Raw genomic sequence first — 64,126 nt, forward strand, 5'->3', positions numbered from 1 at the left:
TTCATCATCATCATCTTCCTCATCCCCAAAACCTGCTTCTGTGTTGCCTCCATCTCCATTGAAGGAATCAAACAACACAGCTGGGGTAGTGGTGGCTGAACCCCCTAAAATGGCATGCAGCTCATCATAGAAGCGGCATGTTTGGGGCTCTGACCCGGAGTGGCCGTTTGCCTCTCTGGTTTTCTGGTAGGTTTGCCTCTGCTCCTTAAGTTTCACGCGGCATTGCTTCGGGTCCCTGTTATGGCCTCTGTCCTTCATGCCCTGGGAGATTTTGACAAATGTTTTGGCATTTCGAAAACTGGAACTGAGTTCTCATAGCACGGATTCCTCTCCCAGCGATCAGATCCCGTACCTCCCGTTTGGTCCATGCTGGAGCTCTTTTGCGATTCTGGGACTCCATCATGGTCACCTCTGCTGATGAGCTCTGCATGGTCACCTCTGCTGATGAGCTCTGGCCAGCATGGCAAGCTGCAGGTGACCATGCAAACAGGAAATTGAAATTCAAAAGTTTGCGGGCCTTTTCCTGTCTACCTAGCCAGAGCATCTGAGTTGAGAGTGCTGTCCAGAGCGGTCACAATAGAGCACTCTGAGATAGCTCCCGGAGGCCAATACCGTCTAATTGCATCCACAGTACCCCAAATTCGACCCGGCAAGGCCGATTTAAGCGCTAATCCACTTGTCAGAGGTGGAGTAAGGAAATCGATTTTAAGAGCCCTTTAAGTAGAAAAAAAGGGCTTCATCGTGTGGACGGGTGCAGGTTTACATCAATTTAACGCTGCTACATTCGACCTACGCTCCTAGTGTAGACCAGGGCTCAGTCAAGCTGCAGAAACAAATAAAATCCTTTTTGGAACTACACCGCCAGCTATGAGAAAACAACCTCTCCTGTGCTTTGCTTTCCCTTGCCAAACTCAAATGGATCTGTAAGAGCCCTTACTCAGCCTTCCCAAATATGAAGGAAGCTGAAGAATTCATTTTCCTCCTGTTAATTCTGACAACAGATTCTTCTTTTCAAGTTTTCTATTAGCAAAAAGAGTCATAAATCTGGGCTTTAGTTACATGTCTTATAAACTCGGACACAAAACATGCAAGGAGAACTTGAGTTCAGGAGGCAGATGCACCCTCTTAGGTTTAATATGATCTGACAAAAATCAGTTGAAATATAGATACATCTGAGTTTAGCTCGTCACATATTTCATTAACGTAACTGCAAATTAAATGCTTGGTTCTTTGTAGATCCTCAAGTCTTTCTGATTGCCTATAAAGACTAACCAGTAAAGTTTTATAGAAAGGAGGAGGTAGAATATGTTCAGTAACTGGTGGAGTATTGAGGGCTGATTGTGACATGTACTAAGTACAGAAGTAATATGCTCCAGGATTCTGGGAGGTGTGGGGGGCGGAAATGATGCTGAGCCCATTAACAACATTACAAGATACAAGTGCTCAACACTCCTGCAAATCAGAACATGGGTAAAATTTTCAAGACACAGCTAAGTCCCATTTTCAAGTTATTTAGGCACTTGGAAACCTATATGTCATTGAAAGTCAATATGCTTTGTCTCCTAAGTGCCTAGATCACTTTTGAAAATGAGATTTAGGAATAGATTTTAAAGGTATTTAGGTGCCTAAAGATACAATGAGGTACCTCATGGGATTTTTAAAGGTGATTTCAATGGGAAATGCTAGTAGGCACCTATCAGCATTTTAGGTGCTTAAATACTTTGAAATTCTGTCCCTTAAATGCTTTTGAAAATCTTACTCAATGTTTATTTAGGCACCTAAATATGGATACAGGTACCTACCTTTAAACGCCAAGTTCTAAATTTTTGGCCAGAGTCACTATACAATGCCACCGTTTGTAAAAATTGCCAGACATGCATATTTGATGTACTCACTGAAAGAAAAAGAAATCACAAATATTAATATTCCACACAGTGTAGGGACCTGAAAAGAGAAAGTGTGTACCTTTAAAGAATAAAATATTTGATACTTGCGGCACACAGTGAAAAGACATTTTCTGACATTTAAAACACTTTATATTTCAAATGCCTGACATCTGGCAATAAAAATCAGTGGAAATGTACAGCCTCTTCGCTACAAAGACAGTATTAGTGACCTGAGATTAGTCATGTCCCCTCAAATGCCAGTAACATTTTTAAGCATTTTCTGTTGACAAGGTAACAAAGAATGTGATTTTTTTCTTCTATAAAACATGGCAGAATGTGTTTCTGAGTACATCTTTATAACAGGGTCTCCTTTTGATCAACCCCTTTAAATTGGCTCCTTCTTAAGTGATGAGAATGTACTTATTTTCCCCAGGATTTACTGTGATTATCCTTTACATCTTCTAAAATACAAGAGAACTTTTTGTGGAAGAAGATGCATCACTTACTAAGTGCCACCATCACCACCCCTTTTAAACTGGTTTTCTAAACGATACAAAGAACTGTGGCAATCCACTATTTCAATCTGAACTCCCTGTTTCTCATGTTAACACAAAATATAATGCAATGGCCCTTCATGCTCTGAGTACCTATCGTCTCAAAGGTTTCATTCCCCTTCTGCTCCACAGATACTATCACATCAAGCCACCACGTGGTAGTGTCCTAGTCACATCAGTTATAGCTCTGGGGCTATATTATGAGACAAAATTATGTTATACTTCTGGAGCTAGACACTGAGCTCAGTTACCTTAGTATAAAGGTGGATGCTGTCACAGTTCAGGGCAACTGCACCTGTATTCCCCCTTTATGGTCCCGCAACGGCACCTACTCTTAGACTCCCAGCTCCTCAGCCGTCACCTTTCTTGGGCGAAGAACTGTGTCTCCCGCCCTCCTGACCAGGGTGTTTCCAGGCTGCATAATTCCTTGCCTACAACTGTGAATTCCTCAGCAATCAGACTGCCTCAGCAGGCCTGCTTTGCCTTCCTTCCTCAGAGGCTATAAACAGCGTAATTGCCCATATTCAAGTTAACAGACAGCTCTAAGTAAGCACATTTATTCTTAAGGTAAAAGAATGGCAAAGAACATATATTAAAAACAATAATACACACATCCTAATTAACTTAGCAGAGATCACCCCCAACTCTGACAAGGGCTCTGGTAGGTAAACAATTCTTTAAACCCTACCAAGGGGGTTTCCTGCGGTTACAAGTTCATAACCACCTCAGCTCAGAAGACGCACACCCCTGAATCTGAGAGTCACTCCTTTATACAATCTGGGTCTTTGATCTGCCCTCATATAGCAGCTGGTCAGCTCACAGAGGCTCCCCACTTAAGGGCAAAGCTTCAAAAGGCTGAGTTATTGCATAACCAGAGGGTTACATTTGCATACATCTCCCTCTAGAGATTTCCTGGGAAACCCATTTAGCTTTAAAAGTTCACATTGTTCCAAACAGTCCTTTGAAGCTCATAACACTTCCCAGGGTTTACATTAGTCACATCTCCCTCCTATAGACGTTACACACAATCGCACAATAATACATACACATTTGCATTTTTAATCAAATGAATGCCTAAGATACTTAAACTTAATTCAATAAGGATTGTCGAGGATATTACAGGAAATTGCCATATGTATTGCAGATGCCAAGATGTTTTTAAATGGGTGCCTAATATGGATTTAGGAACTTCACTTTAAAGCACCTAAATTAGTGGCCTGATTTAACTGGGAGCAGCTGGAAGATCAGCGCTTATGAAAAATTAAGACACTTATTTAGGAGCTTAAATGAAGATTTGGGAGCCTAATTTTAGGTGCCCATTTTTGAAAATCTTTACCAGCGATTTTACTTACTATTGATATACTCCACATTTACACCAGTGTAACTGAGACCAGAATCTGACCCCCTATACAATAGTATAATTTCCTAGCATGCTCATCACACTGTTTTATCCTATTCAGATTGACAAAATCTGACAATGTTATAAGATGGTCAGAGCATTAACATCTTATAGCACGATGCCCTTGTACAGTAACGTTTGTAGTACAGTATGCCCATTGCAATGGATCTTTACACTTGTTTACTAAATTACAGGCTATAGGCCAGGTACCTAATCTTTGCAGGCTCTGAATATGCAGCTCAAGGTAGAAGTCATATCCCCCAGGCTCATATTTTCCTTATAAACACTACATATTTCCTCATATATACTTCAGTCAAGGGATTGCTGCATTCTTAATCAATCAGCCAGTCTACTTTTCTGCTTCAGTTCGGGACTGCAATACTTGCAGTGACTACAATGCCGATCCAAGAGCATGTGCCAGTACTACGCCCAAGACTGAAAGGAGAGCAGAGAATGGCTGAGATTTTCCATTCAGTGCACCCTTTTCTTATCATACATTTTAGTTGCTGAGTTTTGGCACACTTTGCCTATTCTACGACATCAGGGTCATTGTAACAGAGTCTTAATTACTTGTATTTAAAGCACTTCCATTGTCTCAGGTGCCAGGCTCATCTAATGTATGAGTGTATTCAATTCATGACTCTAGCAAGGGGTTGGCTAAGTAAGGATTTCAAGGTTTGGCTCTATGTGGCATTAGAGGGTTTTAACCACAACTTGGACACCAGGTTGTTTAAAACACTGAGAAAAGTAAAAAGAAAAGGAGGACTTGTGGCACCTTAGAGACTTAACAAATTTATTTGAGCATAAGCTTTCATGAGCTACACGAAACTTATGCTCAAATAAATTTGTTAGTCTCTAAGGTGCCACAAGTACTCCTTTTCTTTTTGCGGATACAGACTAACACGGCTGCTACTCTGAAACCTGAGAAAAGTAAGTGCTTTAATCATTAAACTTGGCAGACATTTGGCATGTCTTTTGTCTTCAGAAAGGTACCTCATGCTATAAAGAAGAGAAAAATTAATTCAACCATTACTAAGAAACTCAGCTCGTCAACATCTAATTAACAGCTAATGGACAGCAGAATGAACATTACAAAATGATTAATTTTCCTATAATATAATAAATGCTGAGACAAGGCCAAGATGTTCATTATATTAAAGGGAGCATGATTTTTTCTCCCTCTCTGGGAGTGAACAGTAAAGAATTTAGGCACAGAAGAACAGGTTGTGTGGCGGTTGTTTTTCTATTTATCTTATTACAGGGCCAGCCCTGTGGTAAACCTAGAGGATATCCCTGCTTCCAAGCTGGAAATTCTTGGTGATGTGAATACTAGAGGTGGGTTGTTTGAGAGCAAGTCATCTGCCTGAGAATGGACATTAGACAGACAAGGTAGGCGAGGTAATATCTTTCATTGGACCAACATCTTTTGGAAAGAGAAAGCTTTCGAGCTACAGAGAGCTCGTCTTCAGGTCTGCAAGATGACCAGTCTTGGGACCAACATGGCTACAACAACACTGCATATGAGAATGGATAGAATGTTAGGCTCTTAAAAGAGCCCTCTCCAGTCCTCCTTGCTTCCTCCTTCACCCCTTTGTACCAGAACAGTGCAAACAGGCCAGAATCTGGACAGTAGAGAATTCCCATGCCATGGGGGAGTTCTGAGCTGTAATAAAATATTACAGAGGAAGTGCAGAGTGGTCTAGTGGATAGAACTGGGAGCCAGGTGTCGTGGGTCTAGTCCCAGCTCCGCTACAAACCAGCTGTATGCTCTTGGATGAGTCATTTCACCTCTGTGTGTGTTTCTCTCCCATCCTTTTCCTGTCTTGCCCACTGAGACTGTAAACTCTTTGGTATAGCCCCCCCCACACACACACACAATTTGTACTTGTACAGCACCTAGCACAGCGTGGGCCCCAAGCTCAGTGGGGGCCTCTAGGTGTTACTGTAATAGAAATGATAAAACAGTAAGTGGTAGGGGAGTAAAGGAGCGTGGCCAGAACAGTACTGGTGCACTCCATCTGTTCTCAGCTCTCAGCTGGCTGAGCCTTTGGGACAACTGGCATTGCTGTAGATTAGAGCCAGGCTTCTGTATCCTATGCTGGATCTAAGGCCAAGTCAGGCAGAAAAATAACAGTGTATTGTTGCCACAGCAGAGAATCTGGTCTGGTAGCTGCAACACAGAGCCTGGACTAAGTTAATAGGGGCAAAGGTTGAGGATTCTATACCTAACATAGGGATCAGAGCAAACCTCCATCTGTCATCATGGCAAAGAGACTGAAGGCTAGAGGAGAGTGGGTGGCGGGAAAGAGGCTATACTGATTGTTTTAATTTGGTGTTAAAGCTATTTAGGTCAGTGAAGCTGAAAACAGAATATGGGTTTTTCCTCTCGTGTGCATTCTATTGAGAGGAAGAGTTCTTCAAGGCCATAAAGGTAACTAGATATCCAATTTTCCCCAAGGCCTAGTTAGAACTCGAAATAAGGTAACTGATTAATATTAAAATACTGAAGTACACTAATCTTGACAGCGTTTGTATCATTAGTGAATCAAAACAAGTAGCAGAATGTGCAAAACAAGAAATAAACAAAAAATACATACCTGAGTGCTGGGAATACACATATCTTTAAACACTGGCCATCACTTAGATTGCTGAAAAGCAATTGTAGATTTAATTAATTTTCTATACTTCAGAGCTGTCGGCTTGTCAGAATGAAAATGAGCACTGAGTCTGGGGAGTGCAAACTTCCACATCTGTTTTACTGTAAACACCACCACCACTATTAAATCAGATATTCAAAACGTTGACTGAATAATAACAGCAATAACAACACTGTGCACTCGGACAGCACTTTTTATTATTGCTGTCAAGCAAACTTGGTATGAAATTGATTTCTTATTCTGTCTCCATGGTGTTTCTTTCTTTATCCTGTTCTCCTCCTACACTTCAGCTATTCTTCTACATTTAATGCATTTTTTTTCTGTCCATGTTTGCCCCAGATTAATTTTCTGTAATTTTTATGCTTTTCAACATTTTTCCCCTCAAAACCCATTTCTCTTTCTTCAAGCCACTTCCTGTTCTCCAGTTAAGAGTTAATAATTAACTTAACTTATCTTTTTGTGAGCTTTAGTGCTTTTCCCAGTTCTCCCTTCCCAATTTCTCCCCAGTCCTTTTCTCCTTTATTGCTACACTGCTCTCCCACCTCTCTCACCCTCTTTCCCCTACCCCAGTTCTTTTCTCCTCTAGCCCACTCTCCACAAGCAGTTTTCTATAGTGGAAGAAGCACTGCAGCATGTGGGATCAGAGCACTTCTTATCCTAGGCAGTACTGTGTGCTGCACTGGATGGAGAAGTGGACATCTCCAGCATTGCAGATGGGGGTAAAAATGTGTCTTGTATAGTCTCCAACTTAGGGTAATTATGGACTCTCAGAAGGTGAGAAGGAGTGTAAGTACCATCCACCATATAAGGGAATGGCAACCTTTGGCACATGGCCCACCAGGGCAAACCCCCTGGCGGGCCAGGCCAGTTTGTTTACCTGCCGCGTCTGCGGATTAGGCCGATTGCAGCTCCCACTGGATGTGGTTCACCACTCCAGGCCAATGGGGGCTGCGGGAAGCGGCGGCCAGCACATCCCTCGGCCCGCGCCGCTTCCCGCAGCCGCATTGGCCTGGAGCAGCGAACCATGGCCAGTGGGAGCTGCAATCGGCCGAATCTGCAGACACGGCAGGTAAACAAACCAGCCTGGCCCGCCAGGGGTTTGCCCTGGTGGGCCGTGTGCCAAAGGTTGCCGATCCCTGCACCATATCATAGTGAGCTATCAGTCTGGATATAGCTAATCACAGGCTTTCTAGCTTTCAGATGCCACCATCAGGAGAGAGGAGTGGTGGTTGCACAAATGACAGAAGGAGCTACAAGACTGTCTGGAAATTGACAATATTACAAATACAAATTCTGCACTATTACATCAAGATAATTAAGGAGTAACTCCACAAAACAGAGTGGGGTTGCTCTGGATTTATACCAGTGTAACAGAACATAATTTGCCCCCATGCTTTCAAGGGCACTGTGCCGTGATTTTCCTAGAAATCTGAATTCCCTGGCATATCATTATTGAATGCAGATAACATGGCCAAGACCAGTATTTCTCAAATGTGGCCACCATAGCCACCAGGGGCTTTTCTTGTGGCCACAGCCTCCTAGGCAGTGATGGGGGAGGAGACAAAGCAAGGGTTGGGTCCTGCTCCCCGTTGGAGACACAAATGCTGGAGGAGCAGGCTGCTAGTGAGTTCCCCACCTTCCCTGGGATGGCGAGCAGCAGGCTCTGGGCCTGGGCTCACTATCATACATTCCCCCTGGCTCTCACTGCTTCCTGGTGCCTCATCCATTCTCCCCATCACCTCTGGTCCCCACTGCCACCATACCCACTTCCTCATCCAGGGCTTAATTTGTCCCTGGGCTTGCCCGAGCTGAGTAAGTCTGCTGCTGTGAAAAGTGATATTTGTATGTTCGTTGTTACCACATTTCACAGCAACAGACTAACTAGCTAGCAAGTCGTTAAAAGGCAACCAACCAAAAAAGCAAATGTAACTTTAGTGCCCTTGTGGCCAAGATGGAGTCTGCTCTGCAGGCAGCTCTGGCCAAGAGATGGCGCGCGCAGGAATGCAGCAGGAAAAATCCCTTCCACTCCAGGGGCACCTGTTCCTAACCCCCCAGAGTGAACACACCCACCCACAGGAAAAGTACAATGGATATAAGAAAGGGAAATATTTATTTACAGAGGGATGAGAGGAGAAAAACAACAAGGGGAAGTATAGGGGCAGTGGTAAAACAGGGTTGCATCCAAACCAAGGCCCCACAGGCCCAGTGGTAGCACAGTCTGAAAAGGCAGACACTGAGCAATGGGTCTGCACACAGAGTTCAGGAGTCCTGAGCAAAGTTCCAGTCCAGTGGTGAGTCTTGGGTGCTCCTGGTCGTCTTCCGCACCAGTGAACTTTCCCAACAAATCCCTCTGGTGCCCTCTTCTGCCGCACTCTGCAAAGCCACACAGAGCAACCACCTGCCCACTAAATGAGCTAGCAGCCTCCCTCCTTATTCCCAGTGCAGAGTTACAAGCCCCAGTACTCACAGCCCCATGCAGCTCTGGGCAGCAGTGATACTGGGTCCAGCTCCAGCCTGTCCTTCTCGGGCGATTCCCCCCGGCACAGTGCTCCTCCTGGGGTGTCCCCAATCGGCGCCCTGTCCTTCCCAGGCTTCAGGCAGCTTCTCTGCTGCTCCACTTTGTGAAGGCCTACAGGCTGCAGCCCTTCTTCCCCGAGAGCTCCAGAGCCACACCCTCCCAGTTTCCCTCCTTTCTCTCTCTGCTCCCCCTCCCCGCTTAGAAAAAAAGATTTAAAGGGGCCATGCTCCCTACACCCCAAAGGGGTTTCACAAAACAAACAATAACAAGACAAGAACATGCAAAACACCGTGTTTGTGTTTCTATTTTGTTTAGGTCCAGTAAAGAAGAGAGACAAGTGTACATTATTTTTATTAACGAGTCTGCAAAAAATTCCAACATAAATAAATTGCAATGATTTGGATATGTATATGTGCATATTTATTTGTCTTTCCTAAACTTAATTAGGAATTTTAGTTAAAACTATAATAGTGGGCCATCAACAAGAGTTGGTGGCCACACTCTGAGGCCACCAAGAAATTTGTTGCAAGAACCCCTGGCCTAGACTCCCCGCATTATGTACTAATGTTAATACTTCGCATCAGAGATATGATCACAAAGCAGACTTAAAACTGGCTTAAGTGGACAGGTCTGGATTTGCCTAGTGTGGTGGGAAGCCTGAAGTGACATAGGACAAAACCAGATATCCTTACACCACCCCATCTTGCAGCACTCACCTAGAGGCTGTGTCAAGAGAAGAGGGCGTGGCCGGAATACTATTGCACTTCATTCATCTCTGACTGGTTTGCTGGCCCTTTGTAGGCTATTACAGCTGGTCTTAAATTAGAGCAACCCTTTCATTTACAACAGAGACCAAACTCAGTTGCAGCAGCCCTCGCACCTTTGTCTACCTCCCTCTGTACTGTACTGAGCCCAGCTTAGTGGGACACAGGGATCAGAGCCCAGGAATTGAATAAATGAACACTTCCAAACACCAAGGATGTTGGAAGTATGTGTACTACATATATCTGTACCTATCGACTGAAGGGAGAATGGCTCCATCCTCTCTGTTTTACCATGAGGTTTTGTTTGGTACAAAGAGGCCTTCAAAATAAATAAATTTTCATCAGTTTCATAGCTGAAGCAAAGAAGAAAAATAAAATCTTAAGCATTCAGGTACTGCTGAGCCTCTACATGTACCAACAGAAGAGATGATCCTTTCACAAAATGTGTTTCAGTCACACAGACAAATAATATTCGCACGGGAAAAAATTTCCCAATGACACTGGCACTGGATTATTTGCTTTGTCTGCTTTAACTTGCTTGTGTGGATGCCTGGATAATTTTTCACACATATTCTATTCTATTATAGTAGAAAGCCTCAGTAGGTGATGGAGCCGCTTTTCCATGCCTAGTACTTGGCAAGGGGGGGTTGGGTTGGGACTGTCCCTCTGTGGTTACAGTTGAAAACTCAGTCCTATAAGGTACCCACACAAGCAGTAGGAGTGAATTCAGTGGAACTAAAGCATGAATAAGATCTACTCATGCAAGTAAGAGTTTGTAAGATCAGATGGATTTAAAACAAAGCTGTGTCCTAATTGAATTTCAAATATGTATTTTACAAAACAGTAGCATCCAACCCTGACAGCCAGTCTTACAAGGCCAGTTTCAGTGCAGCGCCTCCCCAGAGACGTAACCTAGAGTATGGGGAAGGAAGGGAACAAAGGTGGCTTTAAGTTACCTGCATAGCTCACAGAGGCACAGATCCATGGCTGGTGTAAACTGTCATAGCTCTATTGACTGCTGAACGGGAAAATATTTTGAACTGAAAATTTCTGCAGCAGGCAGAAACCATTTCCTGCTCAGCTCTAGTGCAGAGCACTTCAGCCACTCCCGCTCTCCTCCATCCCACCCCTGCACATGGGAAATTTCCTGGGGGCTGTTTAAGGTCTGTTTACATTTCCAGAGCCACAGAAAGGGGCCTTAAAAGAGCACAGGATCTGCCACACTGAGTTTGTGTGAAACAGACCACTGAGCCATTCAGCAACTAGTGAATATTTGCAAATCAGACTTTTTCCCCTTTTTATTTTTTAAAATTCAGACAGTCTCCCTAAAGATTCCCCATACAATATTCTTAACTTATACTTCACACTGGGGATTTGTTTGGATACACTACAGTACAATCATACTTCTTTTGTTTCAGAAAGTGAAACATCTTTTATAAACAGGAATTTTTTAAGACATACAGAGAGATGTTACCACCCACTGCTTTCATTTAGGCAGCATGGTCAAAAATATTCCATCACAAATGGCTGACCATGCTCTTCAAAAGGAGACAAGACATTCACAAGGCTGACAGTTTGCTGACCAGCCAATGCTTTACACAGAGTTGAAGTGACGAGTTAGTTCAATCTTGATGGCTGATTTGGAGGAGAGCGAATTCCTCTGGGTAACTAGTGCCCTAACATTGTTGAAGAAGATTTACTTTAAGCTAGCCCAAAAAAAGAAAAAAAAAATCAGTGCGTGATATTTAAGTCACCTATGCAGATTTACAAGTAAATAGGCTACAAAGTATGACTCACTTGCCCTAGTGGACAAAGGAAGAGAACATCTGACAATTGTAACAAGCAAATGAAAGGCAGCTGTAAACATGGAAAAAACCTTAACCCTAAGAACCCTTTCTTTTCCCTCCAGATTCAGAACAACTTGCCCCCCCTCTGTGATGCTTAGATGCTATGGTGATGGCAATTTTAGAACTAAGTATACACTACCATACACATTCCTGGCACCTTCCAGCTAAATAAGTGGCAGGACCCCCATTGTCCTTACTCGGATTTAATCATGGCTAACTTACACAATGCTGAGCCAGGCTTGCCCTTGCCTTCACTCAGCACAGTCATAGTCAGCAGCATGTCAACTATTGTTAAAATTAGGTCCCAATTCATACACAAGAACAATTGCTTATGTAGACTGGGGTAACATTTTCAGAAGCACTGAAGTAGCTGAGGAGCCTAAGTTTCATTTTCAAAATTGACTTAGGCACTTAGGAACCCAGATCTCATTTGAAAATTTTCCCTCAGGCCAGAATTAGACTAGACTCCATACAGCAGGCAGAGGGGGAACAGTTGAACAACAGTCAAAGATCCTGAGATGTGCTCAGTGTTATTTACATTTAGTTCCACTTGGGATTTTTTAAAATAAATATATTGAGGTTCATGCAGTGTCAGCAAAGACTTTAAAACTAATCTCAAAGTAAACAGGCTGGGGACTATTTTTAGAAACACTTTTTGTAAACTATAAAAATGCATTCTCTCTGACAGCTGGTATACAATAGTCATCTACAAGAGATAAAAGTGTCAGATATTAGACAAAGGCAAGAATATTTGAATGGAAATGCTGATATCTATAATAGAACAGCAACACCACTATAATTAAAAGAATGAAATATGAACTTTATTTATTTTAATTTGTTATTTTTACCCTTGAGACCAAATATACAGCAGTTCTTCTCACATATTTTTATAGTCTGCCATGAATTAAACAGCTGTGTATCAAGCTGCTTATGAAAGCACTGTGAATATAGATGAGATTGCCTCTCTGATTCGCTGCTTCCCATATAACTGCTCTAGGCAGCTTGGAGGACCTCTCTACTGCCCTTTTCTGGGGTGAGGTGTGGCAGGGTCCCACAGCCTCCAGCGGAGACCTCCAAATTTGGTCCACCCCCTCACAGGTGTTTTAACAAGAGTAAGACATGGGAGGTAATTGTCTTTCTCTATTTGGCACCAGTGAGGCCTCAGCTAGAGTATTATGTCCAGTTCTGGGCACCATACTTTAGGAAAGATGTGAACAAATTAGAGAAAATCAAGGGGGGGAGGGGGGAGACAGACAAACAGATAAAAGGTTTAGAAAACCTGAGTTATGGTTAAAAAGACTGGGCTTGTTTAGTCTTGAGAAAAGATGACTGAAAGGGAACATGATAACAGTCTTCAAATATGTTAAGGGCTTTTATAAAGAGGACAGGGATCAATTGTTCTCCATGTCCACTGAAGGGAGGACAAGAAGTAATAGGCTTAATCTGCAACAAGGGAAAATTAGGTTAGCTATTAGGAAATATTTTCTAACTCTAAGGGTAGTTAAGCTTCCAAGGGAGGCTGTAGAATCCCCATCACTGGAGGTTTTTCAGCACTGGTTAGACAAACTCCCGTCAGGGATGGTCTAGGTTTACTTGGTCCTACCTCAACGCAGGGGGCTAGACTTGACTTGTTGAGGTCCCTCCCAGCACTACATTCCTATCATTCTATGAAGTTAATGGTAAACATGCCAACATATGCAGGTGTAAAAAGACCTTTCAGATCAGGGTAATTGTGTTATAATTTGAAACACAACTGAGCGTCACCCCATCCCAAAACAACCAACCAAGATTTAGTAATGGTCAGTCATAGTAGTGGTATAATTTACCCTGCAGGTAAGGGCTAGAGGGGGTGCTGTACTATGATAAAAATGTAGTATCTTGGTTACAATTGAATAAACAGGTTGTCAAAATATAAACCCCAACAAAATGGGGATTTTGTTGAAGCTGGAACAAATGGGACTGGATTCCATTTACCTACAACATAGAATAGGCAAAAAAAAATTATAATAAAAAAAATGTATAACGGTCTGAAAATACACTCACTAAGTGTACTTAACTAAATATGATCCTCTAAATCAGTGATACTCAGACCTCAGTGGTTCAGGAACCAAATTAGCAATTAACATTACTCAAAAGAGCCACAGTAGTATGAATTCATTTCTTCATTTATTTTAATACCATATATTCATATTTAAAAAGAGCATGAAAAGGGGAAATATTAAGTGGATAAAGTTATTAACTTATTCACTGCGAGAATATCTATCAACTTGCACTAAGTTAATTGGTTAATAACGTAATGAAAGCATCCTCACTGGTTAATAACTTAGATTGGTTACTAATTAAATCACACACTGTTTAGATATCATGTGCTGCAAAGAGCCGCAGCAGACACATTAAAGAGCCACTTGGGGCTCATGAGCCTCAGTCTGAGTATCACTGCTCTAAGAAATATGACTATAGCTTTCTCTGTGTGCTCAGGCTATTATCTTATAGGTTATTTAATTAGTTAAAGGCTCCCCTTTCCCCAGATCTCTCATTGTGTGCTGTCTTATGCCCAAGCCAGTCTTTGCGCCTCTTATGACTTCCTGAACTCCAGTAGTGCTTGCTTGCAGGGGTGCACAGAAGAGCAGACCTACTGAATGTGAAGGACCTTTGGTTCTGCTGTTCTGGATCTCCAGGACTACATGAATCAATGATTGGAGACGACCAGAACCAATTATCAGGATCACACAGGGACAGATTCAGGAACACACCAACACGCACTGACTTGACCAGCCAGCTTTAAATGAAAAAGGACCTTCTTCTGAACTTTTGTGTCTGTCCTGCTCAACCTCAGTCTCCCCACTTACTCTCAATCAGTCCTGGTTTCCCTCCATCCCTCTAGCTACCCTTTCCCCTTACTCACAGATTCTGTTTCTCTCTGTCTCTCTTAGGCTCCCCACCATCCACCTCTGTCCCTGATTCCCCTCCCTTTGGTCCTAACCCCCAGTTTGAGAACCCCTCCCCTAAATCATATATCACCACACAGGGTCAAGTCCCTTTACTATATGTACACTGGCTTTGTGTCTCTAACAAGTTACACTGCAGCTGCTCACACTGATATATATAAACAGATTCACTTGAGTCTCATATAATACTCCTTAATGAAGGGAATATAGGTCTTGTCTGCAGAAAGAATACTCTGGATACTGCACCTATGTAAAAACATGAACATGCTTACAGAATGGCTGAGGAATATAGGGTGGAAACACTTGGTTTCTAAATTAAGAGGGACTGATTCTTTGGAAGAAACATGCTGCAAGTAAGTTAAATCTTTGTTTGGATGTTCCAGATTAGATCCTTAAAAACACACCCACCCACCCCAAACTACCCCTCCCCTCTCTCTCTGTTCTATTTACAATACTCTCTACCCAGGAGACTAAAAGCATATTCTTCATGTTTGCAATCATTATAACGAGACAAGCAGATTTACTGAGCAGTTGAGAGGAGAAAACAGATATTTACACATTCACTTCCCTCGATTTATCTCAAAATGTTTGTCTGTGTCTTGGAGTGGCAATATAAGTCAGACAACCCATATAAATAAATTTATAGCAGAAAGAACAATTTGTTCCTAAAATAAGCCTGGCTGGATTATATTAACTGAATTGTTCAGAGAGACTCAAAAATATTTTTAAAAAGGAAAAAAAGTAATACTAGAGTCTTTGACACTCCCTAAAACTCTAGCTTCCAAATGTGCTTCACAAGAGAATCTCTATCTGCTATGGCCACCAAAAATCTTTTATAATGCTATTCTTTGCTACCAGCTTGATGAAATCCAAGACTTGCCATCCCTTCTCCTTAAATTACCTGTGAAAATATGGAAGTTTCATACGATTCACCCCACACTACTAAATGTGACCTTTTATATCCACCCCATTCCCATCTTTATTGTAAGTAGATTCCCTGAGGAACTAATCGGTCAGATCCACTTTTCTGTTGAACTCACTTTGTGGAGTCCTAAGGGACTTCTTCAGACTTGTTGACAAGAGTTTCTTTGATTTCTGTGTGACTAACGATTTTGCTCATCAAAGAGAAGGCAAAGGGTAAAGTTACAGCAACAAAACATTTCAACCTGCGCAATGAGGGACACAGCATTCATGAAGTCCATCAGTGCAGAAACTGTAGCAGCAAATTGCTAACTTTTATTGATGCACAGCTGTAAAAATTCTGTATCTTACCCATTGTTTTCATGGTTAAGAGTTCATGCAGGCAAAACACACAAACTGGACTGAACTTCATTGGCTATATGTACTGTACATGGCTTAGATACTTTAGTGATGTGCACTGTAGAAATGCTTCTGGATAGGTTAAAAATTAGTGTCTCTCAACTCTGGCTGTCAAGTGATAAAAAAATTAATCACGATTAATCGCACTGTTAAACAATAATGGAATACCATTTATTTAAATATTTTGGATGTTTTCTAAAATTTTCAAATATATTGATTTCAATAACACAGAATACAAAATGTACAGTGCTCGCTTTATTGTTTAGAAATCTCACATTGGTATCTTTGCATTTTGTCAATTCTGCTGTGAAAGCATTCTTAAAATGAACCTGTGCTGGGTCATCATCATCCGAGACTGCTATAACATGAAATATATGGCAAAATGCAGGTAAAACAAAGCCGGAGACATACAGGTCCCCCACAAGGAGTTCAGCCACTAATTTAATGAACACATTTTTTAACGAGCATCATCAGCATGGAACCACGTCCTCTGGAATGGTGGCCGAAGCATGAAGGGACATATGTATGTTTAGCATATCTGGCACATAAATATCTTGCAACGCCAGCTACAAAAATGCCATGCAAACACCGTTCCTAGTTTCAAGTGATATTGTAAATAAGAAGCTGGCAGCAGTATCTCCCGTAAATGTAAACAAACTTGTTTATCTTAGCGATTGGCTGAACAAGAAGTAGGACTGAGTAGACTTATAGGCTCTAAAGCTTTACGTTGTTTTGTTTTTGAGAGCAGTTATGTAACAAAACAAAAATCTACATTTGTGAGTTACACTTTCAGGATAAAGAAGTTGCACTACAGTACCTGTATGAGGTGAATTGAAAAATACTATTTCTTTTATCATTTTTACAGTGCAAATATTTGGAATAAAAAATTAAAATGAGCACTGTACACTTCGTATTCTGTGTTGTAATAGAAATCAATATATTTGAAAATGCAGAAAAACATCCAAAATATTTAATAAATTTCAATTGGTATTAGATTGTTTAACAGTGCAATCAATCAATTTTTTAATCACAATTAAGTTTTTGAATTAATTGTGCAAGTTAACTGCGATTGACAGCCCTATTCTCAGCCTTTTCAGGCTGATGACCCCCTATCGAAACTCAGAATTTTTCACAACCCCTTTACGTTTACTATAAGACTGTATCAATGATAAGCCTGTATAATTTATTGGTGTGTGTTTCAAGAGGTTGACCTTGAAGGGTGTGAGGGGATAGGGAAGCAATATTTCTTTGCTTTTGATTGTAGTACAATTGTCAATGGCTCACAACCTCCCAATTGCCTTTCATGACCCTTCTGGGGGTAAACAAACACTGGTTTAGATTTTCTATGTCTGTTGCACCACAAAGGTCTAATTCTGTCACTTGATATTCAGCTAAATAATGTTCCTATCAACATTTTGGGATTAGTCTTTGCAACTAACTCAAAAAAATGACAAACTGCAAACCTTGGAGGGTACAAAATGTAACTTACCTTTATATTTGGTCTATTTTCTTGACATGCACTGCAAGATTTTTAAACCATCTACCCACAAGAATAAAATGTTTCAGTGCACTTGTGAAGACTGTGTAACAAAAGAAAATTTGGGGATTAGATCATGGCATCAGTTTTTTAGTTTGAGCTCCCACTGATGTGTTCTGCTTTTAAAAAAAAAAAATCCATTGAAATAATATGGCTATTGATCAAGAATCAAAATGCCAGTCACAAATTTCCAAGCAGTTGTTCTTAGCAGTGAGGGGTTTCAAGTTATGAGAAATAATTTTATCATTTCCTTCTAAGCAATACAAAGCATTAACATGCAAGAGAATACCTATAAATATATCAGAAAATTGTATTTTGTGTTGGTCATTACATGCTTCTCACATTCACAAATGCTTACTATTCAATGCTCAAAGACCTAAATTATAAGAGTTCAGTTAACTAGCAAAGTGAGAAACAAAACTAGAGGCAATTCAGTCCATTGTGCCAAAATCCATGGATTGGTCAGGGTTCTTTCCACACAAGACATATTGGGGCCAAATTTTCAATTGATAAACTGATGTAAGCCCACTGATTTAAAAAGGAGCAATGCAAATTTAAACGAGCTGTGACTCTAGCACATGGCTTAATCCTGTAAACATGCATACACATAACTTCGCTAACATGAGTAGTCCCATTTGACTTTGGCGGGGGTGGGGTGGGGAGATACCAGAGTTCTTTTTCGTGTGTATCTGAGGAAGCCCAGTGGTGGGAACCTCCAAACAGAACAGAGCATAATCTGGAAACAGGAGTTCTAATCATTTTATTTTATAAAAGAATTGCAATGTAATGAGGTGCACTATTTCAAGGTTGTACAGAGAAGCGATGTCATTTGCTGTTGTAGTTAGCTGACATTTTACATTTCCTTTGTGTTCAAGTAGCCTTTGTATAATCACACAGCATATGTACAATGGCATGATAATACATTCAATATTCACAGTGTAGTAGTTTGCATATAAAAGAACATTGTGTATCCAACAGTTAATATACATTCATACACTCAAAATATATATAAAAAAATATATAGCACCTTTCCTCACCATATGGCTAAGCTGATAATGGATTACCTGGCTGAAATAAAGTCCCTGACTCATTGTTCCACATACATGATTTTCTTTTATATGCTATACTAGCAGCTGGTTTGGCTAAAAAATTATAATTTTACACACACACACACAACCCCCCCCCCCCCCGATAGCTTAATGGCAGCATTAGCAATTAGCTATCTGAAATGTTTGAGTGCATACTGCTATGTTAAATTAACAGATTTTCATCCTACCATGACAAAGCTCATAAACACAATATAGTTAAGACAAATGATCTCCTTCATTCTGAAAATTTGCCCTTCCTCACCTCCTCATTGCTGAGAGCTTAGAGTCATCATTTTACCTAGGATTGTTCCTATTAGTTTTGTGAGTTGTTTGTTTATTTTATTCCTTAACAAAATTTGTTTAACTGTATATAAAACTCTTCCCCCTAGAGCTTTAGAGTAATCTACAAACGAACAAAAAGATTTTAAAAATAACCAGTAATAAAAACTGCAATAAGCAACGCTTAAAGAGAATTTCTAAATTGCCTGGAAGCATAGACTTAATCAAGAATGACAAAGTTCCAGAGAAAAAGTAAGCAAAAATTATTTTGCCCCAGGTATATTTGTCTTGAGTAAGGAAAAAAAATATTTAATTTTTAAAAGGTTTCACTGGATGGCAAATGCAGCACTATCCAGGAGAGGAAAATTTGCAAATATGAGGGAACATGACTTTAGGGAGTTCTTATGGCCAAGGTTATTAAAACTGTGGGCCCAATCCAAAGCAAATATATTTCTTTCCCCTGACTAAAGTAGGCCTTTAGTCAGACCCTGCAGTGCATAAAATTAGGCTCCTTAGAGGGTGGGGGAGAATCAAGCCAGTTATTTAGGGACCTACTAAGGACACAGTAGGACTTTGACAATCTTGGCCTATATGTTTGCAAAAGTATCTATGTATTATATACCACTACCACCATAATATATCTGAGCAACTATTCTCAATCATTAATCAGTCATTGAATACATCTAGAAAAAAAAACTTTCATACCGGGACATTAGACTAAAAGTTACTTATTATTTGGATATTTTTCCCAACCAGTCCTTCGGGTGGTTAAAGAAAGATTTTCTATTAGATCCCATATATTCTTCCTATTTGAATCTCCAGAAAACATTTAATGCTACACTTCTAAAATAATTTGTTAGTTTATTCAACAAACTGATATTATCTACATGATTATGATCTCAGGATAAACAGTGCCAAGAGGGAAAAAAGCAGAGCTGTCATCCCCACAGATTAGCTCATCAGATGCATCACTGTCATTGAACCTAACAGGATACATAAGTGTCTTTTACTACATGGTCTCTCTCCTATGTTGTCCAATCGGAGTCATCCTCTAAGTTTTTGTTTGCCTACTGTATCAAAATTATTCATTCATAAACTTCCAAATTATATAGGGACAAAGCTAAAATATGCCCTAGTTAAGATCAGTAGTCTCTCTGAACAATATAAACAATGCAGAAACTCAAAATACACCACTCCAAAAATGAAAATCAAAACAGAACAATTAGTTTACAGAGGTGTACTTATTATAGAAAACATCACTTTGTATTCCAATTTATCAACCCACTTTCTCACTTCCAAATGCTTGTCTTTTTATGTCTACCCTTTCCTCAGTAGTATGGTCTATGTCATGCCTTTAGTGTAATGAGCAATCAGATTTCTGTCATGCTGAAATATATGAATTACAAGTTAAGGCCCAGCTTTTCAGCAGCGTAGCTTTTAATTTTTTAGTTTGTTTGTTTTAAGAGTTGTGCAGAACATATTTGTTCATTTCTGTTTCTGTCTTCACTTCATAAAGGTTAAGATCTAGGAAAGCATGTCTATAACTCTAGGGACCCGAGTAGTCCTATTGGAGACACTGGGGCTACTCGCCACTACTCATGTTCTTGAGTACTCTGCTGGATTGGATTTATATTACCTAGATAGGATGATGCAATATGCCATCAGGAATCATTCATCAAACTTTTAAATATAAGAGAAACCCCTCATTAGCAAATTCCTTTTCGGGCCAATCACAAGTTACAAAAGTTGTTATTGGACTCTAGTATATTGGATTATATCCTAGGGTGCCTTAAACTTTGTGACTAAAAAAGCCCCCAAAAATTCTATTCGATTTTCCAGATGACCAGAAAAGTTGCTTAACTTCTGGAAGCAGTGAGTTAAATATGCCTTGATATACTGGTTGTAGACAGTCAGTGTGATTATACTCCATGCTGCTTTAGCCATTTTGATCAAAAACTATATCTGATAGGGTTGGAAAGGACAAATTACCTACTCCAATTGTCCTCATACTGAATAAGATTTGCCTCCACACTGTTGCTACAAGAACTTTATTTAACTGATGTTAAGCATCACTAACAACAGCTCCGTATCTCCCTAATCAAATAATTCTATTGCTAGTTGATCTTGCCATTAAAAATGTGTACTAGGCCTACCTTTTTTTTCCCCCCCTCCTTTCTTCCCTCCCCCCCCCCCCCCCAGCTGTTCCAATAAGGTCTTAAAAGCAGAGGCTCAGCCTGTTCTGCATGGATATTAAAGATCCTCTGGCATGGTACACAGTAATGTGGATTTGCCAACATTTCTCCTCTCCAAGGCCTCAGTAGTAAAAACAATCACACTCGTGCTCAACTGAAAGCACTTAGTACCACCTGACACCCATTGACTTCAGTGGGACTCTGGACAGAGGTATTGTTCAGCATGAGCAAGGGTATCCAAATCTGGCCCTAAATTACTTGTATTTTTTTTTTTTGAGAGGTTTTAAATAAAATTGCTCTTTCAAAATGAATCCCTCATCCATGCAAGCTCTCTTTTCCCTTAAGAATTTTACTCAGAGACCTTCTAAGCCCCTTAAATTTCTCAATTGGCCCCTACCAGGACCAAAGAAAAAAAAATTTCGGGGACAAACAAATATTTTCACTTTAAAACTTGTAACTTTATAGCCATGGGACATCCTTTGAAATTAATCCAACCACACTGGCACGGGCATGGGGGATGGATGTTTCTGCTAAAGTCTCAGCAGTGAAATAATTAGCAAAGTTGACACTTAACTTGCCATCACTAGGTTTCTCCTCAGTGGGTGACGATTCCAAATGGGTGTAGTCACATCTCCCAGAACTACTGTTTCCATGTTTCTACAGGCTCAGCAGAGAAGTTTTGCATGAGTTCACATTCAGAAGGACTAGACAATTTTTTCCAAAGGAAGCTTCAATTTGTTGTTTGTTTTCAGGGTTTGCAGACACATTGGAAATACCAAATGCCTGCAGAGAGATGCAGAGTCCACACAACAGCATGGAACGGTGATGGCACATTTCTTATTAGATTCTGCATTCTGTGAATAGAATCACTGCCCCTAACAGCTAAGCTTCAAAATAAACTACTAAAACGAATAGGGGACATTCATCGATACCTCTCTTGGCAAGGCTCAAGACAACTGTTCATTGGCTGACATGGTAGAAGATCTCTCCACAGCAAAAAGAGCTATTTATGTTTTTGCTGATGTTGGTTCTCTCAGTGAATGCTTAGTCTCTGGAAATTACATCAAAATCCACATGAAGACTTATTTCCACATTTACAGCTGCTTCTCCAGGATCCGAGTCCCTTTAAACAACATATCTTTCCTTAATCTTATCCGAAAGATGTACAGACTATTGTCATCTTTTCGCCAAGCTGTGCATATTGAATATTCTGTTTCCTCAATAAAATGGTACCAATAAAATCTGGATAACTTCCCTGGAAACTGAGACAGCAATTAAGATATATTTCTCTGATGACACTTTTCTTCCTGTAAAAAGCATAGAAAACAGTTTTTAGAAAAATATTTATTACGAACTAATCAATAGCCATTTGCTCTCATTCTGAAGCTACTTTTAAAGTCGGCCAAATATTGCCTCTATGGGCAATCTTTGAAGAGATTACTTTTCTGCAAGCAATAACGATCTCCAGACAAAGCTAACATCTTGTTTTATTAAATCTGACTATCACTGTCATGGTCTAGTGATAGATAAATTACGGGGGAGAAAAAGACAAAAAGTCCACAAAAGAGGTCTTAATCAACAGGATATTAAGGAACGCTGCTGTATTATCAAGTCCCCCAAAGCAGCAGTTCATTATTTTTTCCTGAAATCAGTATAAGTAAGTGTTTGATATTATTCAAAATGGACAACAAATTCTACATAAAGTCTGTATGTAGAAACATGTGGTGTATATAGTTAAGAAATGTATATAAGCAAAAATTACCAACTAACAAAAAAATCTGTTTTATAAACACATTTTGTGTGTGCAAATATATACATATTGCATTTTGAATCTTTAAAATTGATGACACACTTACAGTTCCTTCTCAGGAAAATGGGCACCCACACTGTTCCTGCAGAAGCATCTCCATTATTCTAATACCCTGTAAAGAATGCAGACAAATCACAACCTATATATCACATGTATTAAAACAGACACTATAACATGCACACAGATAACTTAACTTCAGGTCATCCAAACAATGGGACGACGGTCAAATCTGGAAAAAAAAACAATTTACTGCCTTATTATAAAGTGGCAATAATTCCATTGTAATTTTGTCTGTAGCATTATTGGGGCAGCAGTGCAATTATATAGCTTGGTGTGTGCATATGGGGCTGTGGGGAGATGAGGAGGGGGAGTGTTTACATCATATTGTGCCCACAGCATTCTAGTCTCACTGAAGGCACTTTGGCCTAGTGGCTAGAGCACTGGATTGGGACTCAGCAGATCTGGGTTCTATTCCCAGCTCTTCAACTGGATAGCTGGGTGAACTTTGCCAAGGCATTTCACTTCTCTCTGCCTCAGTTTCTCCATCTGTAAAATGGGGATAATGCTTACCTTTGTTATAAAAGGCTTTGAACTCTATGGATGAAACATGATGCATAAGAGCTGGGCGTTATTTTTAATAAAGGAGCATCAGCTAAACACTGCTGGAAACTGGGGTAAACGCTACTAGTACAAATGACACTTGCCGTGTCTACACTAAAGGACTACACCAGAGCAAGACACAGGATACTTGTCACTGACTGCTGAAGTGGGGGTTAATCCTCAGGACAGGCAATGTCTTAGGCAACATACATTAGCCTGTTCTTTTTATTGATTCATTCAAACGTTTACTAAACTATAATAATCCAATGCTCTGGGAGCCCCTGAATCTTTCGGAAAGATGCTAAATAAGCAAAGAAACCCAGCTCAAGCCAAACAAGTCAGTGACAAGAACAATAAGTTAGCCTCCCCATACACTCCTCATGTCACCACTAACCAGCCCTAGCCCAATACCAGGCAAAGGACAAAAAGCAGGCCTTATAGCGCACCTGTATGCTAACCAACCCGGGCTGTTACAGTGCTAAGGATGAAGAGCCCTAATGGAGTACGCCCTACCAGACTATATATAATGTTTGCTACTACATGTTCAGATCGTGTTGGTGAAATCTTGGCCCCACTGAAATTAATGGGAGTTTTGCCATTGTCTTCAATGAGGTCAGGATTTCACCCTGTGTATTCTTCTGTTCAACAAGCTGAGAAAATTCTTGCTCAGTTCAAGTCGCTGCTGTGGAAAATAAAAAGCAATACTGGTTTTAATAAAAAGTTTAAGAGCACTTCTTTACTCAGCTCTACATTAAAATCAGGTGAAATTTTAGAAATGTATATAATAGCTCGCCTTCCATGACTATTCTTTCCATAGGAAGCGAGAACTGGCTAGCTTAGCCCATCAGTCTAAATTAAGCATGCCACCATTTACAGAATAGAGCACTAATTGACATAGTGAAGACTCTGAGGTTTGCCTTGGGAATTTAAAAGTGTTATTTATTGAATCAATTACGTTCACAGTGTGACAGCTGCTTTTTCTTTTCTCTTCCTCATAGCATTGCAATCTTTCAAGCAGAATTGTTGAGGGGTGGGGAGAGAATCTATAAAATGAATAAAAAATACTAAAGGGCAGGTACAAGTCATTACTGAGTAACTTTTCAGTGGAGAATGACTAAATCAAAGACTAATCAATATATTCCTTTCAACTAAAGTTCAAACACTTAAATCGCAGCCCCAGGAGATCAAGCTTAAAGGGGCTAAATTTGCACTACTTACAGCGCAATGATGCACTTGAAATGCAGCACAAACATTGCTTACCCATTAAGCTGTCCACCTTTATAGATACAGCTTAAAAGCTTTTCTGATTGACAAGCCATAGAATAGTTTTATTTTTTCCATGGTAAAGATTTTTTATTTATTTTTTTTATTGCAAGAATCTCTCTTTTCTTGCAAATATCTAGATACACAAACTAATACAGTAGTAACAGCCAAGAGCTTACAGAGTTTGGGCGAAGTGTCACACAGGACATCCGATATCAAAGAAGGTACAAAAACAAACCAAGAGGGTGGTTGACAAAATAAAAGAAAGGCAAGTCTAAGGAATGGCAATCTATGGGACTCTCCAGCACCATAGAAACAACCACGTTAAGGAACCTTAGCTGGTAGTTTATAACCTAGGTGAAAACTAATATAGTCTCCAAGCTACTTTGGACAGAGATCATGTCTGTAATGTACCACGTACAACTACTGAACTGAATATCATATTTTATTTAATATTTATAAAGTGGCTGCTTGGAGAATTTTATCTTAAGTAGAAACCATAAATTTGATTCTGATGGGGAAAAAAAAAAAAATCCAGGTCTGAATATAAAATTCATCTCCACTTCCAGTACAAAGCTTTGTAACCTGGATGTTTTTGATTAACTAGCCGCTTCTTACAATAGTCTCCTCTATATTTTTCTAAACCTATGAAAACAGCATCCTAATATCTCGTGTTTTTTGCAACCATGACAAAAACATTTGAGAGATTAAACAAATATTTGATTATCATTTTAGATTAATTAGATGAATGGACACAACTCATATTTATATTTCCATCTCATTATGTTCTTGGGCTGTTCTTGGCATCAAAAGTTAATCTAAAAAAATATTCCAAGAATGGGCAATAATACAAACATTGCAGGGCTTTAGAGACATTGGATAAGACGCGAATCAACACACACTGGTATGCATGGTCAATTTATCAAATGGCCTTAAAACGGTTTTACTTAATACGCAAAAGGCAGATTGCATATGATTACCTCTGCAGATGATCAGCAATGAACCTACAAACCAATTAGATCACTTTTTTTTTTTTTTTTAAAAAAAACAAGTGGGATAAAAATATGACTTGTTGCTCATCAATTCCCCTTCAAACCAGTAAGCATCTTCCAGCGGCTATGTCTAACAATATTTAATAAACTGGAGACAAGAGTTCTAATATTGGAGAGGCCTTCTGTCTGACAGGTGCCAGAATGACATGTTTTCATACCTGGAATTCCAGGAGCATATCTGTCCAGATTTTTGAATTATTCCTATAGACAATCTTATTGGCTACTACGTAGATGCACACTAGCCACAGATTTTTTTTTTTCCCCTGCAGAGGAATCTTCAGGGGAAAAAATTATTTACATTCTTTACTTTCTACACTGACTAATGTAGCAACTCCTCAAGTTGATACATCACCGTTCACTAGATTATAAAGAGAGATTTCAGCCCCAACTCTCGATTGCTCCAATCCTGCACTTGGTGCTTTAAGCCACCTTTGCACTCCCCGAGTCTCAAAACTGCTGTAACTTGCACTCTGGTTGCTCAGGGAAAGCTGAGAATAGCAGGATAGTAACTCCAATGACTTGCCCTCTCCCTTCCCCAGCAGGCACCCTATGCCATCTGGTCAGTTCTGTGCTAGCAAGGGAACCCCCTATACATTTCCACCTGGTCTGGGGCTCCTTTACACACTGTCAGAGTACCATAAAGGAGCCTTAGGGCAACAAGAAAAAACGAGGCCCCCCCAACATCTCTCTGTACTTAAAGTTCACTTTCCCGTTAAAGGCTAGTTTTCAAGCTCCAACTCCTAACTTCTACAAAACAAAAGGAATAATGCTGACACTTCACAGTTTATTTCCCCATCACAAAGGGTGCAATTTTTGGTCAACATTTGAGTTAAATCAAAAGAAGACATTCTAGAGGTATGAGTCAAAGATTTCACAGTCAATTTTTTTAAAACACAGTATAACAGTTATTGAGATCATATCTCAGTAATGAAATATACTGAAAAAAAAAAATCAAAATCACCTTCTCTAGTGCTCCATGAATAGAGAAGAGCCTTCTACTCTACTACAATAGGAAATTCAGAGATATTGAATACTGATTGTGTGGGAAAACAGACACCTGACTGTCGTCTATTCATAACTATAAATACTAAGACAGCATTTTCACCTGCTCCATCTGAAGCCTATGCTCCATCTCAATGCTTTCCCCTCCAGTCCTTCAATTACACTTCCTACCACCCCACCATAACCACCTCTCTCATTTTAATAACTAAAAATGTAGGATTTAAATGTGGACTAGTGGCAGGGGATCGGTGGTAAGGATGGGTATGTTCTCTGTAAACTCTTCAAAATCCTGACCATATTATACTTCTATTTATTACAAGCACTACAAATACCAGGTATAATGAGGAAGTGTCTCTTTTTCGGCTACATGATATAAATTTGGTACAGATACAAATCTGCATCTCAAGAAGATTTATTAGGTCTTAATGAATTATTTCATAATTTTCTTCTCCAGTGCAGAAAAAGGCAATTCATTAGGGGTAAAATGACTCTCCTTATTAATGGTCTCAAGATTCTGTCTTTAGGATTAATTGAATTACTACTGGCACAATTCTGACCAGCAGATATTTCTATATGAATTAATCTTCACATAGTGCTGGCTTTGGGAATAGAGTAAACCCAAAGCTATAGGAATCTTTAGAATGCAAGCATGGTCATTTATTAAGTATATGTTACTTTAACACTTTAAAAGATTATCCTTCTATTGCTGAAAGTGAGCCTATTTTAGCCGAGCATAATTGGACCCACCTCATTCCTCACTCTTTCTAATAGAAATCCCCATCCAAGGGTTTTCAAGAAATCCAAAGCAGTCTCTCCTAGTGCATTATCAAGAAGAGCATAGAAGCAAAAAGGTACATAAATGTGTAATTCAATTTTGTTTAATTTGGGTTTTTCTTATCCACAGATCTGCAGCCATAGCCAAAATTCTCAAAGAGATTCCAGTGCAGTATTGCACAGTTATTGTGGTTTGGATTTTATTTTGTGCACTGACCCAAAGCTGTGATATACTAGTAAGGTGCTTAAAGTTTAACCCATTACAAAATAAAGATTTATAAAAGGTGTAAAAAGAGACAGTAGTTATTTAAAAAGAATAAGGCTTTTTAGGGTAACAAGAGTAGCCTAAGGGGGGAAAAAAATGAAAGCCACCGTTTGAATATTACTCAGTAATATCTGGATCCATATTTTCAAAATCAGCCTCTCATTTTTTAATCAGGTTCCCGAACCACCTCAGCTGACTCCTCTCAATTCGCAGGAGTAGCACCTGTACCCCAAGGCTCTTCCAAATAGCCAAGCCCCTCACCCTGTCTCAGAGAGTAAGCCCAGCCATCCTACAAAGAAACCTCACTTCTGCTGCTTGTACCCGCAATCTTGTCCTTTCAGTCATTACCCAAAGTTCACAACCATATGTGAGGATGGGGATGTAGAGTGACCTGTAAACGGAGAACTTTGTCCGAGAACTCAGCTTCTGCTTCAGCACCACGGATCAGTACAGCGCCCGCATCACTGCCGCTGCCACACTCCCGCTTACCATCACTCGTGAACGAGACCCCTAGATGGTTGAACTCTTCCACTAAGGGCAGCTGGTCCCCTGACCTGGAAGGAACAGTCCACTCTCTTCTGGGAGAGGACCATGACCTGCGATTTGGAGGTGCTGATGCTCATCCCTACCGCTTCACACTTAGCAGCAAAAACATTCAAGTGCACATTGGAGATCACAATCGGAGGATGCAAGAAGGACATCATCATCTGAAAACAGAGATGCCACCTCCGCGTTCCCGCGCTGGATACACTCCACAGCTCAGCTGTGCCTTGATATCCTGTCCAGGAAAATCACGAACAGGAGTGGGGACAAGATGCACCCTTGGTGGAGTCCAACGCCCACCCTGAACGAACTCAACTTAATGCCAAGAATACGAACACAGCTCTCACTCTGAGAATAGAGAGACCTGATAGCACGCAAAAAAACACTTCTGAAAATCCTACACCCCAGAAGTCTATCATTTGTATCTGTTCCTAATTAGAAGAAGTCAACTTTGACAAATGCGGATCCTTCAAGTGCATTTAAAAAGTGAAATTACTCCTGGTAAAGAAAAAAAAATGCTGTAAATCAATGTTCCCTCTAATTTTTGACAGGCCGTGTGAGCAAAAAATTTCTTCTGTGCAAATTATTGTGCTTATGTGCAAATTTTTGTGCGCGCGATGTTTCGCCGTGTGCGTGGGGTTTAGGATCTGTGTGTGCATGCACACGCACACAGCTTAGAGGGAACACTGCTGTAAATTTAGGTCAGTTACATTTTTTGCGTTATGTAAGATTTATATCCCAGTATGAAAATGCAGCACCACTGGTCACCCACCCACACTTATGTGCATCATAAAAGCAACATACCTGTCAAAACACTTAATGTGTGTATTTTTTAGCAAAAAGGCTTAATTAAGCATCCCTTTCCTTTCTAGCTGATGAAAACTTGTATATGGATCCAGTTGGACACCAGCATATCCTCCTCCTCCTCAAAACTCTTACCCCCAACAAATGTAGGAATTCTACATCGTTCAATTTCATGGTGAATAATTTGCATGAGATTTTGTTTGTAAACCCAGATCTTCAATATGACATGCCTTCCTCACACTAATGATGTTGGAATATTATTTCCTTTGGGATACACTTCTGGATACCAGAGGGGCTTTTATTTCATTTCCTTTCATAATTCTTACCAAAAAGACAGGATTATTGATCCATATAAAATTGTTACAAGAAAATTGACTGTTGCTATTGTAAATATATCAAGCTGCCTGAAGCAGCCAACAATACTCAGGGGGGAAAGTGCAGCCATACATGCATGTTCGTTAAGTATTGCAAGATGATTAGATGCAAAAGTGCTATAAAACGATAAGCTATTATTATTATTACTACAATATATTAAATAGTACAATGAAATGTTAGCAGGAAAAAAGTTTCAACGTCCAAAGGAAATGAGAATAATGAATTTAACAAAATTGATCTGGCAGTGCCTCATAATGCTTTAAAAATACGTTTGGAAAATTACTATTATATATTCAAACTGTATCCCATTTCTTGTTCTGTTTATTATTTACAATAAAAGGAAAAGGCCAAAAAGTTATTTTTATATGACGGGTGAAGAAGCCAAGTTTAAACTCCTTATGATTTTAAAACCCAAACTAGATTATTAGGGATAGGCAGAATTTGACAGATTTAAAATGTAATTTTAGGAACAAATATAAATAATAAATTAAACCTACCTTCTTGACTCCTTGATTTAGAAAGGTTTGAGCAAAAGCTTCCAATACACAGTTGAGCAACCCTGCTCCAGTAATGGATATCCTGCCTTTCTGGATGAACTCGGTCCTATAAAACAGGAATGTAACAATTGTATCCCTCTCTTTAAATGCATGGACAGTAATACTATGATGAACTATATTTTAGAAACAGGCATAAAAAAAAATCAAAATTCACTGCTTAGATTCAGACAAGTGGATCAGAGAGGGCACTATTGTGGGCAGGGAAGAACAGTGTTTTTGTCCATCATCAGGGGGAGACATTCATATTGTTATTCCTCAAAATGATTTTGTTATTGTTGTAAAATTAATGATGGGGAAAGGTGTAGTGGGAATGGTGGGTGAAGCCCACCACAATGAAAGACACACACCCCTCTCTTGGTGAGGTTGGGCCATACTTACAGCTTTGAACACAAAAGTTTGTTTTGCAAAACAAACAAGCAGCAGCAAAACAAGCTTAACTGCCACCCTGCCAAGCCAGAAAGCCTCAATCCTGACCTGGATATTTCTCTTCTAAATGTCTGAGAGTAGTTCAGTCTCTATGACCTTGCTGAGGCTGCCGACCAGGTAGCCAGTTGTGGTGATGTGACCTCGCTCAGTTTCTCCAGGCCTCAGTTCCTTATCTGTAAACTGAGCTGAACCAAGCTCGTTTGCTTTTGTCCTTCAGATTGATGCAACTTAATACAACAATGTAATGGAGTCAAAGAAAGATCATTTTGGAGTGCATAGGTGCTGGAATTAGGGGTGCTACCACACCCTCTGGCTTGAAGTGGTTTCCATCATATTCAAGGTTTACAGTTTGGTTCAACAGCTCTCAGCACCCCCCACTATGCAAATTGTTCCAGCTTGAGTGTGTAGGAAAATTGTCCTCAGAAACAGGAATGTGGCCACAAGAGATAATAAAGCCACCATGAAGACCCAGCCCCATCCAGTCAAGATTTATTTATTTATATTTCTTTTTCATGGCTCTGGGAGGAAGAAAAAAAAAAAAAGCTCAAGGAAAATATTGATCACTGATTGATTCTTGTAGCACACAGCTGGCAATGCCACATCATTACAACAACATAGTCACAGGGAGAAGTCTATTAATGAGATCCAGCTACTAAATTATTGACTAGTTAAGTACTGCAAATTTGGCCTAATTGTTTTCATGATGGGAGTTTAATTAAAGTGTCTTTAGTACAAAAAGCCTAGCAATATTCTTATTCAGACAGTGTCAAGGAATGCTCTCACAGCTTGCTTGGGCTTTCAAAACTAAAATTAAAAGTTATATCAAGTGTGAGGTCCTCCAGCGAGGAAGCTTTTGTTATGTGAGAATTTATGAAGTGTCTACACATGGAGCAATGAATGCATTTGAAATGAGTTTAGGACCCTTCATTTTCAGTTTTTATTTAATTTAATTTTTCCCAGTGTTTATTACCACAACAGCAAAAACAGATGAAAATGAGTGCTAAAAACTATTAATAATTTTTCTGAGTAAATATCGGGGTTTATTGTGGTGGATGAAAAAAGGGGGCGGGGGGAGGAGAGTATTCAGTAGATTAATGCTTTGAATTCTGTTCATCAGTGTGGTTTGCTGTTTTAGTTCTGCAGAACACAAAACACAATGCCACCTCTGAAGAAAACAAACACTCTCTCTAATCCCCAAATAAAACTTTTCATTTGAACAAACAGTTTACTATTGTAGACTTAGAACGAGTAGCCTATATTTACATTTAATAATTGAGCCACACCATTTGCAGCGCATACACTCAGCTTCATCCCTTATCTCTTTTAAGCTTTTGACTACTTCCTTGTGTTCTGAAACATTCCGATACAGATTTTCATTGTCTTCCCATTTTAGTGTATCAAATCTTTAAACCGTTATCTGCTAACAGCTTGAAATGTGTACGTTGTTGGCATGAGATTCATCAGTACGTTCAGATGCGCACACACTTCAGAACTTGCATACGTGCCTGTCTGCTTATTGTGTGTATCTTCTAATCTAGACTAATACATAGCCTTACTTCAACATGCAGCTTTGCATATACACACAGACTAATGTATTATCGTAACACAGTACATTGCATGATATATGTATTTTTCCTAATAAAACAAGTGCGTGCGTATAAATAAAAATAAAAGGATACAAAAAGTAGGGTGAAAAAAAAAATCAGAAAAAATATGAATAATACTTTTTGTAAAAACCCATGAATTTTTTTGGTAAAAATTGTTTTCAGTTTAAACCAAAGGGGCTTCCAAGTATGCACATCTTAATGGAACAAGTGTGGTTCTCCCGTCCTTTCTGGGTCAAATAATCCCAGTAAGGTTCATTTGAGAGGATTTGGATACTCTTCTTGAGAGCCAAATAGCAAACAAAGATTGTGTTGTGTGGTTCCGTCCCCATTTCCTCTTTCAAAAATCCTTCCACATTCTGGAAACTGGCAGAGCTCTTAAAAGCAGAGATAGAAGGTCAGAGTGTTTGGCTGTCTTGAATTTCAAGTATTTATGGACCTGGATAAATTCCTTCCACAGAATGTAGACTAGGGGAATGGCTCTGTAAAAATCTAGCAGTTCAATCCAGCACTTCTATAAACTGTAATTTCAAACACAAGCAGCCCCATATCTGTAAGAACAAGGACACTTTTCAGATAGTCTGTCATAAACTGATACCAAAGTATTCTAAAATTCATGGTGGGCGGGGGGCCGAGAAGTGGAAGAGAAATGAAAGTTGTGAAGTCTGAACCTTGCAATATTTACCAGACAAGTGGTGTCCTTGATTGATTAGATGGAATACAAAACATTTCAAAACCTTACAACACTTTGTTTTAGGAACATATGAAAAACCATAGTGTAATAAGCCAAAAGACCATCCCCTGTCCTCTCTCTGACAGTAGCATATATTAGGTGCTTTCAAGTATTGGGCAGGAGGACTTGCATCCAGCCAATTCTGTAATACTGTAACACTAGAGAAATTTCTTTCTGAGTCCAGGTGCTTTACCAACTTATCACTTGAAGCACAAGGATTAATAGCCCTTATAATTTTTGTCCTGGCTGTGCTGCATATTTCCTAGATTCCAAGGCAGAAAGGACCATTCTGATCATCTAGTCTGACCTCCTGCATAGCACAGGCCACAGACCTTCCCCAAAATAATTCCTAAACCAAATCTTTTTAGAAAAACCATCCAATCTTGATCTAAAAATTGCCAGTGATGGAGACTCCACCATGACCCTTGGTAAATTATTCCAACAGTTAATTACTCTTAAGGTTATAAATTTACGCCTTATTTCCAGTCTGAATTTGTCAAGCTTCAATTTCCAGCTGTTTGACTGTTTTATACCTTTCTCTGCTACACTGAAGAGCCCATTATTTGTTCTCCATGTTGGTACTTACAGATTGTAGACAAGTCACCCCTTATCCTTCTCTTTGTTAAGCCAAATAGATTGCGCTCAAGTCTATCACCGCAAGGCAGGTTTTCTAACCCTTCCATCATGTTTGTGGCTCTTCTCCAAACCCTCTCCAATTTCCCAGCATCCTTCTTGAATTGTGGACACCAGAAACAGACACAGCATTCCAGCAGTGGTTGCACAAGTGCCAAATACAGAGATAAAATAACCTCTACTCCCACTCAAGATTCCCCTGTTTATGCAGCCCAGGATTGCATTAGCGCCTTTGGCTGCAGCCTCACATTAGAAGCTCATAACTGGACGATTACCCACCACAACCCCCAAATCTTTTTCAGAGTCACTGCTTCTCAGGATAGAGTACCCAAATCTTGTAAGCATGGCCAACATTCTTTGTTCCTAGATACACACATTTAGCTGCATTAAAAACACATATCATTTGCTTGCACCCCGTTTATCAAGCAATCCAGATTGCTCTGTTTTAGTCACCTGCCCTCTTCATTATTTATCACTCCCCCAGTTTGTGTCTTCTAGGGACTTTAAACAGTGATGATTTTATGTTTTCATCCAGGTCCCTGACAAAAAGTAAATAGCGTAGGACCAAGAATGGATCTCTGCAGATCCGTGCTAGAAATACCCCTGGTCGACAAGTGCCTGTTTACAATTACCAGAAGTCTACGTATATTGCATCAGCATTATTACCTTTAGCAACCAAACGTGTAATCTCATCAAAAAAGGAAATCAAGTTAGTTTGATAGGATCTGTTTTCCATAAACCCATGTTGATTGGTATTAATTATATTACCCTCCTTTAATTCTTTAGTAATTTAGTCCCATATCAGCCACTCCATTATCTTGCCTGGGATCAACGTCAGACTGACAAGCATTTAATTACCTGGTCATCCTGTTTACCCTTTGAAAATACTGACACAATGTTTGCTTTCTTCCAGTCTTCTGAAACTTTCCCAGGTGTTCTAAGACTTATTGAAAAATCAACAACATTAATGGTCCAGTGAGCTCCTTGGCCAGCCCTTTTAAAACTCTTGGCTGCAAGTTATCTAGACTTGTTGATTTAAAAATGTCAAACTTCAGTAGCCACTGTTTAACATCCTCCTTTGGATGTTAGTGGAATGGAAAGTGTATCATCATCATCTGAAGAGATTACATCATCTGTTTTTTCCCAAATACAGAACAGAAATATTTATGAATACTTTTGACTTTTCTGCATTATTACTGATAATTCTACCACTTCCAACTACTAATGGGACAATACCATTGTCAGGAGTCTTTTTGTTCCTATTATACCTAGAGTCCTTATTGTCCTGAATTCTGCTGGTATCAAGGCTGAATCCCAACTCTGTCCCTCCAAGTGGGGCCCACAAGGATTTTAAAAACTAATACTTGCCACTCCAGGCTTGTATTAAACTCCCAAGGTTACAGCTTTTCTCGGACCTTGGCTTGGTAAAACACTGCCACCATCCAAATGCAAACAAACAAAAAACCAGCACAGCACAGCACAGCACAGCACCCTTTGAACTCAGGAAGGAGCACTTGGGAATTCCTCCCTGGGGGGTACCCTCAAGCCCTTTCTCTCTCACACACACACACACACACACACACTTACTTACTTCCAGGGAAGAGCTAAGAAAGAAAACAAAGGAAATTAGCTATGGCTACCAGCTAATCAAACAACCTGCACAAACCTCTTAGGACACCAAAAATCCAATCCTGTTCTTAAAAAAAAAAAAATTTATTTGAGCATAAGCTTTCGTGAGCTGTAGCTCACGAAAGCTTATGCTCAAATAAATTTGTTAGTCTCTAAGGTGCCACAAGTACTCCTTTTCTTTTTGCACATTTGGAGTTCAGATAAGTAGTTCTAGGCATGATCTGATGATTTATGATCATACCTGGCTTAGGTTGCTTATAGCATGGCTGCTCTGTCCCTCCAGCCCAGAGAACAGACAAAGGGAAAGTTTCTTTCCCAATTTTAAAAAGTTTACCTTCCCATGGGCACCTGACCAAAAGAGCCAACTTCCCCCCCCCCCCTTTTACCTGGGGGACTTTTTAATGCTTTACAGGTAAAGCAAGTAAACAACAGCTACCAATTTTACAGCTAACTGGCTGGCTGGCCGGCCATCCATCAAAGGGAGCTATCCCCCCCCTTTATTTATCACAGCTGGCTATAGGATTTCTCCTTGTGTCCCTTTACTTCCCTTATCAATTTTCTACAATTCCTAGCTTCTGATTAATATTCATTACCATCAACTTCTTCTTTCTTGCATTTGCTATATATATATATATTTTTTTTTTTTTTATTTTTTTTATAGCTAACTTCTCTTCCCCCTCTAAGCCAAATCAACTCCTTTTTTAAACTATATAGCCTTCTTCCTCAACTGTTGATTTTTTGGCATCTAGTAAAGTTTTCTTAAACAATTCCTAATTTTTCACATTTTTCTGATTAAATTCTCTCTCCCACTTATACAGTAACATAGCATTTACTGAGAACAGCAGCAGAACAACAACATTTTGGGTTTTAGTCCATTTTAATTTTAATGAATTACAGAGGTGAGGTTTCCAACACAGTATTTACATCTCAGTTGGCTAGTTCATTGAATAACTTATTTTTTCCTCCAGAAATTCACATTAATGACAGCATATTCACCTAGCCATCTGTCATGGTTCTGACAGTGTAGGCAGACTGGCAGAGTCCTCAAAAGACATACGAAGGGAAAAAAAAAAGCTAGCCAATAGTATGGTATTTCTGGACAGAAAAAAGTAAGTATAGACTTCAGAACAAAGAGGCACAGGAATTTCTTTTTCCAGTGCCCAGGAAAGCAAAGCAAAGCACCATGTGTTGAACCAGATACCTGTTGTAATTTAAAACCGGTACAGTAATTCATTTCACCCATTTGCCTGATCATGCCATTTTAAATGCTTTATTATTTACTTACAGTGGTGCCCAGTAGGTGCTAAAAGCTTTCCAAACTCAGGAAACTTGTGAGTTCCTCTGAGCATGGATTTACTTTGCAAGAAAAGAAAAATATGCAGCACTTAGCGTAACTGTATCCATATGTATCTGAACAGAAACATCACCTTTGCTTTTGAGGGGAAGTATGGTATTGTAGGTAAGGCACTGGGCTAAGACTCAGGAAGATCTGGGCTCAATTCCCAGCTCCACTACAGACTTTCCTATTTGACCTTTGACAAGTCATTTAATCTCTTTATGCTCCACTTCCCAATCTGTAAAATGAGGACATAACTTCCTTACCCTCCCATGAGGTAAGATAATTAATGTTTGTGAGGCGCTCAGAGAATCATAGAGTTTAAGGCCAGAAGGGACCATCATGATCATCTAGTTCGACCTCCTGGACATCACATGCCACAGAACCTCATCCACCCACTCCTGTAATAGACCCCTAACCTCTGGCTGAGTTACTGAAGTCCTCAAATCTTGATTTAAAGATTTCAAATTACAGAGAATCCGTCATTTACACTAGTTTAAACCAGCAAGTGACCCATGCTGCAAAGGAAGGCGAAAAACCACCAGATTCTCTAACAATCTGACGGGGGGGGGGCCGCAGGAAATTCTTTCCTGACCCCAAATATAGCAAGCAGTTAGACCCTGAACATCTGGGCAAGACCCACTAGACACCTAGGAAAATTTTTCTGCATTGAGTCAAAGCCCTCCCCATCTAGTGCTCAGTCTCCAATGGCCAGAGATATTTGGTAATAGCAGTTGCAGAAGAGCCATATGCCCTTGTAATCAATCTCACCATACCATCCTCTCTATAAGTTTATCACGCCCTGTTTTAAAACAAATTTAGGGTTTTTCCCCTCCACTGCTCCCCTTGGAAGGCTGTTCCAGAATTTCACTCTTCTGATGGTTAGAAACCTTCACTGAATTTCAAGCCTAAACTCATTGATGGCCAGTTTATATCCATTTGTTTTTGTGCCAACATTGGTCCTTAACTTAAATAACCCCTCTCCTTCCCTGCTGTTTATCCCTCTGATGTATTTATAGAGAGCAATCATATCTCCCCCTCTGCCTTTTTTGTTAGGCTAAACAAGCTCCTTAAGTGTCCTCTTGTTATGTACGTTCTCCATTTCGCTGGTCATCCTAGTAACCCTTTTCTGAACCTGTTCCAGTTTGAATTACTCTTTTAAAAATGGGAGACCACAGAATCTAGGTAGATTTGTAAGGACTTGGCTAGCAGGAAGAGCATTTGGATGTGTATAAAAAGGAACCCCAAAATGCTACAAGGCAGATTCGATCTAGATTGTAAGCTCCTTCAGGAAGGACTGTCTTTTGGATAGAATATAGCACAAAGATCTTGATCCATGACTGTGGCTCTTAGGCACTATAATAATACAAATAATAAATCATCTTGATCTCAGTCACTTTAGTATAAATCCACAGTCTCTTGACTTGAGTAGAGCTAACATTATTGTTAATTTAGGTGACTTGAGTGGTGCTACTCTGCATTTACACCAGCACAATGGAGATCAGAATCTGGCACCTAGTATTTAGCACTTTGGGGGGCTCTCTCTGGAGAGCAACCATCCACTCTAAACACAGTAGTGACACCAAAGTTGCCTCTAGAATAGGCCACGGCAGAAAACATCCATCTGAAAGGAAGGGTTATTTTGTCACGTTGAAGCAACATCCACCCTTCCAAAGCATGTAGGTAGGTGACTTTGGGGAAGTCACGCAATTCAGGAGAACTTCCATGTTGGGAGGGCATGTCAGGAGGGCCTTTAAACAAGTCCCACCTATGGAAACTTTAGGTGATGCAATTTTTATTTTTCTATCAGAACAGCCTAGTGTCTTTACATTTTAAATTCCTGGGGTGGTCACTTATCCTAGAGTTGCCAGCAAGGCACATTGTCATCAAAACCTGCTGGAAAAGCAGATCACAATTCATACTAGCAAGGGAAACTTTGCTTTCATTCATTGCTATGATGCTATCCTTAACTAAATCACATTAAAGCAGATTACATAAATACAGTCTAGCCATAATATGCACAAGATGACTGAATAAGGTTTGGAATTCCATTCTTCTCTTTAGACTTTTAATGCCTTAAGGAATTTCAAGAATTTGCCCATGAAAACCAGCCTCTTTGTATTATTTTCTGTGGTCACAAAAAAAAAAAAAAATCTGTTACAACATGTTTCCGTCTAGATCTAGACTGAGATGGATTCTCATTCTCAGAACATCTCCCACTTTAGGCCATAATGCACAATTTTGTTACTAATCAGGACCACTTACAATTCTCTTCACTATGCACTGTTTTCCTACTTATCTCCAGTGGCAGGTCTCTTTCACAGATTTAAATAGGTCACCTCCAAAATGTTTTCAACTTTTCATCAGAACCCTTCACAGCCTCGTTTTATTACAGTGCGCTTAACTCTGAACAGCTCATTCTTTGTATGATAGAAAAATCCACATGAATAGACTTATGCAGACAAGCAATTTAAAGGAAAATTCCAGCGATCTCTGTCTACAGAAAACTTCTCTTATAGAAGGAAGTTATAATGCAATACTTAAAACCACCTGAGAATGTTTCAGAATCCCTGTTGATAAACTGGCCATTTATGCACTCACTAAGGACAGCCATTTTAATAACTGTGACAGGGAACACAGCTTATAGGCAAGTAAAACAAGATGAGCTGTAGCCAAAGGCGAAAGAACAGCATGTTAATTGCACAGATATAGATGTAGCTCTAACAAAAAACTTCCAGAAACAAACTGAACTTGCTTAAAGAGAGCTGTAAGTTCCCTGCGGTTCTCTGTGTCTGACTGCAACTCCAACGTTCTCCTCTAGACAGTAGCCTGACAATGCGGTCAATTCCCATGTTATTCTTTCATATGTAATATATATATAACATATAGGGCATTGTAATTAAATAATTATTGGTGACTTGATCACACTTGCAATGGATCAAGCGATTCATGACTATTTCATATTCCATTGCAGTTTTCCTCCCTTGCATTTCAGCATTACTGATGCTGAGTTACCATTTCAGTCCTAGAAGACCGGATAAAGCTACACAAGGAGGAACTAAAGAGGACAAGACAAAAGGAAAGTGGAATGGCTATTTTTTTAAACATCATTATTTCTACCAATTCCTTGGATATTTGAAACCAAAAAAATCTATTCCTTCAGCTTCAACCCTGGGTGAACTGGTTTGTTGTTACAGGATTATACACGGGTTCTTATTTGGGGGCGGGGAGTTCAAAAGATGTATATGGACTTTGTAAATATAAAGCAACTATTTTGCATCCATTTTGACAGTTAAAGTGTTTTGAACATAAAATTACAACTTTTGCTTTGTAAAATAAAAAGAAAGTTTGATGCACTGAAGTTACCTAGTGATCTCATATAGCAAAGCCACTCCCAAGGAGAGTTACAGATTAATCTTACAGGAGCAACTGCCAGGTGGGAGTCAATCTTTAGAGCTCAGTGTTTATTGGTAAAGGTGGGAAGTGGGGAAAAGGGGGTTTGAACATAAAATAAAATGCAAAAAAGAGGAGAACACAAATAGCCATCTGAGACTTCAGAATACCGAGGACTAGCCCCGTCTTCCAGTACGATTTCACTACTGGAGAAAGGGGAGCAATATCTCCTACAACGACACTAAACAGGGACAGTAGAGAAAATGACTTGTTTCTCAAAAGTTACTGTTAGACATAACATAGCATTTCAACAGAGGATACTGAAGTACTTATGGAAGGCACAGTGACACTAGACAGACCAATCTATTCATCAGAATAAACTATCAAAATGTCCATTTCAGTGTAAGCAAAACAAATTAAGAAAAAAAGGTGGGTAGTCTACATGCAAAAGTTTTTGATAAATAAACCAAGAATACACAATAAATACAAAGATGACACTTTCAAATTTTAGTATAACCCAGGGATCTGCAACCTTTGGCACATGGCCCGCCAGGGTAAGCCCTCTGGCGGACTGGGCCAGTTTGTTTACCTGCTGCGTCCACAGGTTCAGCCAACTGTAGCTCCCACTGGCTGCAGTTCACTGTCCCAGGCCAATGGGGGCTGCAGGAAGCGGCAGCCAGCACATCCCTCGGCCCGCGCCGCTTCCCGCAGCCCCCATTGGCCTGGAGCGGCGAACTGCAGCCAGTTGGAGCCGCGATTGGCCGAACGTGCGGACGCGGCAGGTAAACAAACCAGCCTGGCCTGCCAGGGGGCTTACCCGGGTGGGCCACGTGCCAAAGGTTGCCAATCCCTGGTATAGCCCTATAGCAAAATGCTGTAGAGCGGTTCAAAGTTGTGTTCATTGGAGTATTTCCGAGCAATGCAACCTTTGGATTGCCCACCAAAAAATGGCTCCACCAGAAAAAGAGCTGTATTAGATAGGATAAATATAAAGAAGGAAAGGAGGAGTCGTCAAATTTCTTATATTTGTATATTTCATATTTTCTGGATGAAATCAAACAGCTACTTACAAATGTGGCTGGTAAGCTTTGATTACATGTTGAGCTGGAACCTCCACATAGCAAGTTGCGCATTTAAGTGGAAGGTACAGAAAGTGAAGACAGGACAAAACGTACAAGTTAACCCCAATTCTGCATTAACCACAACACTGCTAAGAAGCCACCTTATTCCTCAGAAGCAGGGGAGACTGTATGTAATCTCATGTCTCAGACATTTTTGCCCTAAGTCAACATGCTAGGTGCCGAACAAACATCTAGTAAGAGACAGCTCCATAAGAGTGCACAGTCCAACTTAAAGACAAGACTGAACAAACAAGTTCAAAACAGACAGAGGGGTTTAGGCACGGAAGACAAGGTCAACAGTGATAGGAACACTTGGCTAAATTAATTCACAGGTTCTGAGTATTTCTATACTTAAAAAAAAAAAAAAAACAACCCCCCAAAAGACTACCTAACCCCCCGCCCCCCGCGGCAAAAAAAAAAAAAAAAAAAAAAAAAAAATCAATGAAACTCAGTAATTCCAGCTGGCGACATACCTAAGCATTATCCACTGGCAATTTACTATAGGTGGGACTACATGCAATGGGCTTGAGGATTATTACTACTCAGTATAGAAAAATAAATATGGTTTACCCTTACCTGTATCCACATATACCCTCTGCTCATATTTAAGTGCAACCACTTTATGTTCAATGCCGCACACAGCTTGTATAGTCATAACCTTAAATATTACATTAAGGGAACAGCAGCATGGGCAGGATCATCATGAACACAACATGACATGTTGAGCAGAGAAATAAACTAACACAGGTCCAAAACCCTCAAAGGTTAAGTGTTTTTTTATCTTACTAACACACTCCAGTGCTTTTTGTAGAGCTTGTACATTAACACATCATTAAAATTCTTTTATTTCCTTTGTATAAGTTCTCCACTTATTCAAATGCAAATTCCACCATGCCCATCCTACACAAAGCTGAAACTCATTCAGACAAGATCTCGCCTTTAGATTTTTCTATTTCACAGGCTGGGAATTGTTAAACATAATGTAAGATCTACTTTCCTGATTTCTGCACAATATCCTATGGCAGCAGAGTGCAGCAATCATTCAGGCTTGCCTTTTCTGTTTCTGGCTTATGAGAAACAAATGGATCATGTTGAAGCTGGGGTACTTCCTCAACTTCAGCCTCTAGTTTCAAGGCCTCCCACTTTAATGCCTGATTCAAGAGGGAATGGCTTCTATACTGAAGACTGACAGGACCAAACTATAGCTACCTTGTATTTACAATGTAGTCTTCATGGCAATCTTCTTGTTCCCCAAATGTGGGATGCATTATGGATACAGCTACAAACTACTTTTCTAGGAAACTTGGGAAACTTCAATGCAGGATCACAGGCTCCAGGACACTTACCAATCACAAGAATGGTGTAGAAAGGACAAGAAGTTTGTCTTCTGATAGCAAGGTTCTCTCCCCGCCCCATATTCAGTATGCTCACATTTGCAAGGAACTGACTTTATTTAGGCTAAAGATGGGGCGCTTCCTAAACGTCTTTACAGTTTTCAGCAGTAACATGGGCTGTACCAAAATACCATTGTATGTTTCACAGAGAAAACAAAAAAGGCAAATAAAATAAATAAGCAAGCAAGCAAGCAATACTTGCATTGCACAATAACAGTGTTAACGTAAGGGACAAATTTCAAGTGGTCATTAGTAGAGACGAGACCAAGCCAAGAAAACTTAGAAAAAAGGACTTGAACGTTCCCAACATCTGAAGGTGTTTGGGTGCAAAGATTTCATTTAGGCCTATCTCTAGTTACCAGCTCAGAAGACAAAGTGGAAAACATTTTAGGGCTTCATGACTTCCTTGGCCAACTAGATTGGGTATAATAGACTAATATATTTATTCACACACACACACTGCCCCAGTATTCACATGCAGGCGCTCGACCTTACCAATTTGGATTTTCCAAGCTTTCCCTGAAGACAGATTCTTCACTTAGAGATGCATATTGTGTCCAGGTAAGGCAATGAGACTTCATAACCATATTTCTTTCCTGCATATTAAGCCAAGATTCTTCCTCCAAGTAGATGTCAGACACTTTTAAGACACTGACCTGCCAAGTGTAAGGATTATAACGTTCAAAACTCAGTATTTTGAGACCAAACACTTTCACATATTTAGAATTTATTTTTATCCTTGTATACTAAAACTGAGGATTAACACTGAGAATGAAGGTACATCAGCTGCAGCCAGTTTTTAATGATACACATTGACCTTAATAGATGGCGGTGAGGTCATGCAAATGTTCAAAGATTTATGCAAACTGCTCAGTCCCCAGCCAGACTTCCTGGATTGCTAAATGCCAAATAAATGATCTAGCTACATCATGTTCCATTTCTAACTTGTTATGGCCTATTTAAAATGATGGATTCTAATAGGGCCCATTCACAGACTATGGCATGCAAAACACAATCAGCTAAAACTAAGATGTGCAGCACAAACCTACGTCTGCACCCTCCTGCTTCTGGGCTGCTCTGGCCCCCCGAAATAAGTAGCTCCTCAGGGGTAAGTTAAGTTACAGCAGTCTGTTCCCGGCTGCCTATGGGCAGCAGCACTGCCCAGAATCCTCACAAAGCTGTATATTGTGTCTCCACCCCCAACACACCCCTCCTGCCCAATCATGCTCTCTACCATGAGGTTTCAAGGGATCATCAGAAGTCAGCTTATGTCTGTCTTTCTCTATTCCTACACTGGGAGAATTCTTCCTCAGCCAGACCTGATGCTTTTAGAACTCCTTCACTCTGCTCTCTCCCTTGTACCCAGTGCACAAAGAACAGAACAAAGATGAGAATCGCACCCTTGAATCATTTTACGTTCTGTCTGGTATGCGGAAGTTTACTTTTTCCTGTGTGGAAGAAGGATGTAGAATAAAAACACAGATGTAATGGGCATAAATGCTCTCGTACTAACTATAAGAAAAGTTACAAGCTGTTAATAAAATTAAAGCTAATTTTCATCAACTGAAATTTAATTGAAACAAGGTGGGTGAGGTTATATCTTTTATTGGACCAACTCCTGCTGGCGAGTGAGACAAGCTTTTGAGCTACACAGGAAGAGCTGTGTATAGCTCGAAAGCATGCCTCTCTCACAACAGAAGTAGTTGGTCCAATAAAAAGATATTACCTCACCCACCTCATCTCCCGAGCATCCTGGGACTGACATCACAACAGCCCTTCATACAAATTTAAGTGAGAGCTCTCTCTCATCACTGCAGTGCAATAAGAGATTCCTTAGATCACCTACATGGAATTTGCTACATCTATATTTCTAGGAATGTCGAAGAAGTGTAGGAATGGGGTGGGGTTGAAGTGACATTGCCAGGTTATAAATGTTGGTTTTGATTGTGACACAAGTGTCTTGGAGCAATCAAATTAATTTTCTTTGCAAGACAGCGTATTTTTTGCTACTTATGCTCTTTGTATTCTTTATTTGCATTACTTTCAGCCAATTACTGAAAACAGCCAATGAAATATTCTCAAGAACTAACTCAAAGCGTTTGGATTGCAAAACACTTCCATGCCGTGTTCATTTTTCCACCAAAGGTTTTTATTGGCATTTAAACAAAAATCCATGGCAGCATTTTTAGAGTGGTAGGTTTTGTAAGAGACTGCAGAAGTGCCGACCTCAAGTATTTTACTTGAATTTTGGTTTCTGAACCTTCAGGGTACACTTTGGTCACATTTTCAAGATTCTCTCTTCTACCAAGAGGGCTAGAAACAAAAGCTAACATTTTCAAGTAATCACAGGACTCTTAAGAGCTGAGCTTTATAAAAAAAGAAAATATCACAAGAGAGCTGGCAACATTAAAGATGTTTCTACAAAACCTATTATTTGGGGTAACATCTCTTTAAAACCCTCAGTTCACACAATCACATCATTTTATAAAACATGTATACAATTATTCAAAATCACTTTAGTAATAGCCACACAGATATATTCCAAGGTCTTCCAGTAACCTGCTTCCATAAAAGGACAGCAGCTTGCTTTAAGAGGTTTCAGTAAGAGAAAACAATTTGAAATTGTTGAAGGATTCATCTTGACTATTTTACAGGTACACAAGAGATGCCACCACCCATATCTTACTCTGTGCAAGACTGCAGTTTTGTCCTTCCTAACCAAGTGTAAGACTCATTTATACAGAGCCTTTTCATTATTTTTCAAAGAAAAAAAAGTTTTAAACTTTCTTCTGGCCAAAAAGTTAATGGGAAATCTGGTCTTTTCATGTAAATTGCATCACAAGCCTGTATCAGGATTGTTGTTGGGTTGCGGTTTTTTGTTTGTTTGTTTGTTTTTCTTTTTAAGTATCACTTTAAAAAATAAAACAAAACATAATCCAAAGCCAAGTTTAACCTGGATTTAAAGTAATTACCTTTCTTAAGATTTCTGGAATTACATTCTGACATGTTGCAATTCTCCTTCTGTAAATAATCCCTGTGGACAAATCTGATCATAAAAAAATAAAAAATAAATAAAAAAAGAATAAATAAGACATACTGAAGAGCTAGCCTGGAAAATGTTGCCTTTTATCAATAAAAATAAAGTATCTGGAGATTTAGCAAGAGAATGAAACTGCAGGCAGGAAGGCTGGCAAACTAATGATGCATTAGACAGTTTTTTATTCATTATTATTATTATTATTTAGAGTAACCACAGTATTCCTTCTCCTTTGCCAGACAAAGTGGTAAACAAGAAAGATGCTGACAATCTGGGCTCAGTCTCATTAGGAGGGTATCTATGCCCATCACTACACTCTAGTACCCCCTACCAGCCAGAGAACAGATGGTATTTTACAAACATTTTTTTGGCATTTATACTAGTATTTGTAAAGGGCAAAGCACACACAGCCAAACTCAGCCCTTACATAAGTGGGCATGAAAGCACTGAAGTCAGAACTGGATTTGGAACATAGCAGCAAAGGAGTTCATTTTCAGTGGCACTATTTTGTTGATGATCTGGGAACAGAGAAAAGTAGAATGCAAGTATTTTAGTCTGTATGGACTGTTTAGCAGTCAGTCCATGCCTGGACCAAAAACTTTGCTTTCCACTTGCTTCATTCCTCCACTTAATATTCTCAAATACATCCTACCGGCACACAGAATACACTCCTCCCTCTTACTGCATTTGAGGTCTACAGCAAGCTCTTCTGACTACTCATTTATTTTTATATTGAATTGGGCCCCCTGACAAGGACAAAGCGATCTATTAAAAATCAAATGATAGTTATTTAGCATCACCAAAAACGTGACTGGCTTTCAGGATCTCTTTGCATTTTAATATTTAATGAACCAGACCAAGTACAGAAACCTCAGTATGCTGCGAAAGGAGACGCCAACTGGCAGACGGCCCAGTTTAACGAGAGCTCTCAGTGATAAAAGACTGTCTTCTCAAAAAGTTTATCTGGTGGGATCTGTGGGCTCTGATGGTACATTGGGTAAATATTAAATAGGAGGTGCTTACATGGCATATAAACCAGTATTTCCCACGAAAAGGGCTGCTTAGTGCATACTGGTACAATTTTGCTCTCAAAATACACTTTGGCTGATGTCAGTGCAAGTGTTCCATTGTCTCTACGCAGGGGGAGCTCAGCGATACCACACTTGTACAGACAAAGCAGAATACTGTAATTAAGACCCACCATGTAGATCTATTTTAGGTACTTACATGGCCATTTTACAGATTGGAAATTGAGGCCCAGAGAGACTAAGTGATTTGCCCAAGGTCACACTGGAAGCCTGTGGCAGAGCAGGGAACGGCTCGCACATCTCCTAGGCACCAGGCTCACCACTGGACCATCCTTCCTCTCAATGTGAGGCTGGAGTTTAGCCCTACATGATGATATTTCCATTTGACTGAAAATGGTATCAAAATGAATACACTTCCTTTGTTTGTATCTCTTCCCCAGCAAGTCATCACACTAATCTGGGAGACAGAGGCTCTCTCTATTAGAGCACTCGTGAGCAGCTTGGGCCAGAAGGTGAAGTACAGAAGTTGAGAACTTGAGCACATTTCCAAGAGCAGAAACAGATAGCTGTTTCAGCACAAAAACACTTTTGTATGGATGTTTATTCCCCCGTATTTTAAAATAAAATTGCTTAAGTGTACATACATTGTATATCAGCCAGTGTGCTTAACTGGCAATTTTCCAGTGTGCCTACCAGTAAATCTCTTTTAAATTACAAATACAAACACTATCTACCCATTAACAACAGCAAAGGCATCAGTCTTACCAAAATTCTGCCACCTGAGCAAGTGTCCCTTTTCCAGACAGTGTCACAAATGTTTGGCAGCTGGAGAAATCTAAATGCTTTACACTATTTTAGAAGTTCTAGTGGTTAAAGCAACTGGGGTGGGAATCAGGCTTCAATTTCTGACTCTGCCAGTGTCTTATTATAGAATATTGGGTCACTGAACCTCTGTTTCCCCATCTTTAAACCAAAGTAATCGAATGCCTGTTGATTTGGATCACTTAGAGCTGATCTCCATTGACTTCAGTGGGCTTTAGAAATTCACTGAGATAGCTACAGATGGGAGTCATTACAGAAATGGAATGGACCTATACACTTAAAGCAAGTAGTACAAGGAGAATAGGCAAGTTATGCGTCTAACACCCTCTGAATTACCTCCCAATGTAAAACGAGAGGTGTAAATAAATTGTAAGCTCTTTGGGGCAGAGGCTGTCTTTTTGTTCTGTGTTTATACAGCACCTAGTACAATGGGGTCCTGGGTCCATACCCGCAGCATTACTGAAACACAATAATAATTATAACACCACCATGAATAGGTAGCTTACCTGTTTTCTCTTCCATGGTTTTTATAGCTGTGACATGTTTCTCCATGGGACTGGGATACTAGATTAAAAAAAAAAAAAAAAAATGTACAGTGTAAACATCACTATATTTGTCACTTGGGTAAGAGAAAATTGCCAACGCTCAGTTGTGAAATCAATAAGCATTTTCATGGTCTCTCTCAATGGAGAAAAAGAGCAGGCTTGTGTCAAGAGTGTGCAGTATCCAGTGTCCATTTAGATTAGCTAAAACATTTGCTAAGAGGAGAAATTAAAAATATTTTTAAAATTTACATTTCATTTATTGTGGTGAGGAGGTTTACTTAGCCTTCAAAAAACACCCAACGTTCAGTCTTACTACAGAACACTCATATTATTAAACAGAGATTCTAAAGCCTGAGCCAGCATACAGAATACCCTCAAAGCAGAAACAGAATAAGATTGACCTGTATGACATGATTCTAACGGACCATAGCTTACAGAAGTGCCATAACTCCATGAGTCAAATTCATCCCTAAGGAGCTACACTAGTAATAATTTGGACCTTGTTTCCTGCAGTGCACTACCTGTAAATGCTGCTGAGCATGCTTACAAGACAGTTCATAGCCCGAAGTTATGCAGCAAGGTGCAGGAAAGCTGGTTTACAGTGGCATCTGGAATGCAAAATACTATATGTGAGCTTTTTTTGTCCTGCAACATCTTTAAGATTTCTTCTAGAAAGGAAGATGTCACTTCATCCTGTAACGTACTGGTGGGTGTGCACATCCCTCTGCTCCAGCGGTTGGCTTGAAGAGAGGCTAAACAGAACTACCACTACTGCCTGCGGCTGCTAAGGAAAATCTCCTTTAGCTCAAGTAGCAGAGTCATTTCAGAGCTGAAGAAATGAGACTCTTGCTCTGACTCCCCAAGAGAGTGTGTGCAAGAATTATGTAGAAATTGTATCAAATGTCTGAAATATATGACCTCTGTAGGACACGCTCCCTAATAAGGAATGTTTTATGTAGAGAAACAGAGGCAAGGGATAAGTAAGTCATTTTGGACTCCCTGTTGGCAGAGAGCTTGAGACGGTGAAAAGAACTATATTACCCATTGCTAAAAGCAAAGCAACATTCACATGAATGGATGCTGAAATCAAAAAACAAAAAGCAAAGATAAATCATTGCAATCCAACATGACTCAAAAGTAACTGGACTGATACAAATCCCAGATTAGTATTGAGAAAATACTGAACGCCAGATAAAGATTAACATTAGACAAAAAAATATGAAGAGTGAAAGGAGGTGGGAAAATTATATCTTAAGACTAAATGAGTTAAGGTAATGCAGTGATTACCGGTAACAGATGTTACAGCATCCTGCTTTAAAGTAACCAGGAATTCTGGAGGAAAAAGGGACAAAAATTCCGGAAGAGGATAATTGATTCATCCTGCAGTACCACTACAATTATTTTTGTTGCTGGGAATAAAAGTTGGATTTAAAAAAGGAAGTACAAGTCTGTAGACTCCTATTATGTAGTTAAATCAGAGGCTTCTATGCAACATGCTGCTTTGAAATGGTACAAGTAGTTGTAGAATTACATTATCAATGTAACTTACACTCTGTAAGGCCCAATTGTGTGAAACAAAAAGCCATTTACATAAATCTTTCACTAAATAGCAGACTCTATTACCCAAGTATTTAAAACAGAAACAGACTCAATTTCCTACACAGCAGAGTATAAGAAATGGTGTTAAGAGCCTATAAGCAGATGGAATGGTTCAGCGAGCGTAGCAGTCACAACAAAATATACTTAAAAGCCTTGGGGGAAGAATGTGGTTGGCTTAGATTTCCTGAGGATCTTCAAGTACAACAGCAGCAGAGATCAAAAAATCTCACTCTGGCTATTTTCTCAGCCCTGGAGTGACTTTGTGGGGCAACTGCCTACCCCCAAGGCATTGGTCCCCACCACTGCAGGTATGGAGGTTCCAGCCCTCCTCTTGGAGTCAGTCTCTGATTAACCAGAGAGCTCTTACCCTCGAGCATGAGTGCAAGGGAAAGGGGAAGCTGTGCTGGAGTCAACTTTCCGGCATGCCAGCAATCAGGCAGGGCCTGTGCACCTGATCACTACAACCACTTAAACAAACATTATCTCCTTGTTGCGAGCTATTGCTAAATACCATAAAATAATGGACAAGACCCAGTTTGCTCTCTCTAGTCATATTTTACTTCCAAAAACCAACCAACCCACCCAACACCATTAGAAGAACATTAAGGATGCAAATTCAAAAAAAAAAAAAAAAAAAAAAAAACACAAAGCTGCAAAGTTAAAAGTTAGGAAGTGCCAGAATTAACGTTGTCAACCTTAATTCTGCCTCTTGTGCATATCCATTATGATACAGTCTTTAGTCACATTTTTCTTCCTTCCTCCCGACCCCTAGCTCCTGCCTCCTCCCTTTTTGTGCCTATATACTTCCCACCTCCTCTATTCCAACCATCAGCTCCTCTTCCTCTCCCACTCCCCCTCCTCCAATCCCCACTCCTCTCCTTCCCTGCCATCCTCGCATTTCTCATTCCACTGCCCGGACCCAGCAGGCAAGGCACTGAGCGTACTGCAGAGACAATTCTTTACTTCCATTTCCCAAGCATGGTGCCCCAGTGGCCTGCAGCAGCCAACAAGAGCAATTATAGGGAAAATCTGGCTCAATCTCTGCATCCTCCTGGATGGAGCATGCTCAGTACAGACAGAATATTCAGGAGTGATGATCAATCAACATGGTTGGAGTTAGAAAATGTCCATGGTTATACAGGTGAGATATGTTTGCTATGGGTGATGAAAGGGAAATAGTCATTCAATTGTCCATATCCAGTGCCTCTTCTCATCTTTGACTTGACTGCTAGTACCTTGGTTTTCTGGTGGTAGGATATACAGTGCAGCAACTTTAATTCCAAGTTAAAAAATTTGGGTTGAAATCATATGTATAAAGCATGACTGGTTTCTTTATCTCTACCGTCCCTGTGAAATGATTTGATGCCATCTTGTGGTCAATTCTAGAAAGGCATTGAATCGGTCCAGTCCATAGTACTTTTATTGAGGCCAGAATGGAAGGGTGCAGAAGAGACAGAAGTGAATTTCAGGAGATAAAAAAAATTGGCAGAGGCAGGATAATTTGCACATATTGCTACTTGGTTTCCTGACAAAATGAGGTGGGGAGAAATGTAATGAGACTGCTGATATCTTTCACCCCCATCCTTTAAAGTAGTTCTCAGTACTTAAAACTGAGGATTGCTAAGATTTCATTTAAACGATCATTTTGAAAGGGTAAGAGACAGCAAATGGATGCAGCACTATCAAGGGGCTGGAGCAAGGACCTAGAGAGAAGAAACCCGGGTTCTATTTCTCTCACTGGCTTTGTGCTTGGCCAATGAACTTTAGTATCTCAGTTTAGGCATAATATTTACCCATCTTTGTAAAACACTAAGATCTGAACCTGAAATACACCATAGAAACCTCAAAGTATATTTGGTGGGGAGGGGTGTTTGGGTACTGGGGGACAGTAATTGATAAATACTATTCCTGCCTGAAAAGTAAATACATGATTTGTTGTTATGGTGGCTGACTGACTTGAAGTCTAAACTCACTTTTAAAAACTGACTAAAGTAGTTTCATATTCTACAACTGCCCTAGAGTTCCTCTGTCAATTTGTATGGTTTTACAGACAGGTTTTCCTATTTTAAAACATGGTTTAGCCCTCTACTGCGGTGTGAAAGGCCCAAAGAAATAATGAGAGAAATTAACTGATTAGGTAGGAGAAAGAGTGAAACTGACTTTCACAAGCTGTCAAATCCAAATGCACACTGGGGGTGGGGAGAAGACTTTAAAAATGAAATTTTTATCTCCAATTATTCCTTAGGTGTCAGTGAGGCTCCAGGAAGATCTACGAGTCCAGTTTGTAGAACTGGAGCCACAGATATGATAGCATATAATGCTATCTATGCTGTAGTTCAAGTGTGAAAGCCAGCAAAAATTCTTTCACCATTTCCAATAAACAAACTGGACACAGACTCATAGGACTGGAAAGGACCTCACAGGTCATCTAGTTCAGTCCCCTGCACTCCTGGCAGGATTAAGTATTATCTAGACCATCCCTGACAGGTGTTTGACTAACCCACTCTTAAAAATCTCCAATAATGAGTTGTACTGGTGATTATCCTTTTTGGTTATTTATTGAAAACGATTAATTCATTTCTCGTTTTGTAGAATGCCAACAATGCATAATGATTGCATAACTCTTAACTCCTAATGTTCTGTCTTTCTGTAAATCCAGTGACTTCTAACAAACAACAAAATCACAAGAATTAATGTATACCCTTTTCAAATAGGACTTCCATTTAGAAACTAAAAGAAAAAACGCACACCCTGTTGTTCCTTTAAAGCCAAAGCAATCCTAAATAACAAAGTAAACTGAATAAAGTGCATAAAAATAAGTTATGGAATTAAAGGGGTATATTCTAACCACAATGCTACTTGCTGGGAGTTATTTGTGGGGAGAACAGACTCCTCGGAGTGTTTAGCTGCAGAGAGGAATCCATGAAGCTTACATGTAATGGTATACATAAAAATAAAAAGTATTTCAAAGCAAGAAAGAGTTGATTTTACATGCAAGATCAAATGGAGCTCAAATAAATCAAAATGGCAACATCAAAGGCTGGCAAAAATAAAAATAAATATATATTCTGACTGATTCTCCTTTGTTATCCCAGAGAAATGAAACACCGACATTGCCAAATCAGCTCAACCTTTTCAGGCTTCACAAGTGTTTTTGCGAATACATTTTTATATATCATTCTTTTAAAAGGTCTAGCAAACCCCCGGCACATCAAGTAATCTGTGATCATCAGTCACTACATAAGTCTTTTCACATATGGATATGTTTATTTTAATCACACCATTTGTCACACTTGAACTAAATGTTTGCTTTATGGGGCAGCTGCTGAGTTGGCATCTGTGCCCATTCAAGCCACCAAAGCAGCGGAAATTATTGTTATTAATTGTATCACCATATTCCTAAGACCTTACAATCTAAGTAGCACAGCATTTGCACGATGTTGGATAGCCACGTAGCAGAGTCCAGGCACATTACTGATGACTTCACAGCAGCTATCCACAGAGCACCAATCAGAGAGGAGTAAGCACGGTCAGTAGACTTGTACATAGTTTCAGTTCTCCACTGGAAGGAAGCAGAGTATTGTGCACGCTACTGCTGCCCTACACCACAGCAGACAGCCATGCCCCTAAAGCATAAGATGGAGCTGCCATTTCATTCCATGTGCTTCTAGGCTTTGCTCCAATTCCAAAGTTTGGACCCAAGGCTTTGAGGTGATCTTTCAGAGGTAAAATACTATGTGCCATGCTATTTAATTCACATGCAAGGACAATATGTATTAATGACTGCAGAGGGAAAAGGTTGTCATACATTTCTCTTTGGTCACTGGATCTTAGGTTGATCATGATCCAATCCCGCAAATTGAGTATGTTTTGAGAAGCAGCAGCTTGAATTTGAATTTTGCTTTTGTGACCCAGTTTTTTGGTCATGTAGAACTACTGTCTTGCATTATTGAGGTATGCAAAAATAGAGAGAAAAAACAATTTGACCCCTTGGGTAGGTTAAAGGTCATTTGTATGATCAGCCAGAGACACCATATTCAAGTGGTTATACATGCACTACAGTCCATGAATGCTTAGAACACAGCAACACATGCTATGATTTTCAGAAGGGCTAACGGGAGGGAGGCTCCCTACATTCATTAAAAGCCAATGGGAGTTCAGTGCCTTAGGCATGGAAGCCCCCTTGACAAATCACAGCTGTAATAGCTTTGTAAGTAAGTAAGTTTAGTTTCATTTCCTCACCCTATGTTAAAGGCAACACAAAAACATCAAAGCAGTAAAATGTTTTATTTGCACAGTATAAAAGGGGGAGGAGGGAAAAAAAGAAAAGAGGAAAATCTACTTGAACTACGGGATTTATGAAGCTAACTATAACTCAAGTTATTTCTTTAACTGGATTAAATTCCTAATTAAAATAAGAAATGCACTACTACATTGTCACATTTAAAAGAGGATTATTTTAACCTTTCTGCTCTATGCCTTTGGCTGCCATAGTTAGGCTCACTCTTTACCTCCAATAGTCTTTCCTCTGAAGTCATGTAGATGTATACTACAGAATATTATTTTGCTTTGCAACGTGTCTGTGGCTCAAATCCTTAACAAGAAATAATGCTAACAATGCCTCTTTTCTGACCTTGAATTGTCATGCAACTAAAATCAACTCTGGACCGTGTCCATCTTTTCTACGTTTGTGGCAGTGGTGCAAGTACGGCGGTAAGATATTTATAGCCAGTACTGTGTATTGGAAAGACACAGGAGGAGCAGAAGGTGGGGCCGCCAGGTGACCCCATGCCAGCAGCTCCTCTGGTGTGCCTATACTGCCCCCAGCCCTTCCTGTACAGCTGCATCTCCTGTCCGAGGTCTGTACAGCAGCCTCGCCAGAGGACAGGGTTGGGGCAGGGCTGGGGGCGGTACAGCCACACCGGATGAGCTGCCGGAGTGGGGCTGCCCAGCAGCCCCACATTCTGCTCCTTTTGCTGCTTCAGTTCCAGAGAGTCCTGCAGTTCGGAAGTCTCCAGTGCAGCGGGAGGAGGACAGAGCCTACTTTCCCCCACCCCTCAGGTAATGGATCATGGGGAGGGGACGGGGAGAGCATGGGGACCCCGGGCTGGAGCTGGGGTCATATGGGGGGGGGGGGGGGAAGGTCACATACCCCCCCCTTTAAGTCCCTGCCATGAGTGCAGCATACCGGTAAGAAATGAGTTCACTGGTTTGTAGTGAACGTTTGTATATATTGTAGATAGTGGAGCAAATAATTAAGCAATCAATCTGCAAACACCTAGAAGAAAACAAAGTGATAAATAACAGTCAGCATGGATTTGTCAAGAATACTGTCAAACCAGTCTGATAGCTTTCTTTGACAGGGTAACAAGCCTTGTGGATTGGGGGGCGGGGGAGCAGTAGATGTGGTATATCTTGACTTTAGTAAGGCTTTTGATACTGACTCGCATGACCGCCTCATAAACAAAACTAGGGAAATGCAAACTAGATGGAGCTAGTATAAGGTGGGTGCATAACTGGTTGGAAAATCGTTCCCAGAGAGTAGTTATCAGGGGTTCACAGTCATGCTGGAAGAGCAAAACAAGTGGGGTCCTGCAGGAATCAGTTCTGGGTCTGGTTCTGTTCAATATTTTCCATCAATGATTTAGATAATGGCATGGAGAGTACACTTCTGAAGTTTGCAGATGATACCAACCTGGGAGGGGTTGCAAGGGCTTTGGAGGATAGGATTAAAATTCAAAATGATCTGGACAAACTGGAGAAATGGTCTGAAGTAAATCAGATGAAATTCAATAAGGACAAAGTACTCCACTTAGGAAGGAACAATCAATTAGTTACACACATACAAAATGGGAAATGACTGCCTAAGAAGGAGTACTGCGGAAGGGAATCTGGCGGGGTCATAATGGATCACAAGCTAAATATGCGTCAACAGTGTAATGCTGTTGCAAAAAAAAAAAAAAAAGCAACCATCATTCAGGGACTATATTAGCAGGAGTGTTGTAAGCAAGACACGAGAAGTAATTCTTCCACTCTACTCAGGCCTCAACTGGAGTATTGTGTCCAGTTCTGGGCACCACATTTCAGAAAAGATATGGACAAACTGGAGATAGTCCAGAGAAGGTCTAGAAAACATGACCTATGAGGGAAGATTGAAAAAAATTGGGTTTGTTCAGTCTGGAGAAGAGAAGACTGAGAGGGGACATGATAACAGCTTTCAAGTACATAAAAGGAGGAGGGAGAAGAATTGTTCTTCTTAACCCCTGACGATAGGACAAGAAGCAATGGGCTTAAATTGCAGCAAGGGCAGTTTAGGTTAGACATTAGGAAAATCTTCCTGTCAGAGTGGTTAAGCACTGGAATAAATTGCCTAGGGGGGGTTGTGGAATCTCCATCATTGGGGATTTTAAGATCAGGTTGGACAAACCCCTATCAGGGATGGTCTAGATAATACTTAGTCCTACCTTGAGTGCAGGGGACTGGACTAGATGACCTCTCGAGGTCCCTTCCATTCTAGGATTTCAAAGCACATCCCATTCTGATTAGTTAACTGTTATGCATCATTCTAAAATGCAAAAGTTATTAAATATGTCTATTTGAGCTTGCCAGCCTTAGAGATCAAGAGTACAGGAACTGGGACAATATATTATTTTTTCTAACTTTGCAGAGGGTAATGTGTGAGTACTGGATGGTTTTTTTGTTTGTTTGTTTTTGTGTTAAGGAACAGCTGTGGAAGATTAATAGAACAGAAGAGAAAGACAGACTGCACACTGCACTTCTGTCTGCACTTGCTGTTCAACAATGTGACATGGAGGTTTTTGAGAAAGATATTGTGGAATAATATTGAAAAGTTTAACATAACCAAAAATGGCTTGTATGGGGTTTCAGATTACAGCATGAAACCACTGCAGTGAATCCGTGCAATTTAGTATTGAGCCATAACATTTGGGAAGAAGGAACATATGGTCAATAAAAATACAAAACATGACCATGTTTTTTTTATAGGCCCTTATTCACATATACAATCAGGGATTCCCTGGTGAACTACACAGGATGAAACCCTGACCCCATTTAAGTCAATGGCCAAATTCCCATTGACTTGAATAGGGCCAGGAGATCCCCCATGAGTTTTCAAAACAAAAAGGAACCACATTATTTCTTGAAAGGAGAGCAATAACACTCACCCCTAACATCCCTAAGGTTATAAGATTTTTAAAGAGGTGGCAGAACCCTTAATAAAAATAAAAAACCCAACCTAGAAGTAGACATCCTCTGTTCCTGGGGACACAGGACACCAGCAGCTTTAGAAAGGACATCTTTATTTAATGAGTAGCACAGCCCACTCTTGATTCAGATAGCAGAAAGCAATCTTGGTCCCTCCCTTTTCTGCAGTTGACTGTGCATGGAGTGACAGCTGTGCCAGCACAGAACCCTATTAGCAACTTCACAGGGCCACAGCAAGTTGCACATGCTCTGTCAATTATAAGATTTGGACTTTGGAGCCATGCAGTTTGATAGTTTTCACAGCACTACCTCAATCATAGTAAGATTTTGCTTTCTTAAGTGCACACACGCACAAATTTCTGTTTCTCCTCAGGAATGATGTTTTTCTTGAGGACACTGCAGCTGCTCTCTTCTGATGAGTCCCAAGGGACGTGCAAGTTACTGTTTCAGCCAATTCAGACCAAAATGTATGAGCCCATGCTTGGCTTTCGTGAGAGTTTGCATTTTGGAAAGCAATTTGCAGAACGTTCTCCTCTCTACTTCTTATCATTGTAAGATGTTCTGAAGAAACAAACAGCATTATTTGTGACTGGAGTCATGGAGATGCCCTGTGCTACACAGCTGTTTCTCTATTGTCAATGTCATGTTAATGTTTAAAGCATATGTTGCAAAAAACAAAATATTGTGGGCACTGCTCTGGATTTTCCCTTTGTTCTTATAAGAAAAGAACCACTGTTCAAGGGCAATGAAACCAGGATCAGCATATTAGACAAAGATTACAATTCAACCCCAAAAAGTTATTTTAGTCAAAGGAAAAACAACAAGCAAAAGAAGAGTTTGGATGCACACTCAGGAACTTATCCCTACTCTCTGTTTGCCAGAAACTGGGAATGGATTACTTGATGATTACCTATTCTGTTCATTCCCCCTAAAGCAGTGCTACTCAAAGTGGTGGTCCGCGGACTGGTGCCAGTCCGTGAGCCATCGGCTGCCAGTCTGCGCACACATTGGAAAAAAAAAATTGCCGGTCCCCTACATCAGATAGCTTGAGAAGCACTGCTCTAAAGCACCTGGCATTGGCCACTGTCAGAAGACAGGATACTGGGTTAATGGACCTTTGTTCTCACCCAGTATGGCTATTTTTAGGTGTACAAGAGTGTAATGTGCAGAAGGGAAATTTACTAGGATGCAACATGGCCAAGCCCAGCTCCAACAATGAGACATCATTTACCTCCATTTGAACACCACCTTCAATTGTTTAAAATTATTTCACTTTTAGAAATCTACTTCCCATAATAATATGTAGTTTTTGCACTACTATCATTTTGGACAACTGATAGAGTAACCAGTTTCACATCTCTGGTGTAAAAGACTAACTGCAACACTAGGTTTATGGGTTCTCTAGGAGGATGTCTACAGCCAAAGAAAATGATTTCACTATTATTTATTCATATCATAGCATGGAAACATTTCTACTGACTTTTGTTTTTAAAGAAAATCCAAAGTCTGGGCCCACTCACTTCAATAGTGTCCCTTTAAGAACACAGATATTTAAGGGCCCAATCCTGCAAAAGCAGTCTGTCAACGGAACCCTGTGCTCACAGAGTTCCTCTGACTTCATTCTGGCTCAGAGCAGTGGGATGCCCATGCGCATGCATTTGCAGGAGTGCAGACTATGTTATAAAGTAAATGGGGTTGGTTACTACTCCACAGATGTCTACATGGAGACTTGAATCTTACACAGATGAACAGAACAGTATGATTTAAAACACATCACAGTTTAGCATAGTTATATCCCTGAAAGTGTTTTTCCTAGTTGAATAGAAATGTTTTCCAATTCTTCCCTTATGGGGCTATTTGATTACTTATCAGGTACTAACCCACACTGCCTAGAGCACCAGTGCAGATTAGATATGTGGGTAACGTCGCAAGGCAACAACTGCTGAAAGTGAAAGAGAGGTAAGGCAGTGCTGGAGAAAACACTACTCCAGAAATGACAGACAAATTAGTATCATAGGTCTGCATAAAAGTATGCTTTCATCCAAGTGAGAAACATAATTATACACAGAGAGAGAGAGAAATACTGAGCTCACAACTAACAGTTTCTTCTGCCAATAGTTGCTCGTCACTTCCTTCCATTTACAAGGCTGCATAGACCAAAAAACCACCAGAACACTGAGTCAAAAAAGTGTAAGAGACTACCTGGCCTCAAAAGAAATAGTTGAAGGAACAATGGCAATGTACAAGTCACACATTTGTATCTATTATTAGTATTGGCAACTGTTCTCAAACTGTGAGTCGTGACCCCATTTTAATGGGGTTGCCAGGGCCCACATTAGACTTGCTGGGACCCAGGGCTGAAGCCCAAGTTCCACCCCCACGTGGGACTCAAGCTCCCGGTTCCGCTCCTCACCATACAATAACTGTTGTCAGAATGCGGCTGCAATGCAATAAAGTTTGAGAACCCCTGGATATGGTAATAACACCTAAGAGTACTAGGACTGAAAGAGATTGGAGAACAAATATTTCTAACCCCCGTGTCCCGTTTGTTTACTTTGAGCATTTGATGAATCTTTGGGTCCAGTCAATTTCATTGTGTCTTTCACACAGCAACACAGGAGAGAAAACATTTTCTATATCTTATATGTCTAAGCGCATACAACCACAATAATTGGCAGAGGAACTCCAGCTGTAGTAGTAGCTGAAATTATTTACAACTTTTTTTTTTAAGTTAAATACATTTAACAGTGAGTGTTGCTTTAAAAATTGCCTTTAAAAGCAGGAGAGGGAAGAGGCTTGCACTGCAAGTCTATAAAACTAACCAATATGGGGAAGATGGTGTTTTCAAGAACCAGCATGCTGTTTATTGATATGATCATAAGGGTATGCAGCACTGGCAGCTCATTTGGTTACATAATTTTTAGGATATGGCAACCGTTCTCAAAGGGTGGCTCGTGACCCCAGTTTAAAGGGTCCCATAACTGTACCCTGTAACCACTGCCTACCATTTGTTGTAAACTCGCTTTTTAAAAGAAGGACTTTGAACAGTGAAATTCGAGTCCTACATACGGACTTCTTTGTCTTTAGCTGAAGTTAACTGATTTGCACTAGAAACCTCCAAGAAAAGGGCGAATATAAACACTGGCGCTGGAAAGGAGGCTGGGAAATAGCTCTGAGGGAGGAGGAATTTCTAAGTAGGAAAAAAGAGTCCGTGATACTTCGCAGCGTGAACCCTGAGTCTAACACAGCCGCGAGTAGCTCTTCGGAGGGGAACCAGGATGTTTGATGTGCCATTGCCGCCTTCGGCTCCACTCAGACCCGCGGTCACTTGGGGAGGTCTTGACATGAACGCCCCGCAGATCAGCGAGGGTCTCCCCAGCGAGAGTCCGGGCAGGTCCCACTTACAGCGGCCGCCGCCCTGTGCAAACACCGGGGAGGCGCCGCAGAAATGAACTAGGGCATGGCCCGCTCCACCACAGGGGCATAAATAACCGCTGACTCCTGCATTAGACCGACCACAGGTACCCTCGCGGGCCATCCCCAGCCAGCTGGCCCCAAAATGGAGGCCGCGGGGGCGGCGGGGGATCGCCGGCACGGCAAGGAAGTCCCGGCAGCCCGCGCAGCGCAGAGCGGACACAGTAGCCGCCCGGGAGCGCAGCCTGCGGCCAGCCAAGCTGAGCCAGGCGCGCGGGGGGCTGCAGCCGGGGGAAGAGCCCGGGAGGGAGCAGCGGGAGCGCCGGGGCAGAGCTTAGGCTGAACCGCTTGGGAAGGGGCCGTGGAAGCGGGGGTTCGAGCCCCCTCCTGTTACCTTGCGGAGGTAGCTGGCCACCACCAGCTCGAAGGGGTATCTGTAAACCTGGTGCACGTCCACCGTGACCCCCATGCCCCAGGCCGGGCCGGCCAGCGCAGCTGCCTCCCCTACGAACTTCCCCAACTTGCAGGCGAGGGGTGGGGCTGCAACAGCCCTGGCCCGGGCGCGGGTTTAACAGCGAGTTGGAGCACGGTATGCCTGGGCCCGGCTCCGCCCCCCTGCCTTCTGACCACGCCCCTTTCCCCAGCGCTCCCGAGGGGCGAGGGCCTGGGGACCTTCTGGGCCCGCAGCAGCCGCTGGTCCATATGCCCCAGGCAGCACAATCATAGAATCACAGACTATCAGGGTTGGAAGGGACCTCAAGAGGTCATCTAATCCACCCCCTGCTCAAAGCAGGACCAATCCCCACCTAAATTATCCCACAAGTCTGCTTCACTCTAGGCAAAGATTCCCCGGCCACTTCCCCATCCCTGGAGTGGCACTAGTGGGCTGCCCTTCTGAATGTCTCACTCCTACCTTCCCCGGCCCAACCTCGGCACCGGTAACCCCGCTCTTTCCTCCTGAGAGTGGTAACCTAGGCATTTTCACTTCCGCTCTGCTGCCCTGCACGCTCAGGCTGTGTCCAATGTTCCTGCTTCTTCTGCCAGATTGTATCTCTGTCCTCTCCTTTCTAGCCAAACAGCCAAAGTCTTGTCCAGATCTTTATCATCTCTTTGTTATGTACTCTTCCTTTTCGGCCTCTATAAGACCGACATTGCCCCATGCCCACCCCAAGGTCCGTACAAAACACAACTGCTGCGATCACCTTCCCTGGCGGTCACTATAATCACATCCCTCTCTCCTTGTTTCACTGCTTCAAATTCAAGATTCTTTTCTTTACCTTCCAGGGCCATCATAGTTCTGCCCCTCCCTCATCTCTCATCACAAGACCCTGCCTCTTCCACTGTGCCTATGATGTCAGCCTCCTTCACCTACTTTTCAATTTATGGAAATATCTCCGCTCCTTCTTTAATGCCGCTCCTTGTGCATGGAACGTGGAGGTGATCCTTAAGGTCGCTACCTTCTTTTCCTTCAAATTTCTGCTCAGGACCCACCTCTGGCACCACACTCATAAGAAATCCACAACGTAACATTGGCTAGATTGAGGACTGGGGGAGGGGGAGACAGCTGGCACTTATTGTACCTATTCACAATAATTACACAAAGATAGTGTCAATGTAAATACATAAAGATTTTACATCTGATTACCTCACTCGCTGGCTCCACCCTCCTTGCTTGTTCTCTTCATTTTTATTCTCATTAATAATACAGTAGAGTCTACAGCTTCCAACCAAGATCAGGGCTCCATTATTATGAATCATCATTATTTTTTGCATTGCTGTATCACCTAGGAGATGTAGTCATGGATCAGGGTCCCACTGTGCTAGGTGCTGTACAAACAGAGAACAAATAGTCCCTGCCTGCCCCACAGAGGGGGCGGTCAGGGGACAAGGAGCAGGGAGGGGGTTGGATGGATCAGAGATTCTGAGGGGGGCAGTCAGGGGGCAGGAAGTGGGAGGGGGCAGCAGGGCCGCCTGGAGGGGGGCAAGTGGAGCAATTTGCCCTAGGAGAGTTTTCAGGGGCCACCACTAGAGTTTTCGGTGGCGGGGGTCCTTCCGCTCCATGTCTTCAGAGAAGTGCCCCAAAGTCCCGGAGCGGAAGGACCCCCGCAACCGAAGACCCCAGGCCCCCTGAATCCTCTGTGCAGCTCTGGGGGGGCGGATAGGGAGCGGGGGCCAGGCTGTTTGGTGAGGAACAGCCTTCCCTACCCGGTCCTCCATACAGTTTTGCAACCCCGATGTGGCCCTCGGGCCAAAAAGTTTGTCCACCCCTGGTGTAAAGAGACAAGAGAGACACAAGGAGGAAAAGGAAGTGGAAGCACAGAGAGGTGAAAAGACTCTGCTACAATCACAGAGAAATTTAGGATCAGAACCCATATCTCCCAGCAGCTAGTCAGACAGGACAGATACTGTATATGGTGCCTAATACAATTGGACAACTATCCAGACAGGGCCTTCTGTGCCCGATGGAAATATGAATAGTAAAATAATCCCACTGTGTCCATCTGAATGTGGTGTTTTAAGAAAGAGCAAACACATTGTTCAGTGTTGTTTACTCAGTAAAGTAAGAGAACATTTCTTAAGTTACTCGGGGCAGTATATAACCAAAATCAGCTGAATCAATTTGAAAGGTAAAAAATTATATAAACCCAAATAATTGTATAACAAAGTACTTAATATTATGTGTAATTCATATACCTATCTCACAATGCACACAGACGCAGATCCTGAAGTCCATAGGCTTTATTTAGGCAATGTTCCTATTGAAGTAAATAGGAAAGAATAGATCTCAGTACTAGACCCAGTTTTTCGAACAATGGAAATGCTAAACTAAGGGGTCAAGGTAAATGGTGATAGATGACAAGGAGAGGTGTGAAGACCTGATAATAGTGTTGGGGAAGGAATCTGGGCAATGAGAAAGGACAATAAATATTACTTTATAAATTTACATTTTCAGCTAATTTTTATTGTAAGTATTCAGCTTATGTATACCAGGAAAAATAATTTACATTTTATTTATTTTACACTGGTGAAACTGTAAATAAAGCCAACAAAACTCAAGAAAAGCATTTTGAAATGAAAACCAAACAAAATCTGAAGACAGAAATATGCTTAATGAGAATTACAGACTTTTGAAGTTGATTTTACCATTAGTTCATGCACAGATCAGGACCCCATCCACTCAGATTCACAGCATAGAATGGTAGTTCCCCAAGTTAAGGAAACTAAATTATCTGCATAATGACAGGTTTCAGAGTAACAGCCGTGTTAGTCTGTATTCGCAAAAAGAAAAGGAGTACTTGTGGCACCTTAGAGACTAACCAATTTATTTGAGCATAAGCTTTCGTGAGCTACAGCTCACTTCATCGGATGCATACTGTGGAAACTCATGAGTATGAAGTGAGCTGTAGCTCACGAAAGCTTATGCTCAAATAAATTGGTTAGTCTCTAAGGTGCCACAAGTACTCCTTTTCTTTTTGTAAATTATCTGCGATATTATTATGCACTTTTTTAAAAGCATAGTTTTGATATCAGTTACAAACATCAGAAGATCTGAAAACTAGGATGGCATTATTTCTAATAAAGCAGCTGTCTCAGAGAAATCTTTTAACATACACATGCCAAAGTACAAACTCAACCATAAATTACTCTGTCTAGGCTTGCAACCTCAGCATGTAGAGCATGTAAAAAGCCTGTTAATTCAGAGTCTCAGAGGTAATATGCAAGTTAAACCTTCATTAACATTACCCAAGAATATCAAGTGTAATAAGCTTTTAGAAAACAAAAAGCATTTCCCCTGTTTGCCTTCACTTTTTATGAAGCCCTTGTGTCCTGTGCTGCCACTGGTAGCCTGCTAACAATTTAACATCACTGCTTCAGCTAAAGTAATTAGAGTTTATATTTTGCAAATTACAACATGGGATTAATACGAAGCAACAGGAGCCCTGTTCACCAACAGCCTGATCCGGAGCAGAGCTGAATACCCTCAATTCCCATTAACATCAATGGGAGCTATGGGTCAGCACTTCTGAGGATCAGGCTATAAAATGCTCCAGTTTTTCTATTTTTAATTTCCCCATGGTAATTTCTCAATAAGGTTTCAGACCTGGAGACAGGCTCTAGTCAGCTACTTAAATCATACACTGGGAGAACTGCTG

The 64,126-nt window shown here is 40.6% G+C and overlaps 1 protein-coding gene across 2 annotated transcripts; it reads right to left on the bottom strand.

The window, feature by feature from the left end:
* Positions 1–20,997: 20,997 nt before the first annotated feature.
* Positions 20,998–60,583, bottom strand: PRELID2 (PRELI domain containing 2). Of its 2 annotated transcripts, XM_074962094.1 has the most exons (7): positions 60,367–60,583; positions 47,697–47,754; positions 45,276–45,349; positions 42,799–42,959; positions 29,975–30,080; positions 22,846–22,911; positions 20,998–22,296 (listed from the first exon to the last, which is right to left on the bottom strand). In XM_074962094.1, the coding sequence occupies exons 1-6, from the start codon at positions 60,439–60,441 to the stop codon at positions 22,855–22,857; spliced, it is 531 nt and encodes a 176-aa protein (XP_074818195.1). In that variant the 5' UTR covers positions 60,442–60,583; the 3' UTR covers positions 20,998–22,296; positions 22,846–22,854. The 2 variants fall into 2 exon arrangements, with proteins under 2 accessions (XP_074818195.1, XP_074818196.1); XM_074962095.1 differs by lacking the exon at positions 20,998–22,296 and having other exon boundaries at positions 22,845–22,911.
* Between the last annotated feature and the right edge of the window lie 3,543 nt (positions 60,584–64,126).

The sequence above is a fragment of the Natator depressus genome, chromosome 8, assembly GCF_965152275.1.
Source record: "Natator depressus isolate rNatDep1 chromosome 8, rNatDep2.hap1, whole genome shotgun sequence".
Lineage (NCBI taxonomy): Eukaryota > Metazoa > Chordata > Testudines > Cheloniidae > Natator > Natator depressus.

Bases quoted from the DNA above. Each gene is read 5' to 3' on its own strand.
- PRELID2 (XM_074962094.1), bottom strand. From the start codon at position 60,441: ATGGGGGTCACGGTGGACGTGCACCAGGTTTACAGATACCCCTTCGAG. The intron at 42,960-45,275 runs GTAATTACTTTA...TACACTTGGCAG, and splicing joins TTCCAGAAATCTTAAGAAAG to GTCAGTGTCTTAAAAGTGTC. The intron at 30,081-42,798 runs GTAAGGTCGAGC...CCTGTTTTATAG, and splicing joins AGCTTGGAAAATCCAAATTG to GACCGAGTTCATCCAGAAAG.